General features: G+C 45.0%; 3 protein-coding genes across 8 annotated transcripts in view; all 3 read left to right on the top strand.

Annotated features, from left to right (window-relative positions):
* LOC120032474 (microtubule-associated serine/threonine-protein kinase 1-like) overlaps positions 1-21,825 on the top strand; it is a 51,839-nt gene extending 30,014 nt beyond the window's left edge. The window contains exons 11-29 of the mRNA XM_038978581.1: positions 443-519; positions 776-984; positions 7,439-7,577; positions 7,898-8,030; positions 9,729-9,894; positions 10,229-10,330; positions 11,196-11,318; positions 11,766-11,878; positions 16,024-16,184; positions 16,569-16,819; positions 17,073-17,333; positions 17,682-17,926; positions 18,037-18,159; positions 18,476-18,612; positions 18,840-19,030; positions 19,591-20,021; positions 20,317-20,404; positions 20,480-20,560; positions 20,876-21,825. Of these exons, the coding sequence (XP_038834509.1) occupies positions 443-519; positions 776-984; positions 7,439-7,577; positions 7,898-8,030; positions 9,729-9,894; positions 10,229-10,330; positions 11,196-11,318; positions 11,766-11,878; positions 16,024-16,184; positions 16,569-16,819; positions 17,073-17,333; positions 17,682-17,926; positions 18,037-18,159; positions 18,476-18,612; positions 18,840-19,030; positions 19,591-20,021; positions 20,317-20,404; positions 20,480-20,560; positions 20,876-21,825 (3,981 nt within the window). The remainder of the gene's footprint in view (positions 1-442; positions 520-775; positions 985-7,438; positions 7,578-7,897; positions 8,031-9,728; positions 9,895-10,228; positions 10,331-11,195; positions 11,319-11,765; positions 11,879-16,023; positions 16,185-16,568; positions 16,820-17,072; positions 17,334-17,681; positions 17,927-18,036; positions 18,160-18,475; positions 18,613-18,839; positions 19,031-19,590; positions 20,022-20,316; positions 20,405-20,479; positions 20,561-20,875) is intronic.
* A 7,496-nt stretch (positions 21,826-29,321) lies between these two features.
* atg4da (autophagy related 4D, cysteine peptidase a) lies at positions 29,322-38,875 on the top strand. The gene is made up of 12 exons (XM_038978673.1): positions 29,322-29,745; positions 31,348-31,657; positions 31,994-32,077; positions 32,226-32,399; positions 32,845-33,208; positions 33,713-33,777; positions 34,069-34,226; positions 34,341-34,419; positions 34,520-34,596; positions 34,785-34,904; positions 36,156-36,352; positions 38,400-38,875. Exons 2-12 carry the CDS (start codon positions 31,396-31,398, stop codon positions 38,422-38,424), a joined length of 1,605 nt encoding a protein of 534 aa, XP_038834601.1. The 5' UTR covers positions 29,322-29,745; positions 31,348-31,395; the 3' UTR covers positions 38,425-38,875.
* A 3,836-nt stretch (positions 38,876-42,711) lies between these two features.
* LOC120032598 (transcription activator BRG1) lies at positions 42,712-70,457 on the top strand. 6 transcript variants are annotated; one of them, XM_038978754.1, is made up of 35 exons: positions 42,712-43,066; positions 44,023-44,146; positions 44,365-44,526; positions 44,575-44,639; positions 44,975-45,188; positions 45,743-45,838; positions 46,347-46,605; positions 47,798-47,924; positions 48,230-48,403; positions 49,143-49,316; positions 49,695-49,865; positions 50,170-50,217; positions 52,967-53,097; positions 53,211-53,265; positions 53,478-53,617; positions 53,984-54,137; positions 54,382-54,545; positions 55,110-55,176; positions 55,449-55,559; positions 55,720-55,962; positions 57,570-57,683; positions 58,262-58,369; positions 59,363-59,449; positions 59,730-59,776; positions 59,871-60,037; positions 66,286-66,449; positions 66,724-66,951; positions 67,552-67,629; positions 67,773-67,991; positions 68,155-68,417; positions 68,708-68,813; positions 68,904-69,005; positions 69,391-69,523; positions 69,741-69,877; positions 70,033-70,457. In XM_038978754.1, exons 1-35 carry the CDS (start codon positions 42,842-42,844, stop codon positions 70,066-70,068), a joined length of 4,893 nt encoding a protein of 1,630 aa, XP_038834682.1. In that variant the 5' UTR covers positions 42,712-42,841; the 3' UTR covers positions 70,069-70,457. The 6 variants fall into 6 exon arrangements, with proteins under 6 accessions (XP_038834682.1, XP_038834680.1, XP_038834683.1 ...); XM_038978752.1 differs by having other exon boundaries at positions 68,705-68,813; XM_038978755.1 differs by having other exon boundaries at positions 68,146-68,417.
* Positions 70,458-70,910: the final 453 nt, after the last annotated feature.

The following is a 70,910-nucleotide window of genomic DNA, read 5'->3' as shown; positions in this document are numbered from 1 at the left end:
TGAGGACCCTCCATCTCTAATGAGAAATACACTCACAGACACACCAGATCAGAGGTGAGGACCCTCCATCTCTAATGAGAAATACACTCACAGACACACCAGATCAGAGGTGAGGACCCTCCATCTCTAATGATAAATACACTCACAGACACAACAGATCAGAGGTGAGGACCCTCCATCTCTAATGAGAAGTACACTCACAGACACACCAGATCAGAGGTGAGGACCCTCCATCTCTAATGAGAAATACACTCACAGACACAACAGATCAGAGGTGAGGACCCTCCATCTCTAATGAGAAGTACACTCACAGACACACCAGATCAGAGGTGAGGGCCCTCCATCTCTAATGAGAAGTACACTCACAGACACACCAGATCTGTCTTCAAATAGTATCTAGCTTAAGTTGGGCTTGACTGAGCTTGCCTGCTTGTTTATGTAGGGGAAGATGAAAGCCATGAAGCCGCCAAGTGAAGAAGACTTTCAAACCATCAAGCTGATCAGCAACGGAGCATATGGGTGAGTAGAGTCTGGTCAAAGCAATATGAATGACTATGCATTTCATGTACATCACAAAGTCCTCACATTCATTCAAAGACATGAGGCTCCAGGTAGATTTCTCTGACCATCTAATTTTACCACAACCTTACCCTTGGCTTCTTGCACCTCTACCCTTTACCCATCTCCCTCCTCCCCCTCTCTCCCCTCCTCCCTCCTTGTCCACTCCCCTCTCTCCCCTCCCTCCTTCTTCCCTCCTCCTCCCCTCCCCCGTCAGTGCGGTGTACCTGGTACGTCACAGGGAGACCCGTCAGCGTTTTGCCATGAAGAAGATCAACAAGCAGAACCTGATCCTGAGGAACCAGATCCAGCAGGCCTTCGTAGAGAGAGACATCCTGACCTTCGCTGAGAACCCCTTCGTGGTCTCCATGTTCTGCTCCTTCGAGACTCGCAGGCACCTCTGCATGGTCATGGAGTATGTTGAAGGTTAGTGGGTTTCTGAGGAAACTGTACTTCTTTAATGGAATTACAATAAAGACTTCATAGGGTGTCCCAAGAAACTTCACATATCTTACACCTTGCTTTTTCAAAGTTCTCTCCGTTCTGATCTTGTTCACTTCCTTTGAGGTGAGAGAGTTTCTCAGGAAACCCGGTTGGATTTCATTCTCATTCTGGAAAGTAGTACTCTCCCTTCTGCCCTTGTTCATTTGCCCTTCATGGTATCTGATAGGACTGGCTAGGTGAAAGCAATATGGTGGAAACCAGAGGGGAGGGCGGCTCATAATAATGGATGGAGTGATGTGAATGGAATGGTATCAAACACATGGAAAACCATATGTTTGATGTGTGTGATACCATTCAATTCATTCCATTCCAAACATTACTATGAGCCCGTTCTCCTCATTTAAAGTGCCACCAGACAAATCAAATCAACGTTTATTTGTCACGTGCGCCGAATACAACAGGTATTTCACCAGTGAAATGCTTACTTACAGGCCCTAACCAAGAGTGCAATTTTTGACTAAAAAATTGGTATTAGGTGAACAATAGATAAGTAAAGAAATAAAAACAACAGTAAAAAGACAGTGAAAAATAACAGTAGCGAGGCTATATACAGTAGTGAGGCTATAACAGTAACGAGGCTATATACAGGCACCGGTTAGTCGGGCTGATTGAGGTAGTATGTACATGTAGGTATGGTTAAAGTGACTATCAATATATGATTAACAGAGAGTAGCAGTAGCGTAAAAGAAGGGTTGGCGGGTGGTGGGTGGCGGGACACAATGCAGATTGTCCGGGTAGCCAATGTGCGCGGGAACCGGTTAGTCAGGCTAATTGAGGTAGTGTGTACATGAATGTATAGTTAAAGTGACTACACATATACAGTGGGGCAAATAAATATTTAGTCAGCCACCAATTGTGCAAGTTCTCCCACTTAAAAAGATGAGAGAGGCCTGTAATTTTCATCATAGGTACACTTCATCTATGACAGACAAAATGAGGGGAAAAAATCCAGAAAATCACATAGTAGGATTTTTAATGAATTTATTTGCAAATTATGGTAGAAAATCAGTACATCCTGCCTGTAGAGGTCCTGGATGGCAGGCAGCTTAGCCCCAGTGATGTACTTGGCCGTACGCACTACCCTCTGTAGTGCCTTGCGGTCGGAGGCCGAGCAGTTGCCATACCAGGCAGTGATGCAACCAGTCAGGATGTTCTCGATGGTGCCGCTGTAGAACCTTTTGAGGATCTGAGGACACATGCCAAATCTTTTTAGTTTCCTGAGGGGGAATAGCCTTTGTCGTGCCCTCTTCACGACTGTATTGGAACTTGAAGCTCTCAACCTGCTCCACTGCAGCCCCGTCGATGAGAATGGGGGGCATGTTCGGTCCTCCTTTTCCTGTAGTTCACAATCATCTCCTTTGATTACGTTGAGGGATAGGTTGTTCTTCTGGCACCATCCGGCCAGGTCTCTGACCTCCTCCCTATATGATGTCTCGTCGTTGTCGGTGATCAGGCCTACCACTGTTGTGTTGTCTGCAAACTTAATGATGGTGTTGGAGTCATGCCTTGCCACGCAGTCGTGGATGAACAGGGAGCATAGGAGGCGACTGAGCACGCACCCCTGAGGGGCTCCAGTGTTGAGGATCAGCGTAGCAGATGTGTTGCTACCTACCCTCACCACCTGGGGGCGGCCCGTCAGGAATTCCAGGATCCAGTTGCAGAGGGAGGTGTTTAGTCCCAGGATCCTTAGCTTAGTGATGAGCTTTGAGGGTACTATGGTGTTGAACGCTGAGCTGTAGTCAATGAATAGCATTCTCACATAGGTGTTCCTTTTGTCCAGGTGGGAAAGGGCAGTGTGGAGTGCAATAGAGACTGCATCATCTGTGGATCTGTTTGGGCGGTTTGCAAATTGGAGTGTGTCTAGTGTTTCTGGGATAATGGTGTTAATGCCATTACCAGCATTTCAAAGCACTTCATGGTTACAGACGTGAGTGCTACAGGTCTGTAGTCATTTAGGCAGGTTGCCTTAGTGTTCTTGGGCACAGAGACTATGGTGGTCTGCTTGAAACATGTTGGTATTACAGACTCAATCAGGGACAGGTTGAAAATGTCAGTGAAGACACGTCCTGGTAATCCACCTGGCCCCGCGGCCTTGTGAATGTTGACCTGTTTAAAGGTCTTACTCACGTCGGCTACGGAGTGCATGATCACACAGTCGCCTGGAACAGCTGATGCTCTCATGCATGCCTCAGTGTTGCTTGCCTCGAAGCGAGCATAGAAGGGATTTAGCTCGTCTGGTAGGCTCGTGTCACTGGGCAGCTCGCGGCTGTGCTTCCCTTTGTAGTCTGTAATAGTTTGCAAGCCCTGCCACATAAGACGAGCGTCAGAGCCGGTAAAGTACGATTCAATCTTAGCCCTATATTGGCGCTTTGCCTGTTTGATGGTTTGTCGGAGGGTAGGATTTCTTATAAGCTTCCGGGGCAGAGTCCCGCACCTTGAATGTGGTAGCTCTACCCTTTAGCTTAGTGCGAATGTTGCCTGTAATCCATGGCTTCTGGTTGGGACTGTGTCTAACCAACACCACTGGTGGAAATTTAAAAACATCTATCCTATCTATATAGGGGATTGACCGAGGGCCAGAGATTCAAATAACTGTCAAGTTGTTATTTTACCATAGTCAATTCAGTTGTAGAAAGTAAAACGGGGTCACTTCCCACAGCAGCCCTAGACAAACCATCTTCCTTAATGCGTGTTAGGTGCTCGAGGGCAACTCAGCATACTCAACCCAACTATATAGCAGAAAGCAGATTGCTTTTATCCTGATTGTTAGTGTTCAGAGTCAGCCTACAGACACAGCCAGGCATTAAGAGTAGTGTGTGAGTCAGACGGGACTCTGCCAAACATAGGTTTACCAGGCCAAAGGAGGAGGGGAGAAACAACCCAAGACAAACGACCACAGATAGGGCCGACAGACACTGTGAAATCCTTTAACCCCTTCAGACTGACTCTCAGGCTGTGCCCCATTCTCTTCCCAAGGGGTACAGAAGTGTGCACTTGCACATTTCCCGTTGTAAATTGAAAAGCGTTGTTGTGGTATAAGCTTTGTCTGTAGGTCAATGAAGTCACCACCATTGTTTTGAATCCATGACAGAAAGTGTGTACAAGTCCATTCTTTAGGAGCAGGGTAGAGAACCGAGGCATAACCCATGTCTAACCAACCATGTTGTGTTCCTATAGGGGGAGACTGTGTCTAACCAACCATGTTGTGTTCCTATAGGGGGAGACTGTGTCTAACCAACCATGGTGTGTTCCTATAGGGGGAGACTGTGTCTAACCAACCATGTTGTGTTCCTATAGGGGGAGACTGTGTCTAACCAACCATGTTGTGTTCCTATAGGGGGAGACTGTGTCTAACCAACCATGGTGTGTTCCTATAGGGGGAGACTGTGTCTAACCAACCATGTGGTGTTCCTATAGGGGGAGACTGTGTCTAACCAACCATGTGGTGTTCCTATAGGGGGAGACTGTGCCTAACCAACCATGGTGTGTTCCTATAGGGGGAGACCGTGCCTAACCAACCATGTTGTGTTCCTATAGGGGGAGACTGTGTCTAACCAACCATGTTGTGTTCCTATAGGGGGAGACTGTGCCTAACCAACCATGTTGTGTTCCTATAGGGGGAGACCAACCATGTTGTGTTCCTATAGGGGGAGACTGTGTCTAACCAACCATGTTGTGTTCCTATAGGGGGAGACTGTGTCTAACCAACCATGTTGTGTTCCTATAGGGGGAGACTGTGCCTAACCAACCATGTTGTGTTCCTATAGGGGGAGACCAACCATGTTGTGTTCCTATAGGGGGAGACTGTGTCTAACCAACCATGTTGTGTTCCTATAGGGGGAGACTGTGTCTAACCAACCATGTTGTGTTCCTATAGGGGGAGACTGTGCCTAACCAACCATGTTGTGTTCCTATAGGGGGAGACCGTGTCTAACCAGCCATGTTGTATTCCTTTAGGGGGAGACTGTGTCTAACCAACCATGTTGTGTTCCTATAGGGGGAGACCAACCATGTTGTGTTCCTATAGGGGGAGACTGTGTCTAACCAACCATGTTGTGTTCCTATAGGGGGAGACCAACCATGTTGTGTTCCTATAGGGGGGAGACTGTGCCTAACCAACCATGTTGTGTTCCTATAGGGGGAGACTGTGTCTAACCAACCATGTGGTGTTCCTATAGGGGGAGACTGTGCCTAACCAACCATGGTGTGTTCCTATAGGGGGAGACCGTGCCTAACCAACCATGTTGTGTTCCTATAGGGGGAGACTGTGTCTAACCAACCATGTTGTGTTCCTATAGGGGGAGACCAACCATGTTGTGTTCCTATAGGGGGAGACTGTGTCTAACCAACCATGTTGTGTTCCTATAGGGGGAGACCAACCATGTTGTGTTCCTATAGGGGGGAGACTGTGCCTAACCAACCATGTTGTGTTCCTATAGGGGGAGACTGTGTCTAACCAACCATGTTGTGTTCCTATAGGGGGAGACTGTGCCTAACCAACCATGTTGTGTTCCTATAGGGGGAGACTGTGTCTAACCAACCATGTTGTGTTCTTATAGGGGGAGACCGTGTCTAACCAACCATGTTGTGTTCCTATAGGGGGAGACTGTGCCTAACCAACCATGTTGTGTTCCTATAGGGGGAGACTGTGTCTAACCAACCATGTTGTGTTCCTATAGGGGGAGACTGTGTCTAACCAGCCATGTTGTGTTCCTATAGGGGGAGACCGTGTCTAACCAACCATGTTGTGTTCCTATAGGGGGGAGACTGTGTCTAACCAACCATGTTGTGTTCTTATAGGGGGAGACTGTGTCTAACCAGCCATGTTGTGTTCCTATAGGGGGAGACTGTGTCTAACCAACCATGTTGTGTTCCTATAGGGGGAGACTGTGTCTAACCAACCATGTTGTGTTCCTATAGGGGGAGACCGTGTCTAACCAACCATGTTGTGTTCCTATAGGGGGGAGACTGTGTCTAACCAGCCATGTTGTGTTCCTATAGGGGGAGACTGTGTCTAACCAGCCATGTTGTGTTCCTATAGGGGGAGACTGTGCCTAACCAGCCATGTTGTGTTCCTATAGGGGGAGACCGTGTCTAACCAACCATGTTGTGTTCCTATAGGGGGAGACCGTGTCTAACCAACCATGTTGTGTTCCTATAGGGGGAGACTGTGTCTAACCAACCATGTTGTGTTCCTATAGGGGGAGACTGTGTCTAACCAACCATGTTGTGTTCCTATAGGGGGAGACCGTGTCTAACCAATCATGTTGTATTCCTTTAGGGGGAGACCAACCATGTTGTGTTCCTATAGGGGGAGACTGTGTCTAACCAACCATGTTGTGTTCCTATAGGGGGAGACCAACCATGTTGTGTTCCTATAGGGGGGAGACTGTGTCTAACCAACCATGTTGTGTTCCTATAGGGGGAGACCGTGTCTAACCAACCATGTTGTATTCCTTTAGGGGGAGACTGTGTCTAACCAGCCATGTTGTGTTCCTATAGGGGGAGACCGTGTCTAACCAGCCATGTTGTATTCCTTTAGGGGGAGACTGTGTCTAACCAACCATGTTGTGTTCCTATAGGGGGAGACCAACCATGTTGTGTTCCTATAGGGGGAGACTGTGTCTAACCAACCATGTTGTGTTCCTATAGGGGGAGACCAACCATGTTGTGTTCCTATAGGGGGGAGACTGTGTCTAACCAACCATGTTGTGTTCCTATAGGGGGAGACTGTGTCTAACCAACCATGTTGTATTCCTTTAGGGGGAGACTGTGTCTAACCAACCATGTTGTGTTCCTATAGGGGGAGACCAACCATGTTGTGTTCCTATAGGGGGGAGACTGTGTCTAACCAGCCATGTTGTGTTCCTATAGGGGGAGACTGTGTCTAACCAGCCATGTTGTGTTCCTATAGGGGGAGACTGTGTCTAACCAGCCATGTTGTGTTCCTATAGGGGGAGACCAACCATGTTGTGTTCCTATAGGGGGGAGACTGTGTCTAACCAGCCATGTTGTGTTCCTATAGGGGGAGACCAACCATGTTGTGTTCCTATAGGGGGGAGACTGTGTCTAACCAACCATGTTGTGTTCCTATAGGGGGAGACTGTGTCTAACCAGCCATGTTGTGTTCCTATAGGGGGAGACCGTGTCTAACCAGCCATGTTGTGTTCCTATAGGGGGAGACTGTGTCTAACCAGCCATGTTGTGTTCCTATAGGGGGAGACCGTGTCTAACCAACCATGTTGTGTTCCTATAGGGGGAGACTGTGTCTAACCAGCCATGTTGTGTTCCTATAGGGGGAGACCGTGTCTAACCAACCATGTTGTGTTCCTATAGGGGGAGACTGTGTCTAACCAGCCATGTTGTGTTCCTATAGGGGGAGACTGTGCCACTCTGCTGAAGAACATCGGGGCGCTGCCCGTGGAACTCACCAAAATGTACTTTGCAGAGACCGTGCTGGCACTGGAGTACCTACACAACTATGGCATAGTGCACCGAGACCTCAAGCCTGACAAGTGAGTGGGCTGCACTGACACCCTGACACTCCCCTGGTGGATTGGAGGTCTTAAGTTGCTTTCACACCATACAATATTCACCATAAATGTAATTTCTTAGGAAAATTTGGGACACCCTCTAAAAATATTAAGCCAAAATGTGTGTACTGTGAAAGGTTCTAGGAATACTGTCTACAGGCTCCTATTGGTCATACATACTGGTGGGAGGAGCTATAGGAGGACGGGCTCATTGTAATGGCTGGAATGGAGTAATGGCTGTTCCTGGGGTTTGCTGTGCAGTTGATATCTAACAGCCCATGTGTTGTTCCTGTTTCCACCAGTCTTCTGATCACCTCTATGGGCCACATCAAGCTGACCGACTTTGGCCTGTCTAAGATGGGTCTGATGAGCCTCACCACCAACCTGTACGAGGGACACATCGAGAAGGACGCACGCGAGTTCCTGGACAAACAGGTAAATCGAATGATTGGTCAGTCAATCAATCAGTCAGTTAGTCAATCGGTCAGTCATGATCAGTCAGTCACTCAGCTAATCAAACAAACAATTCATCATATTGTGAGAGGTAGTATACAGCCAACTTCTCAATGAAGAGCCAATCACATACAGTGTGTTAGAAAGTCTGTAGATAGCCTACAGTCATGACAGTTGCGTGAGTGAGTTGAATTCAGGATCCTTTGACTTGCCTCATGCATCAACGGATTGAGAATCTCAAAATAACCTTGCAAAAACGCATCATTTGCCAAGCAAGAGGAATACACACAGTCACTAATAATGTTTACCAAACAGACTGAATCATCATCATTTCTCTAAATAAATACAATTCTGGTCCCTATTTATTTTGCAATTACAGTTTGTTGTTTACGCAGGTTTTGAATTTAACTCCCCATATTAATAAATGATGCTGTTAGGCCAGCAGCAATACAGTGTCTTCTCCAGCGGTAGGGCATCTAGCCTGGTTAAACCAGACTGAATGCTATGTTGTTTCACATAGAGGTAGAAAGAGGACTCTAGATGGATATATCATGCTTTAGCATGGACATTGCATGGACATTTGATGTATTTGATACCATTCCACCTATTCTGTTCCAGTCATTACCACGAACATGTCCTCCCCAATTAAGGTGCCACCAACCTCCTGTGCTCTACAGCGTATCAGCGTGCACCCAAGATGTTGCCGTTGTTGATGATGCTTATTGTGCATTACTGTTGAACCAAAAGATGACATGTAACAAAGATGAAAGGAAATGGAAACAATTAAATATGTGTATTAAATAAAATAATAATGTATGTTGATGCTATTACTATGCACAATATCTAATTATGTTGCAAAATGATAACAATAGCCTCATATATTCAACATGCTGTAAACTATTGTCTTTTAACGGTAAAACATGTTTTCATTCTTATCACCCTAGTAACTATGACACACCCCTCACTATTGTCATTGGTTGCACTAATTGCAGTGTTTGTTTACATAACCTGGTTCAAGCATTCATGACATGACCCTGAAGAAGGCACAGTGATGCTGAAACGTTGGTGGTTTACCCAATAAATTACTGGGAGCTTGTATGTAGAGTGTGCAAATATCTTTATTACATTTTTTCAGCCTACAGTTACTCGCCGTTAGTCAGCAGCTCCACCAACTGTTTGGGGTGTACACCAGCTCATGCTTTTTAATGGGTTCTAATGAACACACATCATCTGCACATGAAATAGATGAAGATCCTTTCACGTTGTGGTCTGTGCAGACTCTTGATTAGAGGGTATTGGTTATTCACTCAGCTGTAATGAACTAGGCCCCTGCTGCCTCAACAGTGTACAGCAACAGTACCAATTAGAATTAGAATTCTGATTATCAGCATTATACGATCTGAGTCCTTGATTCGTGATTACTGTACAGTACTTCTGTCAGAGACAGATGGAAGAATATTCAAGCTCTTGGGCTTGCAGATAGCTACGCAGGCCAGACCTGGGTTCAAATAGTATTTGTTGTTGTCCTTTATTTTTATTGAGCCTGCCTGGAGTGGCAGATGGGCAGGTTTTGCACTTTTGGGACTACTCCATTGCATCCGGTACATGTAGGTGAGAGGAAAATAGAGGCAAGGAGCGTGATCGAGACTTGTGATTGGTGGATCTCTCTCCCTGTCCCAGGTGTGTGGCACCCCAGAGTACATAGCCCCGGAGGTGATCCTGAGACAAGGCTACGGGAAGCCGGTGGACTGGTGGGCCATGGGCATCATCCTCTATGAGTTTCTGGTGGGCTGTGTGCCCTTCTTTGGAGACACGCCTGAGGAGCTCTTTGGACAGGTCATCACAGGTGATTGAGACATGAGGGGTGGCCTTTCCTCTGTGTCTGCACCTTTTTGAATCCCCCCCAGTGCCTCTTGTTCTGTGCTGTATGTCAGGGGTTTTCAAAGCTCCCCTCGGGGACCCCCCAGACAATTCACAAGTTGAATCAGGTGTGCTAGCTCTGGAATAGATCAAATGAACGACTGGGGGTCCCTGAGGAGAGGTTTAAAAACCACTGCTGTAGGTGACTGTTGACTCCAAGGCCTCTGTCTGTGTACTAACTTGTACCTGACTCGATGTTGGTCCGGTTCCAAATCCTTGCTGTTCATTCTCTCTGTAACTGGCTCTGTTGTCTCTCTCAGATGACATAGTGTGGCCTGATGGAGATGAGGTCCTGCCTGCTGATGCCCAGGGACTGATATCAACCCTGCTACAGACCAATCCACTGATGAGGCTGGGTACAGGTACTACAACAGGGCTTCTCAAACTTGTTCTGCACACGGCAAAAGGCCCTTAGTTGACACTAAAAGTTTAGCTTGTATTCTATACCCATTTGAAGATTTTCTCAGGGGACCTAATTTCAACTTGGTCGCTCCCGACACCAAGTTTCTGAACCAATGTGCTAGAATTTAAGAATGTTCCTCCTGTTTCTGCTGTCGTCTACTGTCATAATCTTACCAAACACAACCATGTTTGTCAAGGCAATGCATTGTTGAACACAGATTTTACTACAGACCCGGGTTCATTCCCAGGCTGTGCCACAACTGGCCGTGGCCGGGAGTCCCATAGGACGGCACACAATTGGCCCAGCGTCGTCCAGGTTAGGGGAGGGTTTGGCTGGGGGTGCTTTACTTGGCTCATCATACCACCTCCTTGTGGCTGGCCGGGTGCCTGCAGGCTGACCCTGGTCGCCAGTTGAATGGTGTTTCCTCCGACACATTGGTCCGGCTGGCTTCCGGGTTAAGCTGGCGGGTGTTAAGGAGCGCGGTTAGGCAGGTCATGTTTCGGAGGACACATGACTCCACCTTCACCTCTCCGAGTCCATTGGGGAGTTGCAGCGATGAGACAAGATCGAAAAGGGGGGTACATTTATTTTGAAAATGATAATAACAACAGTCTGACACGCAGCAGGCTACTCTCCCTAGGTCTCTGATATGAGTCAGAAAATATTCCTGCTTACTGTGTGTAATGAATCATGCCATAATTATTCACATTTTAACCTTTGTTTATGTATTACTCCAACTACCATGGCCCAGAGCCATATGCTCTTCCGAGGCCTACATTCTCAGAGCTGATCTTGTTGTTGGTATTATTCCTCCGTGCCCCCAGGGGGAGCGTTTGAGGTGAAGCAGCACTCGTTCTTCTCTGACCTGGACTGGAACAGTCTACTGAGACAGAAGGCAGAGTTCATACCTCACCTGGAGTCAGAAGAGGACACCAGCTACTTCGACAGTGAGTGCCTTTACCTGTGTATTTAATGCCAATCAAGCACACTGGCTGCATTTACACAGGCAACCCAATTCTGATATTTTTCCCAATTGGCCAAAAACTTATCTGATTGATCAAAATACATATAATTGGAAAAAGATCAGAATTGGGCTCCATGTGTAAAGCAAGTGAGTCTTTGATCTTTGACAGGGGTTATGTCATGGTAAAACTCAGCCAAGCCAGAGAGCGGTTCTCCCAAAGTGTTGCAGCATTTTGCAGCGACTTTGAAAAGTGTAAGCAGAGGAGAGAACGCCAAGGCTAGGGCCGTTAAATTATTTAGGAAAACTAAGATGTTACATCTCTCTCTCTCGCGCTCTCTCTCGCGCTCTCTCTGTTTCTCTCTTTCTCTCAATCTCTCTTTCTCGCCATCTCTCTCTCTGTCTCTCTCTCTCTTCTCCTGTCCTCCCTCAGCCCGTTCAGATCGTTATCACCACATCAATGCGTACGATGAGGATGACACCAACGATGATGATGAGCCTGTTGAGATCAGGCAGTTCTCCTCCTGCTCCCCTCGCTTCAGCAAGGTACACAGACACACATACACACACACATACACACACACACACACACACACACACACACACACACACACACACACACACACACACACACACACACACACACACACACACACACATATGGTTGGGGAGTAACTGATTACATTACAAAACACTAACAGATTAAAGATACTTTTGACAAACTAGATGATTACTTCTTGGATTACTTTTAAATTCAGAAAGGATGTTTGCTGGAAAAAAATATCCATTATGACAACTTTCTGTTTTCTCAATGACATTCAATTCAGCATTGAAAAAAGGTGCAAGTTGAAGTTTGTTCCACCTGAGAGAGTCTGACCACAAGTCAGAGACCACTATGATGACACACCAAATGTGGTTGATGGATCATTTTTGTCTTCTAATGTCTCTTAAGGGGAAAGTAACTGAAAGATTATGTTACTGAGTTTGGGCAATCCAAAAGTTACGTTACAGATTCCAATTTGGACAGGTAAACATACTTTTTTATATTGTCACATACACCAAATAGGTGCAGTGAAATGTGTTGTTTTACAGGGTCAGCCTGTAAGTACGGCTTCCCTTGAGCAAATTAGAATTAAGTTCAAGGGCCAGCAACCGATTTCTCACCTTGTCGGCTCTTCGACCCAGTGATCTTTCAGTTACCGGCCAAACGCTGTAACCGTTAGGCTACCTCCCACTCTAGGTAACTAGTAACTGTAGCAGATTACATTTAAAAAGGAACCTACCCAACCCTGCACACACACACGTGCCACACACACTCCTCTGGCTGCCCTCACTTCAGCAAGGTCATTTTCTCTCTTCATCTCCCCTTACTTAACGGTGTCTTCTAGCTATCCCATCTCATTTTTCATCCTGGCTCTCTCTCTCTCTCCCTCACTCTCTCTTTACCCCTCCTCTTTTTGTCCACCTCATAGTTTGAATCCCTATTATCCTGTCGTTACACCATCTTTCCTTCTATATTATCTCTCTCTCTCTGCTGCCCTCCTTTTGTCCTTCACCTGTCCCTTCCTCCTCCTCTCTGTTCTCCTGTATGGGTGGGGACTAATGAAGGGTCTCTTGTGGGAATGAGTAGGGCTGTGTGTGTGTGTGTGCGTGTGTGTTTGCGTGTGTGAAGGGTCTCTTGTATAAATGGAGAGGGCTAAGGGCTCTATTACAGTAGCAGTACATTGATGGAGAAACCTGATTAGAGTCTAGAACACTGCCTGCTGGTCTCAAAGCATACACACGGACGCATGTACACAAACACACACACACACACACACACACACACACACACACACACACACACACACACACACACACACACACACACACAGAGAGAGAGAGAGAGATCACAAGTGGTGATGCAGGTGGCTGCATCACCACTTGGTACGGCAACTGCAAGGCACCCGACCACAAGGTGCTACAGAGGGTGGTGAGTACTGGGGCCAAGCTCCCTGCCATCCAGGACCTGTATATAGGTGGTGCTAGAGGAAGGCCCAAAACATTGTCAAAGACTCCAGCCACCCAAGTCATAGACTGTTCTCTCTGCTACCGCACAAGTGGTACCGAGGCACCAAGTCAGGAACCAACAAGACCCTGAACAGCTTCTACCCCCAAGCCATAAGACTGCTAAACAAGCCTGCTAAATAGCTCATCAAATGGCTACCCGGACTACCTGCATTGACCATCTCTTGCACTGACTCTATGCACACACACTGGACTCTACACACAGACTCACAGATATTTACACCAGTGGCGGTCGGTGCCATTTAAGATGAGGCATGGCCTTATTTATTTTACAGCATATTGGATGACTGTCCTTCATATTCCATTCAACCAGCTCAATGTAACATCGATAGGTTTAGGCTACTACATGATACATTTTTTCTATACCCATCAGGAGGTTGCTACAACCTAGCCTATGAATGAAAGTTTACAACAGGTCGAGAGAAAAATGTGAGTAGTCAAGTTGACAGACAGTGACACATTCAATACCGCCTTGCACTCTCTTGCCTGCATCTAGCTGATTTAGGGTGTAATCATTAGTCCAACAGTTGCAAACGAGAGTTTCTATTGGGCAAATAAAGGTATGTTTATTCCCGTTTCGTTCTGTTGAAGAAAGGTTTTTCAACAGAATCGGCAGAATTAATACACCCTTGATCACACGCAAACACAGTTTACTTTCATAGCAGCCACATACAAACAGCATGATCACTTTGCTCGTTAATTCCTTCTAGCATCTACGCGCTCTCCTCCTCTCACCTTTTCCCTTCGCTTGTAGACAACAGTGCATAACACATCAGCTGTCTGTGATTAGGTGAAAAAACCTTTCCAAGCCAAACCTTAATATCATAACCGCTAACTGCTACACACAGCCTACATCTTTGTCCCCATATTAGCTAACATCATAGTCAACATAGCTACTAGAACTAATGCGTTAATATAAACCTGCTACAATCATACAGCAGAGTGCATAGTCAGCAAGCAGTTAGCAGTTACACCGGTGGGCCCTGGTGGCAATAAATTCATATAACAAAAAGCTTACCTTGACTTGGAGAGTTCCAGTGTTAGCTAGCCATAGCCAGCTAGCTAACATAGCATCCCTTTCTGTTTGAGCCAGGTTTTTGAGTAGGTTAAACTATTTTGCTGTTGAACTATTGTCTTTCTCTCTCTTTGAGTCAACTACTCACCACATTTTATGCACTGAAGTGCTAGGTACCTGTAGCTTCTGCTTTCAGTACTAGATTCGTTCTCTGATCCTTTGATTGGGTGCACAACATGTCAGTTCATGCTGCAAGAACTCTGATAGGTTGTAGGATATCCTCCGTAAGTTGTCATAATTACTGTGTAAGTCTATGGAAGTCAATGTACCCAGAGGAGGATGAAACTAGCTGTCCTCCGGCTACACCATTGTGCTATCCTAAGAGAGGTTACTGTAGAACTTTATTGCAGAACAGTGTGTTTTAATCAATTATTTGGTGACGTAAATATATATTTAGTATAATTTTTTCTAAAAAGGATAACTTTTTAAATGTTTCACTATTTTAATTTTTCAGAAATTCACTGAGGAGGATGGTCCTCCCCCTCCTCTGAGGAGCCTCCACTGACTTAAACTGACACCCCACCACGCACATACACACGTTACTACATACACCCACACACTCATAAGATGCACACACATGCATACTGACGCCACACACACACGTTTACACATACACACACACATATACTTTTACACATAAGCTGCTGCTACTGTCTATTATCTATCCTGTTGCCTAGTCACTTTACCCCTACCTATATGTACATATCTACATCAGTTACCTTGTACCCCTGCACATCGACTCGCTGCTGCTACTCCCTGTATATAGACATGTTATTTTGACTCATTATTGTTACTCGTTATTCACTGTGTATTTATTCCTCATGTCACTATTTACATTTTTTATATTATTTTGTATCTTTATCTTGAACTGCATTGTTGGAAAAAGATCCGTAAGTAAGCATTTCCCTGTTAGTCTACAACTGTAGTAAAATGTGATTTGATTTATTACAGTAGTTTAGATTTAGAAGCCAATGTACATATCACAGTACAGCTCATGTTATTGCCACTGCTTCAGTTACCATGGTGCTGAATACTCTTTAGCCTTGTTTTAATGCACTGTTCATGTTGTTAAGCTGGTCTCCCACACACACCAGCATACTCACAGCTCATTTACGAGACCTTGCCGTGTGCGAGTGTGTGTGTGTGCGTGTGTGTGTGTGTGTGTGTGTGTGTGTGTGTGTGTGTGTGTGTGTGCGTGTGCGTGTGCGTGTGTGTGTGTGTGTGTGTGTGTGTGTGTGTGTGTGTATTAGCTGAAGCACCCACCTACTTTGTATTACATGTAAAGTAGTTGACTCTAGCCTATCCTTATTTAAATGCAGTTGTTGTAAGTTAATTAGCTCCGCAATCTTTCTATCTACAGTATGTAACTGACTATCATGTTCTATGTTTGGCTTAAGGCTAAGGGTAGTGATGATGAGTGTTTTAACCAACTTGCTTCCTTTCTTTATGTTCAGGCCATGTATTCATAAAGTGTTTCAGAGTAGGAGTGCTGACCTAGAATCAGCAGTGTGGCTCAGATTTGGACTTTCTCTCCATGGCCCCTCTGCAGGTGTACAGCAGCATGGAGCACCTGTCCCAGTTAGAGCAGAAGGCCCCCTCAGTGACTCGACGGGAACACAAGGGCTCCCGGGAGGACAACAAGGGGAAGAGAGAGAGTCTGGGAAGCTTCCCTATCAGGGACAAGAGCTGGAGGACCGGATCACCTGAGATGTGAGTGTGGTGGGTTGAGAGCGAGAGATATGGTGGGGGGGGTTTCATGTCTGAGTTTCATACACAGATTTGTTTAGAGAAGTGAGATCCACGGTCTATAATTGACTCTAGTGAGTGTGATTGTGTGAACTCTCACGCTGAGCTCCTGTGTTGGAGAAGTGTCAGAACCTAAGACGGTGGTAGCAGCCATTAAATCATCCAAACAGAGAGATGTTAACACTAACTTTAAGGGGGTATACATAGGCATTCATGAAATGTGTACAAGTCATGACACCTTTATACCAACATTCACAACACATTGATTCAACATCAGTTTAAAGAAGTTTTCAAAATAAAAGTCCCTTAGCATTGGGAAAAATAGCCTCTTCTCCTGGCCCCTCAAAGGAAGCGTCTGTCCGGTTCTGAGTCCCTCTACATGGACGGTGACTCCAGCCCTCCCCTCGGGGCCCGGCGCCGTTTCTCCGCCCTCATGGACACGCATCGCTTCGCCTCACAGCAGGAGGACAACCCAGACCCCCTGACACGCCAGCCCCCTGTCAAGGCTAGGGGGACTTCACTGGAGGTGGCCTCCGTTCCCTCCACACCCCCCTCCACCCCCAGCACCACCCCTGACCCAACAGAGGAACATGTAGGAGGTGAGAGAGAGAGAGAGAGACATAGACATAGAGAGAGAGACACAGAGACAGAGACAGAGATTACGGGGTGGTAGAGGTTTGTTTCACTTGTATTGTCACCTGACAAACTGGTGATTTTATCAGGTGAGGTGACAATTGAAAAGTCAGTAGAAATTGATGATGTGTATAGATTGTAAGTAAGCCAAGAGAGGACATTAGCTAAGCTCCAACAATATACTTGAGACTGGAGAGTAATATTTTTTTCCGCCAACAGAGAAACCACCAAGGCCAGGCGAGACTCTGGGAGCCACGCCCACCCCCTCCACTACTCCTGGACCTACATCAGCCAATAGGGAGCTGGGGGCAGGGCCTGTGTATGACCCCCTGGGCCCCCGGGCCACGAATGACCTGGTCCTCCGCAGGGCGAGACACCAGCAGATGTCAGGAGACACAGGGGAGAAGAGGAACTCACGGCCTGGCAACAAGGTTATCAAGTCAGCCTCGGCCACAGCCCTGTCTGTCATCATACCTGCAGGTAACTATGCTGAATTTTTATGTGTTGTCTCTGGCTTGAGTAGCTTTATATGTATTTTAATAATCAAATACATTTAATCAGGCAGTCAATTAATCACTATGGCCTCCTGCCACTAGAGGATGCTGTGAGCTGGGATGTTACTCTAATGCTGAGTTTACACAGCATGCTTCAAACCACATGATGAAATAGTACATTGTAATATGTGTATCTCTATGCCTAAAACCTTTCTTACTATTTTTCTTACCCACAATCACTATTCCATTCTCGCAATTTGTCATCCCTTCATCTTTCCCCTTTCCCATTACTTCTGTCCCTAACATCCCCCCCCCCCCCCCCCCCCCACCACAGTAGACCAGTACGTCCACAGTCACAGCTCCCCCTTGGCCAGCCCCATGTCCCCCCGCTCCCTGTCCTCCAACCCCTCCTCCCGGGACTCGTCACCCAGCCGTGACTACTGTCCGGCCCCCGCCGTCAGCGTGCTGCGCTCTCCAATCACCATCCACCGCTCAGGAAAGAAGTACGGATTTACCCTCAGGGCGATACGGGTCTACATGGGAGATACGGATGTTTACAGTGTCCATCACATCATCTGGGTGAGGAGAGGGGGAGGAGAAGGGGGAGGGGTGGATTAATTAATTAATTAACTTGAAAGGTGTACACTATCCTATTTATTGATTGACAATGTATCCTCGTCCAATGGCAGCACGTGGAGGATGGAGGCCCCGCCCAGGAAGCAGGACTGTATGCTGGTGACCTCATCACCCATGTGAATGGGGAGTCTGTCCACGGATTGGTCCACACGGAAGTGGTGGAACTCATTCTAAAGGTATGATGGAAGAAGAGACTGGGTTCTACAATAGACTCTGTTGATATTCGTAGGTTTGCGTATAATCCATGCTCTGTGTTGGTCTCTTAAGCTATGAGTAAGGGTGTTATTCGTCAATGTAGATGTGAAGGAGGTTGTTCTGTGACCATGCTCATATGATGAGTAACTTGCCTGCATACTAGCGTTGGTTCCCTGAGCTAGTGCCCAGGCTTTAGCTCAGCAGGCTAACCTAGACTTGTGGCATGCAGAAAACCTGTGATCAAACCCCAGTCAGTCACATAGACATGGCTCATCATCATTCTGTGTGCCCCTGCAGAGTGGCAACAAGGTGACAGTGACCACCACACCGTTTGAGAACACCTCCATCAAGGTGGGTCCGGCACGCAAGTCCAACTACAAGTGCAAGATGGCCCGACGCAATAAGAGGCCCATCGGCAAAGAGGGACAAGAGAGGTACTGTAGTATGGTGCTCTCATTGACAGTAGCTGTGTTATCATGTATGCTGTAACATGGAGAAGAACAGTTACAAGTATTTATTTAGCAGTCTGCTAATACGTTTCAGTATCTCTCCATGTTATACATTGCGAAACGTTTTTTTGTTATGAAAACGATTCTCTACTACCCTCTCCTACTCCATCCCCTATCCCTCTGTCCCCCTCCTCCCTCTCTCCTTCCTACAGTAAGAAGCATAGCTCCCTGTTCAGGAAGATCACTAAACAGTCCAACCTGCTCCACACCAGCCGCAGCCTGTCCTCTCTGAACCGCTCTCTGTCGTCCAGTGACAGTCTACCAGGTTCTCCCTCCCACAACCTGTCAGCCCGCTCCCCTACACAGCAGGGATACAGGTCCACACCTGAGTCCTCCTACCTGGGTGAGTAACAGACCTGAGGGGTACACTACAAAGCAGTATCAATGAGTTAGCCAGCTAACTTGCCTAACTATTCTGAAATAAAAAAAATGTGAAAGATAAGCTTGAAATGTGCGTGGTCTAATTGACTCAACAACCAAAAACACATATCTAAGTTTGTCTTTCTTGATGAACTAGAAAATCAATAGTTATTTCTGGTTGTTTATGGAAGTTAGCTGGCTAACTCATTGATCCCGCTTTGTAGTATACGCCTCAGGGTTCCTCATAGTATTTGTTTTCTTTGAAGTAAATAGAGTGTTTGAGATTGTCAGATGGGTGTCAGATGGACAGGGTTTGGGAACCAGTTTTGGTTCCATTGCACCAGGCAAGCTGAATCCAACATTGTAATCCCAGTTGTGGCTGAACTGATTGTTACTCTGTAACTGAAGAATCTGTTTTTCCCTCTTCCTCCTTTCTCTTTTCTATCTATCTTTTCTCTTCTTGTCTCTCTTTCTCTACTCCTCTCTTTTTTCTCTTTATCTTCACTGTAACCTCTCTCTTGTCTTTCTCTTTCCTCCCCCCAGGTGTGTCCTCTCAGAGCAGCTCTCCTGCCTCCAGCACCCCCAACTCCCCTGCCGCCTCCCAGCACATGCGCCCCAGCTCCCTGCACGGCCTCTCCCCCAAGCTCCACCGCCAGTACCGCTCGGCCCGCTGCAAGTCCGCCGGCAACATCCCCCTCTCCCCCTTAGCCCACACACCATCCCCCACCCAGTCCTCCCCTCCCCCACTCCCAGGCCACACCATCGGTAGCTCCAACACCACCCAGACCTTCCCTGCCGGGGCAAAACTCCACTCATCACCACCCGTGGTCCGCCCCAGGCCCAAGTCCGCCGAGCCGCCCCGTTCCCCACTCCTCAAGAGGGTCCAGTCGGCAGAGAAGCTCACCTCGCCACTGTCTCATTCCCAGTCGTCGAGTGGTGGGGTGGGAGGGCCTCTGAGGAAACACAGCCTGGAGGTATTGTGAATGTGGCGGTCTGAGATGTGTATTAGAGGTGTAACACATAGGTAACGTGTGCTATGTGTGTATTATGAATGTGTCCAGTTTGTAATGTACAGTATAGTGTTGATTTAGTATTTTCATCTCATTTATTAGTTTAGGTATACACAGGGAAGACATTTAAATACAGTTAAAACAACACATTGGGAATTAAAAGAACTTGAGCCTTTTTTAGTAGACCTACTGTATACAGCATCACTATGTGTCTAAGACAATTTCCCCCTAAATAAAAGTTTATCCTATCCTATCCTAGGTCCAGCACTCTGACTTGTACCGCAAGGACCAGTTCCACTGTTGTGAGCTGGGGCTCCAGAGTTTGTTGGAGACGGAAGGGGAGAATCTACCACCTCCGAACCCCCCACTGCTGCCCTCCGCCCCGGGCTCCCAGGGTTCATCTACTGGGGCAACTACCACGACACCCGAGTCGGGGGTGCTCAAGCCGATGAGGAAGTTAGGGAGGCAGGAGTCGCCGCTGAGTAGGGATACACTGCTGGCTGGTAGGGAGAGGGAAAGAGAGAGAGAGAGGAAGAGAGAGAGGGAAAGAGAAAGATCGAGGGAGAGGGTGGGAGAGATCATTATGGCTTATAGCAACAGGACAACAACCGTCCCAGAGAGGTCACCTAACCGAGGAGGAGGAGCCACAACAGATAATCACCAATCAATAGCTAGAAAACCCTCAACCAGTGAGCATACCTTTAGCCCTCAGAGTAGCCCCACCTACAGAGCCCAATCCAGCCAATCGCCAAATCTGGAGTCCATCAAAACTACAAGTCCCAAAACTACAAGTCCCATTACTCCCACTGGGTCACCAGGTATCTTTAGGAGCCATCCAGAAGGAGCAGAGAAGAGCCAGCGTCAGACAAACATGTCTATCAAGCAACAGAGCCTCCGAACAGCCGTGAGTACAAGCCCTCTCAGCCAAGACTCCCAGGAGAATTACGGAGAGGACAGAACGGAACCAAAGCTAAATGGAGACAACAAGGTGTGTCCTCCTCCTCCTCCTCCTCCAAGGGCCAGCATGCCCTGTGGGGGCCCTCTAGGGAGAGGCACTAGTCCAGACAGAGGCATGGGTATGGGTGGATCATCAATAACGTCAGGGTCTACAGGTATGTTCAAGGCTAGTAGTAATCCATCAGGAATAGTAGGAGAGAGCCTGAGAAAGAATGGAGCCGAGAACAATGGCTCTCCAAAAACTTCAGAACTGGGGTTGAGAAGCCCCAAAAGCCCCAAACCTCCAGCCAGGGCCCTGGCTCCGGCTGTTCCACCCCACGGACAACCCCTCTCCCTGGGCAAGGTGAGGCAGGGCCTGGGGCCTGTCAACTGCTACCGAGGGACCCTGGACTGGGAGGATAAATGTCGGCTGGAGGTAGTGGAAGAACACTCTCCATCCCCCTCCCCCTCCCCCACAGGCGTCACCCCCTCGCTCTGCGCACCCTCCTTCTGTCCGGGCAGGTCCAGGCCTGTTTCCCCCGGCGACAAGACCAGCTTTGTCACCCAGCTGACCAGTGCCGCTAAATTGGTCCTGGGGCCTATAAAGGGGTCAATGGTGTCCCAGTCCCAGGAGGGGCCCAAGGGGAAGGAGCTGAAAGACATGCCCAAGCCGGGTGAGGAGAAGCAAGGTGCCTCGGCAGGAAAGTCTGAGGCTTCGTCCGGACTCGGAGTCCGGATGGTTGGCGGTGGCACCACAGTGGCCCAAACTCCAGCCAACTCTGTTCCTCAGCCTGATAAGGCGAACACAGGTAGAAACCCCCCCAAATTGTAACTCTTCTATCTGAAGGGAGTTTAGAGAGGAGGGCACTGTGAAATGAGATGCCTTTTCAGAGTTCTAGAACAATTCCACAATGTCAAGCACTTAAGGGAACATTCCAGTTCTAGAAGAGAATATCAACATGGTATTGACTAATCTGTAACCATGAGTGAGCAGAACTATTGTAAAGGTGCTGTTACGGCCATTTTCTATTATACAGTTAGTATATATTAAGACAACGCTCCACTTTATGAACTATTAGATATCTATAACAGATCTGTATGTATGTATGTGAAATGAATGCATGTCACGTGGTACAGTTTGTGTGTTTCTAGAATAAAAAGGAGTGAAAAGTGCTTTACTGATCAAAACATGCTGAATACTGTGAAACACCAAATCCAGTTACTTACTCGGTTTTTCTATCTCGACTAAACGACCAATCACTTCTGTTTCTGTAATTCACTAAAATAAACGTAGTCACAAGCAGAGGGTATGCTGAGGCACAATCAAACCATTACAACCTTGACAGCAACAACAACAAAACACAAAATCCAATCGGCCACTGTAGATTTGTCTTTGAAAAGTAAATGACAAAATGACTACTGTAAAAGACAATGACGCGGCCACTAGATTTTATCTTTAGAAAGGCACTTTCATCCAAAGCGACTTACAGTCATGCATGGATACATTTTTCGTATGGGTAACCCCAGTGGGAATCAAACCCACAGCCCTTGACTGAGCCACACAGGACCAATGACTACTGTAGTTTTCTGTTACTACTGTAAGGCCCATGACAAAGAATGATGGTCCAACACTACACCCACTGAAGTCCTCAGTTGATTAGCATAGCCATATTAGCATAGCATGCTGTCAGTGAATGTCTGTAAGTGAAGGATGAAATGAAACAACCTTGAGTTAGTTCTGGGTGAATCTTGAAGGCTATGGCACATTTGTGTGTCATGGATTGCGTCCGAAATGGCATCCTATTCCCTATAAAGTGCACTACTTTTGATCAGAGCCCCTGTGGTAGTGCACTATATAGGGAATAGGATGCATTTGGTGCCTTGGTAAAGAAGAGTAAAGCTCCTCTGACAGTTCTGAAGCTCAGTGCGCTTATCTCTACAGAACAGGACTACTACTTGCAGCCCCCCCACACACACACACACACACACACACACACACACACACACTGGTGTAAGCGGAGTTGATATTCATGGATTTAAATCCCATACCCCTGTGGTGGATGATTTGGGCCGTGTGAGTGTGTGCGTGCCCCAATGTGTGTGCCAGTTCGGGGATGGGTTCAGTAAGCCAGAAACTATATAGAAATGAACAGAATCCAAACTAGAATAACATTGATAAACTACAATAATTGTATTTTGTTGTGATTAAATTATCTGTTACTTGATCCTGACTGCACAGCTACGGTAAGGAGATTACTGTAAATATCTGTAAAGACTTGAAAAATACTTATTGTTATACTGAAGTATTTATTCTATGGCTCTACTATTCATACGTTCTAATTGTCACTCATCATGTTTTGTTTTGAACCAAAAAGATGAAGAAGAAAAAGCAGGTGAAAATGGATGTAGCATATTTAATAGATGTAAAATGCATATTAAGGGCTTTATGGATGGATAAGGTTTTTCATTCTTTGATGTCAAATGTTCACTTGCTGTTATCTTTTATCCATCTGTTTTTCTATTAACCTTATTTTCATATTGGATTCCTTCCTAATTCTGGTGTCAGGTATCTGAGATTTTAACTGTCTGTTTTTAGCCTGGGTGCCAGTCTGTTTCTTGCCAACTCTGTATGGAATTGTCATGCCAACAATTCCAATGGAGTAGGCAAAATCACAAACAGATCTGGGACCAGGCTAGTCTGTGTTGTGAAATAGTAATATGACTATCCATTTTTCACTCACCACAGAAGGATTCACTGTAAGTTGAGCACTACAACTGTATGTGTGTTAAGATAATACACTGTGCATTATTTCGATGGTGAAGTTATGATGATCTCTCGCTCTCTCTCTCTCGCTCTCTCATGTATCTTCTCTATCAAACATGTAACACCCATAATCTTTATGCGAATGATTGGCAAATGTTTGTTAGCGGGTGAAGAATATCAGATGTTGGAATTAGTCTGGTAGAATATTTTGTGACGATATGCAAGCTTTTATGTACTACATTACTTGGCTACTTTTCAGGTGACTTTCTGACTGTAGCCTATAACTTGGACCATACCGCCCCCTTATGGTGTGTGTATATATACAGTACCAGTCAAATGTTTGGACACACCAACACGTTCCAGGGTTTTTCTTTATTTTTACTATTTACTACATTGTAGAATAATAGTGAAGACATCAAAACGATGAAATAACACATATGGAATCATGGAGTAACCAAAAAGTGTTAAATAAATCAAAATATATTTTATATTTGAGATTCTTCAAAGTAGCCACCCTTTGCCTTGATGACAGCTTTGCACACGCTTGGTGTTCTCTCAAACAGCGTCATGAGGTAGTCACCTGGAATGCATATGAATTAACAGGTGTGCATTGTTAAAAGTTAATTTGTGGAATTTCTTTCCTTCTTAATGTGTTTGAGCCAATCAGTTGTGTTGTGACAAGGTAGGGGTGGTATACAGAAGATAGCCCTATTTGGTAAAAGACCACTTACATATTATGGCAAGAACAGATCAAATAAGCAAAGAGAAATGACAGTCCATCATTACTTTAAGACATGAAGGTCAGTCAATCCTAAAAATGTCAAGAACTTTGACAGTTTCTTCAAGTGCAGTCGCAAAAACCATCAAAGGCTATGATAAAACTGGCTCTCATGAGGACTGCCACAGGAAAGGAAGACCCAGAGTTACCTCTGCTGCAGAGGATACGTTCATTAGAGTTAACTGCACCTCAGAAATTGCATCTCAACATCAACTGTTCAGAGGAGACTCTGTGAATCAGGCCTTCATGGTCGAGTTCCTGCCATGAAACCACTACTAAAATACACCAATAAGAAGAAGAGACTTGCTTGGGCCAAGAAACACGAGCAGTGGACATTAGACCGGTGGAAATATGTCCATTGGTCTGATGAGTCCAAATTTGGGATTTTTTAATTCCAACGGCCATGTCTTTGTGAGACGCAGAGTAGGTGAATGGAGGATCTCCGCATGTGTGGTTCCCACCATGAAGCATGGAGGAGGAGGTGTGATGGTGTAGGGGTGCTTTGCTGGTGACACTGTCAGTGATTTATTTAGGATTCAAGGCACACTTAACCAGCATGGCTACCACAGCATTCTGCAGCGATACGCCATCCCATCTGGTTTGCACTTAGTGGGAGTATCATTTGTTTTTCAACAGGAGAATGATCTAACACACCTACAGGCTGTGTAAGGGCTATTTGACCAAGAAGGAGAGTGATGGAGTGCTGCATCAGATGACCTGGCCTCCACAATCACCCTACCTCAACCCAATTAAGATGGTTTGGAATGAGTTGGACCGCAGAGTGAAGGAAAAGCAGCCAACAAGTGCTCAGCATATGTGGGAACTCCTTCAAGACGGTTGGAAAAGCATTCCAGGTGAAGCTGATTGAGAGAATGCCGAGAGTGTGCAAAGCTGTCATCAAGGCAAAGGGTGGCTACTTTGAAGAATCTCAAATATAAAATATATTTTGATTTGTTTAAAACTTTTTTGGTTACTACATGATTCCATATGTGTTATTTCATAGTTTTGATGTCTCCACTATTATTCTACAGTGTAGAAAATAGTAAAAATAAAGAAAAGCCCTAGAATGAGTAGGTGTGTCCAAACGTTTCACTGGTACTGTATATATATAAAACATTGTTCCATATCATAATCATAATGCCATGTAATTTAACATAGTTTATTCAAAATAAATATCTCATTTTATACTATTATGGAGTTTATTATCATCATATATGAGAGCTACATATTGTTGTAACGACAGGTCAAGGTACTTCATATAGCAAGATATATTTTGGGGATGCTGTTGTAATGAAGAGGCCTAGGGCCGTGGCCTATTCAGACTTGAGATAAGAACACTTAACTTGGACTCAAGTCAAGAAATGTGGTCTTAAATCCATGTTAACTACTTATCTCAAGTCTGAATTTGGCCCCTACTGAATATACAGTTGTCTCTTGTTTTGGTAGATAACTTGAATGTTTGCAGTAGTTTACAATATATTCTTATTGTTATATGAATCATTCCACTTCTTGTTATTCTCTAACTGTTCAGAGATGGGTGGCTCTTTAGCGTTATTCTGTGACTGTTAGTTCTACCTTCAAATATAAAGGGAACCAGATAACATTTTGTCATATTTCCCATGTTATCAACCTGATCACTAAGGTGGTCTTTATCGTATTATAATCATTGAAACATCAGGAGTAGATAAGTTAGTCAAAACTGGTCTGTGAAGAGAAAATACATGCACATTTTGAATAATAAACTCTTGTTTATTTGTATGTGAGGTTTTTTGCAGGCATATTTTACTCAAAACTTTGCATGGAGGAATTCCGTGGTATATAGAGATCTGTTTTATATGTTAACGATGGCAGAAAATGCACATCCTAATCATGATTATGATGACTTGTTTGAAATGCACTTTATATTTTCAAGCGTTTTTTTCTTCATTTCTAAGTGTTTGTTTTGGTCTGTATTGCTACAGTTGTGTATTATCTGGGCGAAAATAAAATCTAAACTGTACTCAACCAAATATACAATTATATTTATTCGCAATGGCCACCAACGATTAATATATCTCATTCACCTCATTTGAAAATGTTATGTAGACAAAGGGCAAGCATGGTGACATTCTACCTTTCTCTTGTTGTTTGTCATTTCGGTGTTTCTTATTTACATTGTACATGTTGGTCCGTTAGCTAGCAGATGCTCTTATCAAGAGTTACTTACAGTCAGTATAGTCAACTAAGGTAGATACAGCAATCACATATTACAGTCATTGCGGGTATTTCCTCAATAAACCAGATATCAGCTAAATCAGTGCTAGTAAGACAGGACAAATGGGAGCGTTAGTGCCAGAAAGACAAGTACAACAGTCTAATACTAGACACGTGACGGGGAGAATGTGTAATAAAATTCAGAGAATTTATCCAAACTTGAACTTCTGCCACCGTCATTTTCTTGTGCATGCCGATAAGAAATACAGGCGTGGAGCTCATAACGACAACCTATGATCTGCACAACCTGACTCCAGATGGTCAATGTTCAACAGCAAAAGGTTACAGAAACATTTTTATATTCTACAACCTTTGTTTTACACAAAACACCTTGTGTGAATTTATTAAAATTACTTAAGTCTAGTGTAACCTAATGTGCATTCATAACTACATTATGTCCATCATAAAAAAATATATAATTATATGCAGATCAACTAGGCTAAATGTAGGAAACTAGACAACAGAGACCTTTGGTAGTAGTAGTAGTGGTTAATCATAATAAAATGTGAATTTCATTTCATTTCATTTATCCGTTATTTTACCAGGTAAGTTGACTGAGAACACGTTCTCATTTGCAGCAACGACCTGGGGAATAGTTACAGGGGAGAGGAGGGGATGAATGAGCCAATTGTAAACTGGGGATTATTAGGTGACCGTGATGGTTGAGGGCCAGATTGGGAATGAAATTAGTTCATGCAATTTCACTGGTAGAGTATCTGTAGCCAACACCCATGGACGTCAGATGCTTTACATGACGTTAGTGTAAAATATTATCCTATGAAATGTGCGCTATGCCTTTAAATATATATATATATATATTGATATGATAAATCATACATTTTTATTACAAATTTACAGCACATCGAGAAACAGTAAACACAGAATTGTTGTATTACAAAACAGATGACAGAAAAAGTGTATACATTTGTCTCACTGCCGCCACTCTCTGATCATCGGTACTCTCTCTGATCACACTGATCGATCTTTTATCTCTCCAGATAAGACGAAAGACAAAATATCCACAGAGGGCATTCCCAGGCTCCATCACCACTGGCAGAAGCAGCCCCAGGCACTCCATCTGTCGCCTGTACTCATCCATCACCTCCTCTGGTCGAGAGCCTCCAGGGATGCAGGGTGGCTTAGGGTTCCTGCGACGAGGACCATCTCCCCAAGAGCTGCTGGTCTAGTTGGGGAGGATCCATGGGCTTAAGGAGGTCCTCACAGCCTAGAGCAGCAGGAGTTGATTGGCTAAAAGACAGGAAGCAGAGGAGAGTCGTGGCACATAGAGCGAACATGGCTTCAGTGTCTAGGTCTCACTATATCTATGCACCAGTATATCAATCAATAAATGAAATGTATTTATCAAGCTCTTTTTACATCAGCCGATGTCACAAAGTGCTATACAGAAACCCAGCCTAAAACCCCAAACCGCATGCAATGCGGATGTATATCTATCTACTGTGGGTCTATCTATATCTATAGTATCTACAATATGTATCACTATATCTATGTTATAAATTTATATTTCTCAATATAGCTATCTTATATATTTCTATGTCTACAGTATCTATCTATTGTATGTCTGTCTATGTGTCACTGATGTGTCTGTCTGTATCGAACACTGGGGCTTAGCTAGAGGGGTCCAGTCGTATACACGTAGCTCTGCTGTCATGCTATGGCACAATGTTCTTCAATATCAGAAAGCTCCCAGTTGCAACAGAGTGCCAGTAAAATTGCAATTTTCCCTGGCAAATACAGGATTGCGAAATAAAAACAAGACTTTTTTGGTTTATCTATGTTTTGTGCACACGTATTAAAAAATATTGACAAAAAAGAACAATTCAATATAAAAGTCAGGCAAGATCCCACATTACACACACCACTGTACGCACACATTTAAATAAATAATATAAATCAAATAAAGGAGATGAGAGATCGCAATTTCTTTATACATTAACAATAATATTTTAATGTACAAATACTTTGTTTTGTAACTTAAGGGAATTCAAAAGGCTTGAAATCTGGGGGTCATTAAAAAAAGTAATTTATGAATATATAATTTACTCATAAATATCATAACATTAACAATGAATTCGAGTTTCTTATCTATGTATTTTTTGCTCAGGGTAAAGTTATGTAGAGACCTAGCTAGGTTTTTTTTTTTTTAGCTAGTTCAGAAAACAAGATCATCCCAGAGTTCAACAATTATGACTGAACGATATTTAGACAGCAGGCTTTTGGTAGTTTGCACGATTAGTCACATGACATGCTCAGGGGAGCATGCCAAGGATAAGCAGTACAGGTTAATCATAATAAAATGCATGAACTCATTTCATTCACACAGTTACACTAGGTCTATACACCCCATAGACGCCAGCTTATTTACGTAATATAACGAACGTCAATGTGTAAAATATTAGCCAATAAAACGCGCGCTATGATTTATCGTTAGGATTTAAATCAATATATTTGCTCGTATCAGTAGGTTGACCAATCATGTTGTTAGTACAGCCTGTCAGGAAGTATCTAGAGCCCTCCTTGTTGTATGTTGTCAACCCGCTGATCCTGCAAGCTAACTAGCGCAGACGTAGAGCAACTAGCTAGCATGCGAAGTAAATCGATGGGTGAGCTATAATTCGACTGAGTTTAACGTTACTCGTTGGATGTAGAATAATTCCTTTCAATCGCTGACATTGGCTGTGGTTGTCCTGGAGTCGTCAAGAAAGGCAAGACATTAACGCGTTAGCCTGTTTTCTACAAAGTTGCTAACCAGATGCGTTGACAGCTAGCTAGCTACTGTAGCTTGGCAGCTAACTATCCGTATTGAGTTACCACAGCAAAGCTACGTAGTACGTGGTCTCAACCCTGCACTTCCGAGCCGTCGCCGTCCTATCAAGCAATTTTAGGATTTTACTTGGTTAAAGACCTCTCATGTCAATGACACTCTTCACAAAGTGGTAAGGTTATGATCTTGGCTATGTTGTGTTGGATGAGGTTTAGCTAGTAACTAGCCGGCTAACTAGCTAGGTAAGTTAGTAGTTAAGCCAATATCATATAATTAAGCCAGCCTGTAGCCCCTTAATAGGTGTAACTAGCTGCCATGTTAGAGCTAGTGATTTTTAAGAAACGTGACAGCTTGGTTACTTTTTTAAATAACAGGATGGTTATCATAGCTAATAGGTAGGCTACAGTGTAGAAAATGCTAGTTAGTTAGCTACATCTTTTGACCACCCGCTACCAAGGCTTCTCACTGTCACCCCCAGCTGTTTGTTGTCACACACCAATCACATGATGGCTATTCTATCGTGTTTTCCCAGAAAGGACAGAAATTCCTCATTAGGTTAAATAAACTATTTCCAGTTTCAGTACAGAGTAGGAAGTGAAGTCACTTGTTCTACATTCCAGTGTTACCGTGTCTGTTACTGTGTAACATTTGTTCTCTTGTCACTCAGGCACATCATCCTGTGATGACTCTAAACTAAGTGATACCCACAGCTTTTTTCAACTATACTAAACAAAAATATAAAACGCAACATGTAAAGTTTTAGTCCTATGTTTCATGAGATGAAATAAAAGATCCCAGACATTTTCCATATGCGCTAAAAGCTTATTTTTCTCAAATTTTGTGCACAAATTAGTTTACATCCCTGTTAGTGACCATTTCTCCTTTGCCAAGATAATCCACTAACCTGACAGATGTGGCATATCAAGAAGCTGATTAAATGGCATACAAAGCCACAGGTGCACCTTGTGCTGGGGACAATAAAAGGCCACTCTAAAATGTGCAGATTTGTCACACAACACAATGCCACAGATGTCTCAAGTTAAGGGAGTGTGCAATTGGCATGCTGACTGCAAGAATGTCCACAACAGCTGTTGCCAAATAATTGAATGTTAATTTCTCTACCATAAGCCGCCTCAAGTTGTTTTAGAAAATTTGGCAGTACATCCGATCGACCTTACAACCGCAGACCACGTGTAACTAAGCCAGCCCAGCATATCTGTATTCCCAGTCATGTGAAATCCATAGATTTGGGCCTAATGAATTTATTTCAATTGAAGGATTTCCTTCTGTGAACTGTAACTCAGTAAAATTTGAGAAATTGTAGCATTTTGCATTTAATTTTGTTCAGCGCAGTTTCACTCGGAAGGAGGGAGAAGTGGTTTACTTTGAAACTGACTGTGACTAATATTTGTTTTTCCCAATAGCATTCACTAGCCTAACCACTGCGACAGCTGCTCTGGTCTGCATAATAATAGCAAAGTCATATATATTTTTTTTAATCCCTGCCACTTTCAGATCCACTTTCTTGTGAATCTGCATGAAATGAGAGAAAATCGTCCTCACATCATCATTGTTTAGACGCACAACTAGCTTAACCTCTCTGTCTTTCAATGTTAATGTTTAAACTTCATCTTAGTGCTGCGCAGACAAAAGGAGAGCGACACGTATAGCCCTTACTCCATAGCTAATCAAATTACACATGCAGGCACTGTCGTAAACATTGATTTTCTATATCTCTTCTCCACCCCTCTCTCTCATCCCTCTCTTCCGTCAGGTCCCTATTGCTATGAGGATCTGCAGAGCCCAGTTGTAAGCCTGAGCCATGAACTCCGTGTCTCCCAGTGCAGTTCAGTATGTGGGGGGAGTAGGAGTGGTGTGTCAGGATGACACCTTCCAGAGAGAGGAGACCAAGAGGTCTCAGCAGCCCCAGCTGGTGGACCCTGGCGGAGGAAGTAGCTTTGGGAACCGGCAGGGTACTGATGTCGGTGGGGGTGGAACCAGAGAGGCCACCACCGCTGGAGAGCCAGACGAGGTGGACAAACTCAAGACCAAACTGATGTCGGCGTGGAATAATGTCAAATACGGTCAGTTAGTGGGTTCAGTTGAACTTTTTTCCATAAGGTGGATAGTTCTATATAGCTGTTTAATGAGCAACAAACATAACTTCCAGTGTTTCCATACAGTCAGTTTTAACAATGGCTTTATTTTCTTAAGAAATAGCAACAAGGGGGATTTTATAGTCTTTGTTCTTTCTGTGTGAATAATCTTTGTTAGGTCTTTTTTTTTTTTTTTAGCTTTGTATGAGACTTCTGTTATGTGTAATAGCCCTCCCGAAGTCAACTTCCCCCTTCCTCACCCAGTCATCAAGACATAAAGAATCCCCTCTAAAAAGGTCCATTCTGTTTCTTTTCCCTCTTTAGGCTGGTCGGTCAAGTCGAAGACCACATTCAACAAGAGCTCTCCGGTGACTGTAATGGGCCACTCCTATCTGCTCAATAGTGAAGGTAGCTAACCTCCAACAACCCCACAAGTCTTCAAAAGACTTCCTGGTAAAATAAATGATGCTCTCTGCTCCATACCCAGTGAGAAAAACTGTTTAGAAAGATGTATTCTAACCAGTTCTGCTCACTGGGTATCTCTCTCCCCTTCCAGGCGAGGTGGAGCGGTTCAGACGGGCGTTCGTGTCTCGGCTGTGGCTGACCTACCGTAGGGAGTTCCCCCAGCTGGAGGGCTCCACCTTGACTACAGACTGTGGCTGGGGCTGCATGCTGCGGAGCGGACAGATGCTGCTGGCCCAGGGCCTACTGCTACATCTGCTGCCACGAGGTGAGACAACTCATAGAGTTAGAAAGAGGGCTCTAAATGGGTAGAGATACAACGATGGGTCCTCTTCCTAACTCTGAGACAACTACACCAACTCTGGCCCAATCCCAAATGGACCCCTATGCACATACAATTGTGGAGATCTGAGAGGACTTGTTTGATATAAGCAATATGATCGGTGAAACTTACCCCTAGCAGGGTGGAGCTATTAACATATTGCATACACCTGTCAGATCCTCTCAGATCTCCACCAGTGCATAGGGCGTAGGGGTCCATTTGGGATGGGGCCCCTGCCTGTCTCTCTCACTCTTGTTTCTCTTTCTGCCACATCTCTCCAACTGTTTCTCTCTCTCTGTTTCCTGGTCTGTCTCCCCTCTCTCTCCTCCCTATGTCTCCTCCTTCCACCTCCCCATCGATCACTACTAACTGTCTGTATTGTGTTGTCTAGACTGGTCGTGGCCAGACGCCCAGCAGTTCGCCGACGTGGACTTTGAGGCTCTGAGACCCCGCTCCCCGTCCCGCGCTGGGGGCGTACCCATCCCCTCCTTCGGCTACTCCTCCTCCTCGCGGACCCCCACCACGCCCCAGAAGACCTCCATGCCAGGGGGCACGGCTCTCAACCATACCCAGAAGAAGAGGCCCGAGTCGTGCAGGGACAGGCAGGCTGAGCCCCTCCACCGGAGGGTTGTGGCCTGGTTTGGGGATGAGCCCCCGGCCCCGTTTGGGGTGCACCAGCTGGTAGAATTGGGGAAGAGCTCAGGGAAGAAGGCGGGGGACTGGTACGGCCCCTCAGTGGTGGCACACATACTACGGTGAGGGGCCCTCCATGGGGTGTGGTCAAGATAATGATGCTGTCAGAGCATCAGCCATAGAAGTAGAATCTATAGAACACACCTCATTCAAGTCAGTGATGACATCAGCATGCATTTGATTTCTATACTTAGATTTGATAGATGTCTGTAATGCCATAGTGCATCAGAATGATCTCCAGCAGACATGTTTACGGATGCACTTTTATTGCGTAGATGTTTTGGTTGCTATTATATGTTTTAAGAAGGCTCGGTGGTATGCCTGACTGTATGTTGACGTTTACCAGGGTTGGAGTCAATTACATTACAATTCCACTCAATTCAGGAAGTAAACTGATATTCCAGTTGTTTTCAATGTTGTTCAATGAGGAACATTTGGAATTAGAATCAACATTTGGTTTACTTTCTGAATTGAAATGGAATTGAACCAAACCCTGATATTTACTTCATGCCCAGTAGCATCAGTATGTTGTGACATTCAACATGAGCCGTATGTTTGTTTTCCAGAAAAGCAGTTGCCAAGACTTCTGAGGTTCACAACCTGGCTGTATATGTAGCGCAGGACTGTACTGGTGAGTGTGACTTTACACTGTGCACTTCCTACTGGGTGGTTGGTTGGTGTTGTTGGTTAGTGTTGTCATTTGTCGAATTCACCAGGTATTGTATGTTTGGTCCATCTCAAATGTTCTCGTCATAAGTGATGTTTTTGTCATTGGTCTTCTGAATGTAGCTGAACTGTGTGTCTCATTTCTGTATCACAATTCAATTACAAAATGGGGAGGGCAAAAACTACATTTCAGAATGTGGGGGGGGACATGTCCCTAGTGAAACTTAGGCCCATAGTGTCATTGTGTTTCTTTCAGTGTACAAAAAGGACGTGGTGCATCTGTGTGACCAGTCGTTGAACCAGAGTATATCAGATCCTGAGCCCAGTGGTCCAGGCTGGAAGTCTGTCATCATACTGGTTCCAGTCCGACTAGGAGGAGACTCTCTCAACCCCTCCTACATCGAGTGTGTCAGGGTGTGTACACGCATGTACACACACACTTTCATAACCTAACCTTAGTCACAAAGCTTGTTTTTCTCCATGGTTGATGTCGCTCTAACATGAATATGGATTTCTTTGTGTCTTAAGAACATTCTCAGGTTAGAATGCTGTATCGGAATCATCGGCGGCAAACCCAAGCATTCGCTGTTCTTTATCGGCTGCCAAGGTAAGAACTGCACTCTACTTCCTGGTTCAGTTGCTTCTGATTGGACAGTGGGCTGTCATTTAACCTAACCTCGCCTTCTTCCTATTTCCTGTCCAATCAGACGAGCAGCTGCTGTATCTGGACCCTCACTACTGTCAGGCCGTGGTGGATGTCACTCAAGACAACTTCCCACTGGAGGTTTATATCACTCTTCTCTCTCCTTTGCCGCTCCGTCTGTCTTTGGACTTTGTCTGTCTGTGCTATCACCCAGATAAGCATGTTTTGACTGGATCAAAGTAGGTCATTTCAGATTCAGACGTGTACCTTGTATGTAATGCTCTCCCTCTCTTGCTCCCCCTCCCTCTCTCTCCTCCCCACCTCCCCAGTCGTTCCACTGTAGCTCGCCCAGGAAGATGCCCTTCAGTCGCATGGACCCCAGCTGTACTATAGGCTTCTACGCCAAGAACAAGAAGGACTTTGAGTCTCTGTGTTCTGCCGTCTGTGTGGTGAGCTCAGCCTCTTGGCCTCATTTCAAGTCTCTTACTCATGTATACATTCATCACTTATGCATCATTTTAAACATCAGTTATGCATCACATATAGATCATTTATAGATCTCTAACTTTGACGCTGATATGATTTATAGATGCATGAGTTGAAGCGACGCAACTTAGATGGCTTATTCGTCACTTCTAGACATGTTACACGTCTCTTACGCATCAGTGATACATCACTTATACATCTGTTACTGTATACATCACTTATACAGAACCAGTCAAAAGTTGACACCTACTCATTCCACGTTTTTTCTTTATTTTGACTATTTTCTACGTTGCTGGATAGTAGTGAAGACATCAAAACTATGAAATAACACGTATGGAATCATTTAGCAACCAAAAAAGTGTTAAACAAATCAAAATATATTTCAGATTGTTCAAAGTAGCCACCCTTTGCCTTGATGACAGCTTTGCACATTCTTGGCATTCTCTCAACAGCTTCATGAGGTAGTCACCTGGAATGCATTTCAATTAACAGGTGTGCCTCTTTCCTCCTTAATGCGTTTGAGCCAATCAGTTGTGTTGTGGCAAGGTAGGGGTGATATATAGAAGATAGCCCTATTTGGTAAAAGACCAAGTCCATATTATGTCAAGAACAGCTCAAATAAGCAAAGAGAAATGACAGTCCATCATTACTTTAAGACATGAAGGTCAGTCAATCTGAAAAATGTTAAGATCTTTGACAGTTTCTTAAAGTTCAGTCGAAAAAACCATCAAGCATTATGCTAAAACTGGCTCTCATGAGGACTGCCACAGGAAAGGAAGACTCAGAGTTACCTCTGCTGCAGAGGATAAGTTCATTAGAGTTAACTGCACCTCAGATTGCAGCCCAAATAAATGCTTCACAGCGTTCAAGTAACAAGCACATCTCAACATCAACTGTTCAGAGGAGGCTGTGTCAATCAGGCCTTCATGGTCAAATTGCTGCAAAGAAACGACTACTAAAGGACACCAATAAGAAGATGAGACTTGCTTGGGCAATGTAGAAAATAGCAAAAATCATGGAATGAGTAGGTGTGTCCAAACTTTTGACTGATTACACCAACTGTATACATTAGTTACACTAACTGTTACTGTATACATCACTTATGCATCAGTTGCTCTGTTACTGTATACATCACTTACATAAAGCTCTTATCTTATTCTGGGGGACTTTAATAAGTGACCAATTCAACACTTTCATATTCCCCCCCACCCCAGGCCCTATCGTCGCCCGACGAGAAGTACCCCATCTTTACCTTCGTGGAGGGCCAGGCCCAGGACTATGGACTGGTGGGCCACAGCTCCTCCCATCCTCACTCTGACACCTCCCCCACCCTTGGCCCCGCCCACATGCTGCCCCAAGGCAAGCTCAGCAGGAGCAACAACATAGGCAGCTCTGACGACTTTGTCTTCCTGTGAGTACTGGTTTGTGTTCCTGAGGAACGAAATATAAGCAAACGGGGAAAGACTGACTTAGAATTTTGGGATGGATTCCATTTCCCTGTTTTTATAGAGCTCAAAGTGGGTATATGCTTTCTGCTATATCACAAACTCTGGCTTTTGTGTCCGTCATATTCGAGGCGAGGCTTCAACTGAATCTCGCTGTCGGTCTGTCTCTGTCTGGGCAGAAACAGGTCTTAGTAATGCCTAGCGTTAGTTTCTAAATTGGACTGTTGCCCCATCCCAAATGGACCCCTAAGCCCTATACACGTATGGAGATCTGAGAGGATCTGACAGGTGTTAGTAATATAAACTAGGCTAGGTGTAAGCTTCACCATATTGCTTATACCAATCAAATCTGCTCAGATCTCCAAGGCCGTAGGGATTTGGGATGGGGCCTCTGACTTCATTTTGGGACTAATAACAACTGGAAACACGGAGCCTGTTTGATACATGCTACATGACAGGGGTCACTAGTAGTGGAAGACAAGGTACTCAGCCCTCTTCTCTCTGACTTGTATTATAATACTGCTGTACACTTTTTACATTCATTTCTGTTTTGTAAGAGCTATTAAGTGTGTGTGTGTGTGTGTGTGTGTTTGAAATGATTTGTGTGTGAACTGAAGCTGTTGGTGTGTTGAGTTGCTGTTATGTTCACATTCCTCTACTGTACTCTCTTATATTCCCTATGCCGTCTTAATTCAGTGTCATGGCTATAGTACTACATTCATACTACATAGCTATAGTACTACATTCATACTACATGGCTATAGTACTACATGGCTATATGAATTTCAGTGCAGCATTCCAACCCTCTCTTTAGTTGTGCCGTCCTTTGACACACCATTCAGGCAACAGTAAATGACCTGGGCTGGGCTCCCTACCTAACCTCGCTCACTGTTTTCCAGACCTGGGTTCAAATAGTATTTCTTTTTTTTTCTTTCTTTTTTTCAAAAGGCACTGAATTGATTTAACTTGCCTGGAGTGCCAGATGGGCAACGTTTGCATTTTTGGGACTGTTCTTTTTGCCCTAGCAAGCTCAGAAAACACCAGGCAAGCTCAGAAAACCAATACTAATTGAACCCCAGGTCTGCTACACTCTCACACTATTTCATCAGCTCTCTCTTGTCAATTAGTCTACCAGTATCAACTTCCAACACAGGAATCCACTGTTACAACAATAGCCTCTTCTGTGTAATGTGTTACACTAGCTCCTATCTAGATGATGGGAAATGATCCATTTACCAAGAGGCTGTGTCCAAAATGACACCCTATCCCCTACATTGTGCACTACATAGAGAATAGGATGCCTTTTTGGATGAAGACAGTTATTGGTTGTAGTGAGACTTGTTGAATGAATGATTCTGAGCTCCATTCCTTTTAGGGTCCTCCTCATTGTTTTAACAAGGTGGTGCTGCTGAGTTCTGGCGGTGGGGATGCCTCACTTTGGACTCAGATTGGGTTTTTGAACATGTGTAACTTCAATTTATTATGGTAGAGTTAAAAGCCTTGCACTTTGGAGACCTGCATATTAATATCTAAGCCAGGGCTGTTCAATTCTGGTCCTGGAGGGCCAAAACACTTCAGTTTATTGTTTCTACCTGGTAGTTAGTTGTACTCACCTGGTGTCTCAGCCAGGTCTGAATTAGGTCCTTATTAGAAGGAGAGGATGAAAACCAGGACCGACACTGAACAGCCCTGATCTAAGTATTAACCCCCCCCCCCCCCCCCCCCCAAGTTAGATTTCAAAGTCACGTCACAAGCTCCCTCAACCCCAAAATAAAATGAAATGGTCTGGGCAGTGGTTAAAACACTGTTGATTGGATGCTTGATCTCACGTTTTAATCAGGCTTCTGACCTGTAGCCAGAAACATGGAAATAAGTACTGTATCTCACTATGGTCAGAACAGAAGCATGTCATTGCCTACAGAATATGCATGCATAGAAATAGAATCGGTAGAATGCATTTCTCAATTCAAGTCCATCAGTAAATTATTCTATCATTCTATTTCTATGTTGCAGTGTTGTCAGCAGTCCAGTCATGTGATGATCTTGCTCTCATGGATGTGCTCCATCTACATCGTGTATCATGTGACACACTAAAACAACAGTGGCTTGCTTTAGTTTTCATGTCCTGGAAATGGCACTGTGTGCAACAGGGATCCTCTAAGGGGCAAATCTTGACTTTCACTTAACCTGAATGTTCACTGATCATTCATTGAAGTCAATGGGAGAGTAAGTGAAAATGTGAGGTTAGGATTCACCCCAGTAATCTGTCTATTTCACTCTTATCCATGTGTATATTATCTCATAAAGGTGACATTTATTTTCTCAATAAAGTGAAGAATTGTCATGTGTAGAAGTCTTAAATGTGCTAATGACCACCCTAATAGGGGACTGCATTCATGTGGACAACATGACTTTGTAAAACTGTTGTATAGAATGTTATTAAAGGTAACTTTTTTTGTATTTATTGTCTGAATATAAGATTGATTGAATTCTTGGCCTACATGTGTATGTTTTGTGCCAGCCAGGATTCTGGCGAGTAACAACCTCCTTATCCAATTATCTATTGTCCCACATAGTCACCATCTTTATCCTGTATAAAAACCTCTCCTACAGTGCCTTGAGAAAGTATTCACACCCCTTGACTTTTTCCATATTTTGTTGTTACAAATTGGGATTAAAATGAATTTACTTTTTGTGGAAGGAAAAATTCTAACACTTAAATGTTTTATTTATTTATATATATATATATATTCACACACACACCAGTGCATTTGAAAAGTATGCATACCACTTGACTTTTTCAGTATTTTGTCACGTTACAGCCTTATCCTAAAATGGATTCAAATGTTTTTTTCCCCTCTTATCAATCTACACACAATGTCTCAATGACAAAGCAAAAACAGGTTTAGAAATGTATTAAAAATAAACTGAAATATCACATTTACATATGTATTCAGACCCTTTACTCAGTACTTTGAAGCAGCGATTGCAGCCTCAATTATTCTTGGGGATAACGCTACAAGCTTGGTACACCTGTATTTGGGGAGTTTCTCCCATTCTTCTCTGCAGATCCTCTCAAGCTCTGTCAGGTTGGATGGGGAGCTTCGCTGCACAGCTATTTTCAGGTCTCTCCAGAGATGTTCGATCTGGTTCAAGTCCGGGCTCTGGCTGGACCACTCAAGGACATGCTGTGTGCTTAGGGTCGTTATCCTGTTCCTTCGCCCCAGTCTGTGGTCCTGAGTGCTCTGGAGCAGGTTTGTATCAAGGATCTCTCTGTACTTTGCTCTGTTCATCTTTCCCTCAATCCTGACTAGTCTCCCAGTCCCTACTGCTGAAAAACATCCCCACAGCATGATGCTGCCACCACTATGCTTCACCGTAGGGATGGTGCCAGGTTTCCTCCAGTGGTGACGCTTGACATTCAGACCAGAGAATCTTTTTTCTCATAGTCTGAGTCCTTTGGTTGCCTTTTTAGCAAACTCCAAGCGGCTGTCATGTGCCTTTTACCCAGGAGTGGCTTCCGTTTGGCCACTCTACCATAAAGGCCTGATTGGTGGAGTGCTGCAGAGATGGTTGTCCTTCTGGAAGGTTCTCCCATCTCCACAAAGGAACTCTGGAGCTCTGTCAGTGACCATTGGGTTCTTGGTCACCACCTCAATTTTGAGACTCATAGCAAAGGGTCTGAATACTTATGTAAATAAGGTATTTCTGTTTTGTTTTTTTATATACATTTGCAAAAAATAATAACTGTTTTTGCTCTGTTTATTATGGGGTATTGTGTGTAGATTAATGAGGGGGAAATATATTTAATCCATTTTAGAATAATGCTGTAACAATGTGGAAAAGGGGAAGGGGTCTGAATACTTTCTGATTGCACTGTATATCTATATCTACAGTGCCTTCGGTAAGTATTCAGGCCCCTTGACTTTTTCCACATTTTGTTACGTTACAGCATTATTGTAAAATTTATTGAATAAAAACAATTCCTCAGCAATCTACACAAAATACCCCTGTTTTTGCTTTTACATTATGAGGTATGGTGTGTAGATTGATGGGGGGAAAAAATATATTTTAGAATATTGTTACTGTAGCGTAACAATGTGGAAAAAGTCAAGGGGTCTGAATACTTTCCGAATGCACTGTATATCTCTTGTATTCACCCTTGAGCCAATACATGTTAGAATCACCTTTGGCAGCGATTACAGCTTGAGTCTTTCTTGGTAAGTCTCTAAGAGCTTTACACACCTGGATTGTACAATATTTGCACATTTTATTATTTTTAACTTCTTCAAGCTCTGTCAAGTTGGTTGTTGATCATTGCTAGACAGCCATTTTCAAGTCTTGCCATAGATTTTCAAGCCTATTTAAGTCAAAACTGGTAATAAGCCACTCAGGAACATTCAATGTCTTCTTGGTAAGCAACTCCAGTGTATATTTGGCCTTGTGCTTTGGGTTATTGTCCTGTTGAAATGTGACTGTGTCCCAGTGTATGTTGGAAAGCAGACTGAACCAGGTTTTCCTCTAGGATTTGGACTGTGCTTAGCTCTATTCCGTTTGTTTTTATCCAAAAAGCTTCATTGTCCTGGCCGATAACAAGCATACCTATAACATGATGCAGCCACCACCATGCTTGAAAACATTAAGTGGTTCTCAGTGACGTGTTGTTGGATTTGCCCCAAACGTAACGCTTTGTATTTGGGACATAAAGTTAATTTCTTTGCCACATTCTTTGCCGTTTTACTTTAGTGCCTTATTGCAAACAGGATGCATGTTTTAGAAAATGTTTTAATTCTGTACAATCTTCCTTATTTTGACTCTGTCATTTAGGTTACATTTGTGGAGTAACTACAATGTTCTTGATCCATCCTCAGTGTTCTCCTATCACAGCCATTAAACTGTTTTAAAGTCACCATTGGCGTCAGGAATGAAACCACTCATGGTGAAATCCCTATCTGGCATTTGAGTTAGGAAGGACGCCTGTATCTTTGTAGTGACTGGGTGTATTGATACACCATCCTAAGTGTCATTAATAACATCATCATGCTCAAAGGGGTAGTCAATGTCTGCTTTTTTATTATTGTTTTGCCCATCTACCAATAGGTGCCCTTCCTTGCATTGGAAAACCTCCCGGGTCTTTGTATTTATTAAGGATCCCGTCAGCAGCTACTCTTCCTGGGGTCCAGCAACGTTACGGCAGTTATATACTGTTTAAAATATTACATGACATTACATAACTCTTTACACAATACATTAAGTGTTTGTGGTTGAATCTGTGTTTTGAAGGCATTGTATGCTCCTACATGGATAGTGGTATTTGTTTTAGATCTAACATCTGTAGCACAGAATAGACCCTTTGATGTAATAGCTTCAAATCAAATAGTATCCTTGGAACTGATGTTGATCTAAATTCAGTCTGGAAATAATAGTCTCTGCTCAGTCTGTGCGAAGGATTCATCTTTGCATTTGGTTTATCTAAATATCAGTTATGAAATAACATATGACTTGGAAATCTAGACAAGACAACTAATATACAATGTACAGTGTGTATCCTAGCCTACGGTCAGTTTGCAACAATACACAATAGGCTACCTTCGCGCTGTTGCTGCACAGGGACGCATGCGCAATTCTCGGCGGCCGTGACTCTACAGTCGGTCATCACTGCAACGGTGAGGGAGGGGGCGCTCGAGCCAAGTCGTTGAATCAAATAACCGCTTCAAGCGCAGCTCCACTGTTTACGAAAGAGCAAGGGTGAGAACATTAATTACGACAGCCGCGACGTCTCTAATAGAACCAAATTCAGGACAACGGGACACCGGCGAGCCTTGAATTTATCCCGGGTAAGTCCGACTGTGGCACAATCACAGACAGTCCGCCATTCCCCCTTCATCGAGACTCCCATTTAATGCTCTATAGGCAAGGGATAATATAATGTTCATGTTTCCCCCCTTTTCAAGTTGAGTCGATAGACCGACGTGTATAAACAGCGGTGTAATTGCTATGCAACGGGAGGCTGTGCGCAACGAGTGCTTTGATGCAGCGCAGGGTGTGAGTGCATCAAACAGCCAGACAGAAAGGATGGATAACTAGTGAAATCATATTTTTCTATCAAGCAATCGCGATTTAGTAGCGATAGACAGATAATCGATAGGTTATTGGCTTTATATATTTCTTCAATAAACCTCCAGCATGTCATCATTCCAAACATTCATTTTATTATGGCCATACCATTTAGCTATCATGGGTGGGTCCTATTAAAACGATTATTACATAGTAATTTATTTATTTATAGACATGACAAACTACACACATTTTAAAGGATTAGGCCCAATGAGATTTCAGTACTAATTAATGATCAGTCTTAATGCACGTTTATCCTCTGTCTCGCTCTCCAGTGGTCCCTACTATCATCCAAAAGCAGGAGGGTCTTCCCCCTCCAACCAACCCATCCATTCAGGATGTCCACTCCAGACCCTCCCATGGGGGGTACCCCTCGACAGGGTCCTTCCCCAGGCCCGGGGCCCTCTCCTGGGGCAATGCTTGGCCCCAGCCCTGGTCCTTCTCCAGGGGGGTCCTCTCACAGCATGATGGGGCCCAGCCCAGGGCCTCCATCCTCAGGTCACCCCCTGCCTCAGGCTGGGCCCTCTGGATACTCCCAGGAGAACATGCACCCTCTGCACAAAGTAAGGACACCTTGTGGATCATTGAGTGCTACTGTACCTAACCAGCGAGACCCTTCAGAACCAAAGGCACAATGAAGCTGGTTGAAAGAATGCCAAGAGTGTGCAAAGCTGTCATCAAGGCAAAGGGTGGCTACTTTGAAGAATCGCTTTGTTTAACACTTTGGTTACTACATGATTCCATATGTGTTATTTCATAGTTTTGATGTCTTCACTATTATTCTATAATGTAGACCCTAGTAAAAATAAAGAAATTACCTTGAATGAGTAGGTGTCCAAACTTTAGACTTGAACTGTAACTCCTCCCTATAAATACAGTGCATACACTTTTTTTAAACAATTCCTTGCAACAATCAAAACCTGTTTCCATATCGATATATCTACATTTGTTTGTATCTATGTCTCCCTCCCTGTAGCCACTGGAAGGTATGGAGAGGACTGCCATGGAGAGGACTGGTATGGAGAGGACTGGTATGGAAAGGACTGCCATGGAGAGGACTGCCATGGAGAGGACTGGTATGGAGAGGACTGGTATGGAAAGGACTGGTATGGAGAGGACTGGTATGGAAAGGACTGCCATGGAAAGGACTGCCATGGAGAGGACTGGTATGGAGAGGACTGGTATGGAAAGGACTGCCATGGAGAGGACTGCCATGGAGAGGACTGGTATGGAGAGGACTGCCATGGAGAGGACTGGTATGGAGAGGACTGCCATGGAGAGAAATACCATGGAGAGAAATACCATGGAGAGGACTGCCATGGAGAGGACTGCCATGGAGAGGACTGCCATGGAGAGGACTGCCATGGAAAGGACTGGTATGGAGAGGACTGGTATGGAGAGGACTGCCATGGAAAGGACTGGTATGGAGAGGACTGCCATGGAAAGGACTGGTATGGAGAGGACTGGTATGGAGAGAAATGCCATGGAGAGGACTGGTATGGAAAGGACTGGTATGGAGAGAACTGGTATACATGAGAAGGGCATGAGTGAGGAGTCACGCTTTGCCCAGATGAAGGGCATGAGACAGGGAGGGCACAGTGGCATGGGCCCTCCTCCCAGCCCCATGGACCAACACTCTCAAGGTAGGTACACACTCTCACCGGGGGTCTGTTCAGGAGGGTGCACAGTTGAACAATGTTCAGAATTAACTGTATTGTATAGAACCTATATGATTATCTATTATGGTAGAATTGGATATTGTGTCAGATCTATTCATTTTTATGTCATGTTTCACCTCACTAAATATCCACTTTCTCTATCTTTCTCTCTCTCTTTTTCCGTCTCCCTCTCTCCCCACCAGGCTACCACTCCCCACTTGGCGGCTCTGACCACTCCAGCCCCGTCCCTTCCAACGGGCCCCCCTCTGGCCCTCTCCAATCCTCTAGCGCTGGCCCAAACCCCTCAGACACCTCCTCCAACCCGGACTCCCAAACCCTGGGGGGCCAGAACCAGTTGCAGAACCGTCCCGGTGGGCCCCAGCAAAGTGGCCCCGGCCCTGTTGGCCCCGGAGGAGGTCCTACTCCTTTCAACCAGAACCAGCTTCACCAGCTGCGGGCCCAGATCATGGCCTATAAGGCATGTACAGAATATTGATGATTTAATGGTTGAAAGACCGATACGTGTTTAAGATGATACATTATAACTGATATATAATGTGTAATGACTGCCTATGGTTATTTATAATGTCTCCAAACTCTGAGCAGTCCACAATGTTGTTTTTAATTTGTAGCTAATATGCCTTGTCACCTGTTGTATAAATATTGTAGAGTGACACTTTATATGCTTTTTAATTTAATTACCATTTCATGACTAAAGGGTAGACAAGCAAGTCAATGAACATCATTCACATGTTACAATAACTAACATTAACGTACTGGATTGATACTTTATTAAACTTTTCTCTCTATAAGATGCTGGCCAGGGGGCAGCCACTACCGGACCATCTCCAGATGGCTGTCCAGGGGAAGAGGCCCATGGGGTGCAGCCCAGGGATGCAGGGTCCGGGGCCAGGGCAGGGGGGACTGGGGCAGCCCATGCCCAGCCTGGCTCCTGGAGGTCCTGGAGGTGTGGGGCCAGGACAAGGACCAGGAGGACCCATGGGCCAGGGCTACAGCAGAGCTCACGGTGAGGGAGGCAGAATGAAGAGCATTGGATATTGATCTGTATAATTACAGTAGCTAGTTGAAACGGGAAGATTGATCAGTCAAAGCATTGATCAGTCTGCTCCAGCCTCTCCAACCTAATGTGTGTGTATCGGGTGGGGTTGGATACAAAGCATTGATCAGTCTGCTCCAGCCTCTCCAACCTAATGTGTGTGTATCAGGTGGGGTTGGATACAAAGCATTGATCAGTCTGCTCCAGCCTCTCCAACCTAATGTGTGTGTATCGGGTGGGGTTGGATACAAAGCAGAAGACACATTTCCATCTCGTGTGGACTAATAAAATATATTTTTATCTCAAGCATTTCACTACACCCGCAATAACATCTGCTGAACATGTGTATGTGACTAATAAGATTTGATTTGATCAGTCAATTAATCAGCATCTAAATGCTGTGAGAAGTAGCAAGCTTGTATTGTTTTGATCTGGTACAGTAGCTGGAAAACTGTTTTCCAATAGGTCTGAAAAGTATGAAACATTAGCCTTTCTCTGAATATACCACTGATATAATGTTGTAGGGATGATGGGACCCAACATGCCTCCTCCAGGCCCCTCTGGTCCAACAGGCATGCAGGGACAGAACCCCAACGGACCCCCCAAGTCCTGGTCTGAAGGTGAACATAATAACACCAGCATTATTGTCACTTTCTTCTGAGGGGCAATGAGTTCAAGTTTATTATAGTTAGTCACATAGTAGGAACAGATGTGGGATCTTAATTTGATCACTGTTTTGTTACTGAGAATTTTCCTTCAAAGCTGAAAATGTGAACTTGTAGTGTATTTGAGTTTTAAAAAGTCTTCTAAAGTTTGTAATTTCCACTTTGAAATTGTTGACTTGATTTGCCCTAATGAACAATCTATCAACCCATACAAAAATGTCCTGTTGCTGCAGGATTATTTTCCTGCTGTAGCGAACTAAGATCTTACATCTGTACTCACATAGTAGTTAGTCACATAGCAGTTAGTCAACACAGAGTTAATTGTTAAAACATTATTCATGATGGTATTTCATGATTTAGTCCTGTATATAATTTTAATCCATGTTAGGTTTTGGTCAGTTACAATCACATCAATAAATTGATTGATGGTTAGTTACCTTTGCCCTTTCTTTCCTTCCCCCAGGTCCAATGGTAAACGCCGCCGCCCCCTCTAACGCCCCCCAGAAGTTGATCCCTCCCCAGCCGACGGGCCGTCCCTCCCCCGCTCCACCCTCCATACCCCCCGCGGCCTCCCCGGTCATGCCCCCCCAGACCCAGTCCCCTGGGCAACCGGTCCAGCCCCCACCCATGGTGCCCCACCATGCCAAGCAGAACCGCATTACCCCCATCCAGAAACCCCACGGACTCGACCCGGTGGAAATACTGCAGGAGAGGGAGTACAGGTAACCTATGAACCCTGACCCTTAAGCCCTGACTCTTAAGTCCTGACCCCTAACCCTGTGGAGAAACTGCAGGAGAGGGATTACAGGTAATATACTAACCCTGACCCTTAACCCTTGACCCCTAACCCGGTGGAGATACTGCAGGAAAGGGATTACAGGTACAGTACACAATTAATCAAAATGTATTTATAAAGACTTTTTACATCACAAAGAGCAGTAACCTGGCCTAGACCCCAAAGAGCAGTAACCTGGCCTAGACCCCAAAGAGCAGTAACCTGGCCTAGACCCCAAAGAGCAGTAACCTGGCCTAGACCCCAAAGAGCAGTAACCTGGCCTAGACCCCAAAGAGCAGTAACCTGGCCTAGACCCCAAAGAGCAGAAACCTGGCCTAGACCCAAAGAGCAGTAACCTGGCATAGACCCCAAAGAGCAGTAACCTGGCCTAGACCCCAAAGAGCAGTAACCTGGCCTAGACCCCAAAGAGCAGTAACCTGGCCTAGACCCCAAAGAGCAGTAACCTGGCCTAGACCCCAAAGAGCAGTAACCTGGCCTAGACCCCAAAGAGCAGTAACCTGGCCTAGACCCCAAAGAGCAGTAACCTGGCCTAGACCCCAAAGAGCAGTAACCTGGCCTAGACCCCAAAGAGCGGTAACCTGGCCTAGACCCCAAAGAGCGGTAACCTGGCCTAGACCCCAAAGAGCAGTAACCTGGCCTAGACCCCAAAGAGCAGTAACCTGGCCTAGACCCCAAAGAGCAGTAACCTGGCCTAGACCCCAAAGAGCGGTAACCTGGCCTAGACCCCAAAGAGCAGTAACCTGGCCTAGACCCCAAAGAGCAGTAACCTGGCCTAGACCCCAAAGAGCAGTAACCTGGCCTAGACCCCAAAGAGCGGTAACCTGGCCTAGACCCCAAAGAGCAAAAAGCATTATACCTATCATTCATCATACATTCATTGAATAGATAGATACATAGTTACAAGGCTAGTCCTACTATATATACATTTATAAAAGCAGACTGAGTTCTCTACAGCACTAGTACTGTCTCTCTCTCACACTATCCCCCTCTCTCTCTCACACTATCCCATTCTCTCTCTAGCACTATCCCCCTCTCTCTCACTCCTTTTCTCTCTCTTTCTCTCCTTTCTCTCTCTCTCCCTTTCTCCTCTCTATCTCATGTCTCTGTGGTATCTCCAGACTGCAGGCTCGTATCACCCACCGTATAGCTGAGTTGGAGAACCTCCCTGGCTCTCTGGCTGGAGACCTGAGGACCAAGGCCACCATCGAACTCAAGGCCCTCCAGCTGCTCAACTTCCAGAGACAGGTAGGCTACTGGCCCGCCCTGCGGATCACACACAGGACTGTTGTACTGCAGCACTCCTTCGTAACGTCTACATGCCACTGTCATTACAATGACCCTTCATAATGGCTACATGACACTGTCATTACAATGACATAACAGAAGTCCTATAAACAGTCATGACTCTTTAACTGTGTTGTACTGTTGTAACGGTCCTGAAAACATTGGAGACTGTTGAGACCCTCTCCCATACAGTATTCCCACACATGATGGTGACGATGCATTTATATCCACATTTCTCATTCCTCCGGTCTCTTCCAACCCCACAGCTGCGTCAGGAGGTAGTGGTGTGTATGCGCAGGGACACAGCTCTGGAGACAGCTCTGGACGCTAAGGCCTACAAGAGGAGCAAGCGCCAGTCCCTACGAGAGGCCCGCATCACAGAGAAACTGGAGAAACAGCAGAAGATCGAACAGGAGCGTAAACGTCGACAGAAACACCAGGTACACTAACACAAACCTAGGGCCGGATTACACCTGCTTCTAGACTAAAAGCTAGTTACAATGGACATTATTTGTGAGAAGTGAAGTGCTTTTCAAGGCACAATGTCAGATAAAATCCTTCCTGAAGTTTAGATTATTTTAACTCCTTTAATCCTTAATGAGGACATTTGGGAGAAGTATATCTCACTCTAATATATTTCACTCTTTCGCTGTTCATCATAAAAACAAAAGTTATTAGATACAGTACATTACGTTAATCATTAGTAGTAGTAGCAGTAGGAAAGGGGGATACCTAGTCAGTTGTACAACCGAATGCCTTCAACTGAAATGTGTCTTCCGCATTTAACCCAACCCCTCTGAATCAGAGAGGTGCGGGAGGGCTGCCTTAATCGACATCCACGTCTTCGGGGACCAGTGGGTTAACTGCCTTCCTCAGTAGTAGTAGTAGTAGTAGTAGTAGCAGCAGCAGTAGTAGTAGTAGTAGCAGTAGTAGTAGTATTAGTAGCAGCAGCAGTAGTAGTAGCAGTAGTAGTAGTAGCAGTAGTAGTATTAGTAGCAGCAGCAGTAGTAGTAGCAGTAGTAGTAGTAGTAGTAGTAGCAGTAGTAGTATTAGTAGCAGCAGCAGTAGTAGCAGCAGTAGTAGTAGCAGTAGTAGCAGCAGCAGTACCACCACGCCAGCTAGAAATGCTTGCTATGGGACAGAACTGAATACTGACTCTCATCTCTTGTCTGTCTCCAGGAGTATCTGAGCATTATCCTGGCCCACGCCAAAGACTTTAAGGAGTACCACCGCTCCATCACAGCTAAGATCCAGAAAGCCACCAAGGCCGTGGCCACGTACCACGCCAACACAGAGCGTGAGCAGAAGAAGGAGAACGAGCGCATCGAGAAGGAGAGGATGAGGAGGCTGATGGTGAGGACTATTACATACATAGACAGACAGCACATATTCTCAATCACACACTTGTGTGTATAAAGACACACGTGCAAACACTCATACTCTTTCACATACTTAGACACACACTCTGGTGTATACAAAGACACACACTAATGTGGAAACACACTCTTACAATGCACATTACTTTACACTACTCTCTCTACTCTGATTCCCACACACACACTCATCCATCTCACATCAATGAGTTTTGTCTGAATATCTCCCCATTCTCTCCCTCTCTCCCTTTCCCCATCTCTCTCTCCCTCTCCCCCCATTCCTCTTTCTCTCTCTCCCTCCCTCTCCACCTTCTCTCCCTCTCCACCCTCTCTCTCTCTCCACCCTCTCTCTCTCCAGGCTGAGGATGAGGAGGGCTACCGTAAGCTGATTGACCAGAAGAAGGACAAGCGTCTGGCCTACCTGCTGCAGCAGACGGATGAGTACGTGGCCAACCTCACTGAGTTGGTCCGGGCTCACAAGCTAGTACAGGCCCTCAAAGAGAAGAAGAAGAAGAGGAAGAAGAAGAAGGTATGAGAGAGATAGAGAGGTGTGACAAAGGACACATACACACATCCAATAGGTTCAGGTGCTGGACATAAGGGGGGGGGGGCGTATGTCCACGACTGCTATGTTCCTATAGTGATTTGTTGAGATGGACACATGACAGACAAGGTTTCAACCCGACCGGGATCTCCTGAGGAATTTGTGTGTGTAGATGTGTTTGTGGGCTGTAGTCAGCACTCGTCTCTGTAGGGAGTTGATAGAGTCAGTGTGTAGATGTGGTTGTGAGCTTGATAAACATACTGATGTGTGGATGTCTTTCCTACAGAAGCTGGAGAACGCTGAGGGTCAGACTCCTGTACTGGGACCTGATGGAGAAGTGAGTGGGATATTAAACTAACGTACTGGACATTTGAGTCATTTAGCAGACGCTCGTATCCAGAGCAACTTACTGTAATGAATGCATACATGTCCATACTTTTTCATAACCAATCTACAGTACACTGTTACATCACTATGGTTACCAGTATGTTACCTGTTGTTATACAGTACTTCTAAACATAGTATTTGCCAGCACAAAAACATCCTGTGGCGTACTGCACTAGCATCGAATAGTCCCCGCGATATGCAACTTTTCAGGGAAGTCAGGAACCAATACACACAGTCAGTTAGGAAAGCAAAGGCTAGCTTTTTCAAACAGAAATTTGCATCCTGTAGCACAAACTCCAAAAAGTTCTGGGTCACTGTAAAGTCCATGGAGAATAAGAGCACCTCCTCCCAGCTGCCCACTGCACTGAGGCTCGGAAACACTGTCACCATCGATAAATCCACTATAATCGAGAATTTCAATAAGCATTTCTCTACGGCTGGCCATGCTTTCCTCCTGGCTACCTCAACCCCGGCCAACAGCTCTGCACCCCCGTAGTTACTTGCCCAAGCCTCCCCAGCTTCTCCTTAGCTGATGTTCTGAAAGAGCTGCAAAACCTGGACCTGTACAAATCATCTGGGCTAGACAATCTGCACCCTCTCTTTCTAAAATTATATGCCGCCATTGTTGCAACCCCTATTACTAGTCTGTTCAACCACTTTTGTATCGTCTGAGATTCCTAAAGATTGGAAAGCTGCCGCGGTCATACCCCTCTTCAAAGGGGGTGACACTCTAGACCCAAACTGTTACAGAACGATATACATCCTGCCCTGCCTTTCTAAAGTCTTCGAAAGCCAAGTTAACAAACAGATCACTGACCATTTTGAATCCCACCGTACCTTCTCCGCTGTGCAATCATGTTTCCGAGCTGGTCACGGGTGCACCTCAGCCACGCTCAAGGTACTAAACGATATCATAACCGCCATCAATAAAAGACAGTACTGTGCAGCCGTCTTCATCGACCTAGCCAAGGCTTTCGACTCTGTCAATCACCACATTCTTATCGGCAGACTCAACAGCCTTGGTTTCGCAAATGACTGCCTCGCCTGGTTCACCAACTACTTCTCAGATAGAGTTCAGTGTGTAAAATCTGACGGCCTGTTGTCCGGACCTCTGACAGTCTATGGGGGTACTACAGGGTTCAATTCTCGGGCCGACTCTTTTCTCTGTATATATCAACGATGTCGCTCTTGCTGCTGGTGATTCTCTGATACACCTCTACGCAGATGACACCATTCTGTATACATCTGGCCCTTCTTTGGACACTGTGTTAACTAACCTCCAGATGAGCTTCAATGCCATACAACACTCCTTCCGTGGCTTCCAACTGCTCATAAATGCTAGTAAAACTAAATGCATGCTCTTCAACCGATCGCTGCCCGCACCCACACCCGCCCCCCCGACTAGCATCACTACTCTGGACGGTTCTGACTTAGAATATGTGGACAACTACAAATACCTAGGTGTCTGGCTGGACTGTAAACTCTCCTTCCAGACTCATATTAAGCATCTCCAATCCAAAGTTAAATCTAGAATTGGCTTCCTATTTCGTAACAAAGCATCCTTCATTCATGCTGCCAAACATACCCTCGTAAAACTGACTATCCTACCGATCCTTGACTTCGGCAGTGTCATTTACAAAATAGCCTCCAACACTCTACTCAGCAAACTGGATGCAGTCTATCACAGTGCCATCCGTTTTGTCACCAAAGCCCCATGTACCACCCACCACTGCGATCTGTATGTCCTCGTCGGCTGGCCCTCGCTACATATTCGTCGCCAAACCCACTGACTCCAGGTCATCTATAAGTCTTTGCTAGGTAAAGCTCTGCCTTATCTCAGCTCACTGGTCACTATAGCAACACCCATCTGTAGCACGCGCTCCAGCAGGTATATCTCACTGGTCATCCCTAAAGCCAACACCTCCTTTGGCCGCCTTTCCTTCCAGTTCTCTGCTGCCAATGACTGGAACAAATTGCAAAAATTGCTGAAGTTGGAGACTTATATCTCCCTCCCTAACTTTAAACATCAGCTATCTGAGCAGCTTACTGATTGCTGCAGCTGTACACAGCCCATCTGTAAATAGCCCATCCAACTACCTACCTCATCCCCATATTGTTTTTATTTACTTTTTTGTTCTTTTGCACACCAGTATTTCTCCTTGCACATCATCTCCACGTCTATCCCTCCAGTGTTAATTTGCTAAATTGTAAATACTTTGCTACTATTGACCTATTTATTGCCTTACCTCCTTACTCCATTTGCACACACTGTATATAGATCTTTCTATTGTGTTATTGACTGTACTTTTGTTTATCCCATGTGTAACTCTGTGTTGTTGTTTTTTGTCGCACTGCTTTGCTTTATCTTGGCCAGGTCGCAGTTGTAAATGAGAACTTGTTCTCAACTGGCCTACCTGGTTAAATAAAGTTGAAATAAAAAAATATTTAAAAAAATAGTCATGGTTCAGCAGGTATCTACATTACCCAGCAGCAGGTATCTGCATCAGTATCCAGAGACGTTCTGACTCTTATCACCAGACATATTGGACCCCAGGAAGAGTAACTGATGTATTAGCAGCAGCTAATGGGGATCCTAGTAAAATGAAAAAAATTATCAGTATTTGTAGACGCCAAGAATAGTATATTTCCCCTTCAACGTCAGCATCCAGTGTTTTTCTGACTCGCCCCCCCACCTCCAGCCTCTAGATGAGACGTCCCAGATGAGTGACCTACCAGTGAAGGTGATCCACGTGGACAGTGGTAACATCCTGACAGGGGCGGACGCTCCTAAAGCTGGACAGCTGGACACATGGCTGGAGATGAACCCTGGGTACGAGGCTGGAGGAGGAGGATGAGATGGGCCTATTAGGTGTTTAGGGGTATATTTTAGAGGGGGTAAAGGTATGTTTGTGGTTGTAGTACTGATGTTTTCTGCTGTTCCAGGTATGAGGTGGCGCCTCGCTCTGACAGTGAAGACAGTGGGTCGGAAGAGGAGGAGGTGGGTTGGGTCATAAAAGATAGTAACCAACCATGATTAAACTCTTATTATATCAAATTATATCAATCATCCAAATCAACTGGATTGGTTGTACATTCATAAAGACTAGATTCATTCCACACTCTCTCTGTACCAAAGCTATGACCAGTCTGTCTGAGTGGTGATTGACAGGTTGTTGTTGTCCCGCCCCTGGCCTGTCATTGGCCTGTCAGGAGGAAGAGGAGGAGCCCCAGCCGGCAGTGCCTCCAGTAGTGGTCCTCCCAGGGTTAGTGGGGTTAGAGGAGAAGAAGAAGAAGATCCCAGACCCTGACAGTGAAGAAGTATCAGAGGTGGACGTACGACACATCATAGAGTGAGCACACTACACCTGGGTCCCTATAGAGTAACAAAGTATGAGTCATAATACCCATAAAACCTAGCGGTCAAACAGGGAAATGGTTCCAATCGTCACCATTCTTTTTTCCCTTTTCTCGATTTTAGAAACACTTAAAATAAGTGCTGTGTTTCGTGTAGGCTTACCCTGGCATGACGTTTTGGCATGACATTTAAAGAAAATAGCACACTTACTTTATACGGCTCAGGTCAATATGTAATAATAAATAATAATACATTGAATTTATAACACATTTTTAATTGAAAAACTATCTCAAAGTGCTACAGTGATTGCATTAAAGCCATTCAGCCACTGATATGGTTTCTTCCCTGGTTCCGTCCCTAGGCACGCTAAACAGGATGTGGATGATGAGTATAACAGTGCAGAGGCAGCGTTCGCTCGGGGACTCCAGTCTTACTACGCTGTGGCCCATGCTGTCACTGAGAGAGTGGAGAAACAGTCCACTATACTCATCAACGGACAACTGAAACAGTACCAGGTGAAGCAGCACTGACAAGAGGCTGAATAAGCCTGAGAAGTGACATTTCCTTTCTTAAGTCATTAGAAGAGACCCAGACCAACCTGTACAATTTTGACTGGCTGACATTGTCCTTTGTCTTCCTCTGTTGATTCTCTCTCCTCTTCCTCTCCTTGACTCTCTCCTCTTCCTTTCCTTGTTTCGCCTTTCCACTCAAACTGTTTCTCCCTCCCTCCCTCCCTCCCTCCCTCCCTCCCTCCCTCAGATTAAAGGTCTGGAGTGGCTGGTGTCTCTCTACAACAACAATCTGAATGGTATCCTGGCTGATGAAATGGGACTAGGAAAGACCATCCAGACCATCGCTCTCATCACGTACCTGATGGAGAACAAACGAGTCAACGGACCTTTCCTCATCATAGTACCACTCTCGTGAGTACTGTACCGCTCTGCCACGCACGGAGAACCATGGCTTCAATTACAATTTAACTTTAAAGGGACATTACACTCCAAAATCAATCACATTTTCAAGACCCCAACATTGGTTGTATGTTGAGCTATTGTAAGTCCGTGTCACAGGCCATTTTGTAGATTCAGCTATATGCCACAATCCAAAATGAATGGAAGACATAAGCTCCACATCATTTTCCAGAATTGCTGTGCTTATTTTTTCCATTAATTTGGGGTTGAGGTACAGTATATAGCTGGATATACACAACTGATGGTGTGGGACTTTTGAAGAGTACTGTCCCTTTAATTGTAACTGTATTCATAGTACACTTAACGTGACTGTCATACATGATATGATGGAGTACAGTACTAATGAGAGGGAAACAATGATCCGGAGAGAGGGGTGGGTAAGGTTTGGTACAGTCGCATAATTAAAAAGTAATAATTAGAATAGTAATATATATGTATCTATCGCTATGGGTACAGTGCTATTTGTTTGCTTAGGTAAGTTTGGCCCTCTGTTTTCCTCTCTTCTCACATTGACAGAACTCTCTCTAACTGGGTGTATGAGTTTGACAAGTGGGCTCCGTCTGTAGTGAAAGTCTCCTACAAGGTGAGTTGGAGCAGCTAACCTTCCGCCAACTATATGGTAACCATGGAAACACTCATTGCTTGGGGTCCTGAAATACAGCCATATGGGCGGCCGTGTGGAAGCCTGTCTATTAAGCATTCAAATCAAAGTGTATCACTTGCAGTCAGAACAACAACAACTAGGCCTATTATGAATACAAATGTAAAGTCACGCCATTCTAGTAATTATTAATTTAATTCATTCATTAATGTCAAGTTAAGTCCAAGTTCCTGTCCTTCATGTTGTCTCTGTAGGGCTCCCCTCAGGCCAGAAGGGCCTTCATCCCCCAGCTACGCAGCGGCAAGTTCAACGTTCTCCTCACTACCTATGAGTACATCATCAAGGATAAACAGGTCCTAGCCAAGGTAACACACAGACACACACTCTATCTCCAGCGTGATTCTGAACAACTCTCACCATGACCATTTGACTGATGACCTATATACCCTCTTTCTGTCTTCTCCTACTCCCCAACTCTCTTGCTCTCTCTCTCCATCACTCCCCTGCTCCCTCTCCCCCCCACAGATCCGGTGGAAGTACATGATCGTGGACGAGGGCCACCGGATGAAGAACCACCACTGTAAGCTGACCCAGGTCCTCAACACCCACTACCTGGCCCCCAGGAGAGTGCTCCTAACGGGGACACCGCTCCAGAACAAGCTGCCTGAGCTCTGGGCCCTGCTCAACTTTCTCCTGCCCACCATCTTTAAGAGCTGCAGTACCTTCGAACAGTGGTTCAATGCACCATTCGCTATGACTGGAGAGAAGGTGAGTTTTCTTTAGCTGAAAGAAATTGAGAAATGCTATATATACTGAACAAAAAGATGAACGCAACATGTAAAGTGTTGGTCCCATGTTTCATGAACAGAAATAAAAGATCCCAGAAAGTGTATTTCTCTAATTTTGTCCACAAATTTGTTTACATCCCTGTTAGTGAGCATTTCTCCTTTGCCAAGATAATCCATCCACCTGACAGGTGTGGCATATCAAGAAGCTGATTAAACGGCATGATCATTACACAGGTGCACATTGTGCTGGGACTTGAAAATGTGCAGTTTTGTCACACAACACAATACCACAGATGTCTCAAGTTTTGAGGGAGTGTGCAATTGGCATGCTGACTGCAGGAATGTCCACCAGAGCTGTTGCCAGAGAATTGAATGTTAATTTCTCTACTATAAGCCACCTCCAACGGCGTTTTAGAAAATTTGTCAGTACGTCCAACCGGCCTCACAACCGCGGACCAGGTGTAACAAGGAGTCGCGAGAGCGCAATGAGCCAAGTAAAGCCCCCCAGCCAAACCCTCCCCTAAACCGGACGACACTTGGCCAATTGTGCGCCGCCTTACGGGACTTGCGGTCACGGCCGGTTGTGACACAGCCTGGGATCAAACCCGCTGCGCACTCGGGAGGCTGCGGCCCACATTTAATCGGCTCATCTGTCCCGCGGGCTGCCAGCTGCCAATCACTGCTACGTACACTACTGTTCAAAAGTTTGGGGTCACTCAGAAATGTTCTTGTTTTTGAAAGAAATGCAAAAATTTTGTCCATTTTAAAATAATATCAAATTGATCAGAAATACAGTGTAGACATTGTTAATGTTGTAAATGACTATTGTAGCTGGATTTTTAATGGAATGTTTTTCATTCCATTAAAGTTTTTTTTTTTTCTTAACAGAACATCGTGAACTGTCTCTAGACCCTCTAAATGTACTTGTCCTCTTGCTCAGTTGTGCACCCGGGCCTCCCACTCCTCTTTCTATTCTGGTTAGAGACAGTTTGCGCTGTTCTGTGAAGGGAGTAGTACACAGCGTTGTATGAGATCTTCAGTTTCTTGGCAATTTCTTGCATGGAATAGCCTTCATTTCTCAGAACAAGAATAGACCGATGAGTTTCAGAAGAAAGAACCCACAAATGCTGATGCTCCAGATACTCAACTAGTCTAAAGAAGGCCAGTTTTATTGCTTCTTTAATCAGAAGAACAGTTTTCAGCTGTGCTAACATAATTGCAAAAGGGTTTTCTAATGACCAATTAGCATTTTTAAAATGATAAACTTGGATTAGGTAACACAACGTGCCATTGGAACACAGGAATGATGGTTGCTGATATTGGGCCTCTGTACACCTATGTAGATATTCCATTAAGAATCTGCCGTTTCCAGCTACAATAGTCATTTACAACGTTAACAATGTCTACACTGTATTTCTGATCAAGTTTATGTTATTTTAACGGACAAAAAAATTGCTTTTATTTCAAAAACAAGGACATTTCTAAGTGACCCCAAACTTTCGAACGGTAGTGTACCTTTAGTCAATTGTATACATTTCTGTTCATGAAATTACATAATATTTAACTCCGTTCTCTTCTTCTCTCCAGGTAGATCTAAATGAAGAAGAGACCATCCTGATTATCCGTCGCCTCCACAAGGTGCTCCGCCCCTTCCTGTTACGCAGGCTCAAGAAGGAAGTAGAGGCTCAGCTACCGGAAAAGGTATAGGTCGTCTCTCCATCTTCACATTTCTTTTAAATACAAACTCGTGTTCACAGCTTTCTTCAGTATTTTGTCCATTGGGTGTCCTCTTAACTATACTGTCAGGTATTTTTCAGCTGACTCTGTTTGCATAATAACCATTCTGTGGTTTTAATTGATTGATTGGCTGATTGATTGGTTTATTGATCTCTCTCTCTCGCTGCGTCTCTCTCTCGCTGCGTCTCTCTCTCTCTCTCTCTCTCTCTCTGCGTCTCTCTCTCTCTCTCGCTGCGTCTCTCTCTCTCTCTCGCTGCGTCTCTCTCTCTCTCTCGCTGCGTCTCTCTCTCTCTCTCGCTGCGTCTCTCTCTCTCGCTGCGTCTCTCTCTCTCTCTCTCGCTGCGTCTCTCTCTCTCTCTCTCTCTCGCTGCGTCTCTCTCTCTTTGTCTGTCTCTCTCTCTCTGTCTCTCTCTCTCGCTGTGTCTCTCTCTCTCTCGCTGCGTCTCTCTCTCTCGCTGTGTCTCTCTCTCTCTTTGTCTGTCTCTCTCTCTCTCTGTCTCTCTCTCGCTGTGTCTCTCTCTGTCTCTCTCTCTGTCCTCCAGGTGGAGTATGTAATAAAGTGTGATATGTCAGCGCTCCAGAGGGTTCTTTACAGACATATGCAGGCCAAGGGAGTCCTACTGACAGACGGCTCTGAGAAGGACAAGAAGGTGAGGAGGAATAACTCAAGTTCTTTGTCCAAAACATACAGTTTGTAAAATATGCTCTTTTTAGATCATATTCTGCATATATGAATATGTGTAAGAAGCTTTTTGATTATATTGCAAGGTAAAATAATTATAAAATGTACAGGGCAGTATTAGTTTTGTCTTGTTTTGAAAACATTCTCACATGCCTCACTTCCATAAATTCATAGCTTGTGGTGGCTAAAGTCAGCTAAAGTTTGAAGTTGCAGTTTAAAGAAAACAGATTAGTTTCCCCAGGCCCATATACTATTTTCATGGTGAGGAACCATCTAACATCAAGTGGTAAAATCCTGAACTCCTCCTGTAATATATGTGTGTCTATTGTAGGGTAAATCCTGAACTCCTCCTGTAATATCTGTGTGTCTATTGTAGGGTAAATCCTGAACTCCTCCTGTAATATCTGTGTGTCTATTGTAGGGTAAATCCTGAACTCCTCCTGTAATATCTGTGTGTCTATTGTAGGGTAAATCCTGAACTCCTCCTGTAATATCTGTGTGTCTATTGTAGGGTAAATCCTGAACTCCTCCTGTAATATCTGTGTGTCTATTGTAGGGTAAATCCTGAACTCCTCCTGTAATATCTGTGTGTCTATTGTAGGGTAAATCCTGAACTCCTCCTGTAATATCTGTGTGTCTATTGTAGGGTAAATCCTGAACTCCTCCTGTAATATCTGTGTGTCTATTGTAGGGTAAATCCTGAACTCCTCCTGTAATACCTGTGTGTCTATTGTAGGGTAAATCCTGAACTCCTCCTGTAATACCTGTGTGTCTATTGTAGGGTAAATCCTGAACTCCTCCTGTAATACCTGTGTGTCTATTGTAGGGTAAATCCTGAACTCCTCCTGTAATATCTGTGTGTCTATTGTAGGGTAAATCCTGAACTCCTCCTGTAATACCTGTGTGTCTATTGTAGGGTAAATCCTGAACTCCTCCTGTAATATCTGTGTGTCTATTGTAGGGTAAAGGAGGTACCAAGACTTTGATGAACACCATCATGCAGTTGAGGAAGATCTGTAACCATCCCTACATGTTCCAACAGATAGAGGTACAGTGGGAATACACACACACACACATACACACACACACACACACACACACACACACACACACACACACACACACACACACACACACACACACACACACACACACACACACACACACACACAGAGGTACAGTGGGAATGCACACACACACACACACACACACACACACACACACACACACACACACACACACACACACACACAGATAGAGGTACATACAGTGGGAGTATACTTTCTATTGATGAACTAACCCCACCACAATTCTGAATTTGTTCACAGGAATCTTTCTCTGAGCATTTAGGATTTTCCGGAGGGATAGTGAGTGGGTAAGTGCATAAGTCGATTGAGAATAATTTTCACAACAACGACCCGAAATGCTTTCTCTCTATTGGCCTGGTTGTGTTTTCTCTCTGCCCCTAGTCTTGACCTGTACCGAGCCTCAGGGAAGTTTGAGGTGCTGGACCGTATCCTGCCCAAGCTGAGGGCCACCAACCACAAGGTGTTGTTGTTCTGTCAGATGACCTCGCTCATGACCATCATGGAGGACTACTTCGCCTACCGCAACTTCAAGCACCTGCGTCTGGACGGTACGGTGTGTGTGTGTGGTTGTCTCGGTATCAGAACTGGGTTCAAATAGTTACTTGGCGTCTTTCTAATACATTCCTAGTGCAATAGAACAAATGGTACAAACCCCACCCATCTGGCATTCCATACAGGCTCAATCATACTCAAAGTATTTTATAGTCTAGAAAAGAAGTACTTCTTGAACCCATGTCTGCTACGCATATGATACAAAATCAAAGTTGGGGTTTCTGTCTCTCTTAGTTGCTGTGTTTTACTCATCCACTTCCCTCTCCCCTCCTCTCTCCCTCCGCCCTCAATTCAATTCAATTTTATTTTATATAGCCCTTCGTACATCAGCTAATATCTCGAAGTGCTGTACAGAAACCCAGCCTAAAACCCCAAACAGCTAGTAATGCAGGTGTAGAAGCACGGTGGCTAGGAAAAACTCCCTAGAAAGGCCAAAACCTAGGAAGAAACCTAGAGAGGAACCAGGCTATGAGGGGTGGCCAGTCCTCTTCTGGCTGTGCCGGGTGGAGATTATAACAGAACTATGCCAAGATGTTCAAAAATGTTCATAAGTGACAAGCATGGTCAAATAATAATCATGAATAATTTTCAGTTGGCTTTTCATAGCTGATCATTAAGAGTTGAAAAACAACAGGTCTGGGACAGGTGGCGGTTCCATAACCGCAGGCAGAACAGCTGAAACTGGAATAGCAGCAAGGCCAGGCGGACTGGGGACAGCAAGGAGTCACCACGGGCGGCAGTCCCGACGCATGGTCCTAGGGCCCAGGTCCTCCGAGAGAAAGAAAGAGAGAAGGAGAAAATTAGAGAGAGCCAAGATTTTCAAAATGTTCATAAATGACAAGCATGGTCAAATAATAATCAGGAATAAATCTGTTGGCTTTTCATAGCCGATCATTAAGAGTTGAAAACAGCAGGTCTGGGACAGGTAGGGGTTCCATAACCGCAGGCAGAACAGTTGAAACTGGAATAGCAGCAAGGCCAGGCGGACTGGGGACAGCAAGGAGTCACCACGGCCGGTAGTCCCGACGTATGGTCCTAGGGCTCAGGTCCTCCGAGAGAAAGAAAGAGAGAAGGAGAAAATTAGAGAGAGCCAAGATTTTCAAAATGTTCATAAATGACAAGCATGGTCAAATAATAATCAGGAATAAATCTCAGTTGGCTTTTCATAGCCGATCATTAAGAGTTGAAAACAGCAGGTCTGGGACAGGTAGGGGTTCCGTAACCGCAGGCAGAACAGTTGAAACTGGAATAGCAGCAAGGCCAGGCGGACTGGGGACAGCAAGGTGTCATCATGCCCGGTAGTCCTGACGTATGGTCCTAGGGCTCAGGTTCTCAGAGAGAAAGAGAGAACGAGAGAATTAGAGAGAGCATACTTAAATTCACACAGGACACTGGATAAGACAGGAGAAGTACTCCAGGTATAACCAACTGACCCTAGCCCCCCGACACATAAACTACTGCAGCATAAATACTGGAGGCTGAGACAGGAGCGGTCAGGAGACACTGTGGCCCCATCCGAAGAAACCCCCGGACAGGGCCAAACAGGAAGGATATAACCCCACCCACTTTGCCAAAGCACAGCCCCCGCACCACTAGAGGGATATCCTCAACCACCAACTTACAATCCTGAGACAAGGCCGAGTATAGCCCACAAAGATCTCCACCACAGCACAAACCAAGGGGGGGCGCCAACCCAGACAGGAAGATCACGTCAGTAACTCAACCCACTCAAGTGACGCACCCCTCCTAGGGACGGCATGAAAGAGCACCAGCAAGCCAGTGACTCAGCCCCTGTAACAGGGTTAGAGGCAGAGAATCCCAGTGGAGAGAGGGGAACCGGCCTGGCAGAGACAGCAAGGGCGGTTCGTTGCTCCAGAGCCTTTCCGTTCACCTTCACACTCCTGGGCCAGACTACACTCAATCATATGACCTACTGAAGAGATAAGTCTTCAGTAAAGACTTAAAGGTTGAGACCGAGTCTGCGTCTCTCACATGGGTAGGCAGACTGTTCCATAAAAATGGAGATCTATAGGAGAAAGCCCTGCCTCCCGCTGTTTGCTTAGAAATTCTAGGGACAATTAGGAGGCCTGCGTCTTGTGACCGTAGCGTACGTATTGGTATGTACGGCAGGACCAACTCGGAAAGATAGGTAGGAGCAAGCCCATGTAACGCTTTATAGGTTAACAGTAAAACCTTGAAATCAGCCCTTGCCTTAACAGGAAGCCAGTGTAGGGAAGCTAGCACTGGAGTAATATGATCAAATTTCTTGGTTCTAGTCAGGATTCTAGCAGCCGTATTTAGCACTAACTGAAGTTTATTTAGTGCTTTATCCGGGTAGCCGGAAAGTAGAGCATTGCAGTAGTCTAACCTAGAAGTAACAAATGCATGGATTAATTTTTCTGCATCATTTTTGGACAGAACATTTCTGATTTTTGCAATGTTACGTAGATGGAAAAAAGCTGTCCTTGAAACAGTCTTGATATGTTCGTCAAAAGAGAGATCAGGGTCAAGAGTAACGCCGAGGTCCTTCACAGTTTTATTTGAGACGACTTTACAACCATCAAGATGAATTGTCAGATTTAACAGAAGATCTCTTTGTTTCTTGGGACCTAGAACAAGCATCTCTGTTTTGTCCGAGTTTAAAAGTAGAAAGTTTTCAGCCATCCACTTCCTTATGTCTGAAACACAGGCTTCTAGCGAGGGCAATTTTGGGGCTTCACCATGTTTCATTGAAATGTACAGCTGTGTGTCATCCGCATAGCAGTGAAAGTTAACATTATGTTTTCGAATAACATCCCCAAGAGGTAAAATATATAGTGAAAACAATAGTGGTCCTAAAACGGAACCTTGAGGAACACCGAAATGTACAGTTGATTTGTCAGAGGTCAGACCATTCACAGAGACAAACTGATATCTTTCCGACAGGTAAGATCTAAACCAGGCCAGAACTTGTCCATGTAGACCAATTTGGGTTTCCAGTCTCTCCAAAAGAATGTGGTGATCGATGGTGTCAAAGGCAGCACTAAGGTCTAGTAGCACGAGGACAGATGCAGAGCCTCGGTCTGACGCCATTAAAAGGTCATTTACCACCTTCACAAGTGCAGTCTCAGTGCTATGATGGGGTCTAAAACCAGACTGAAGCATTTCGTATACATTGTTTGTCTTCAGAAAGGCAGTGAGTTGCTGCGCAACAGCTTTTTCTAAAATTTTTGAGAGGAATGGAAGATTCGATATAGGCCGATAGTTTTTTATATTTTCCGGGTCAAGGTTTGGCTTTTTCAAGAGAGGCTTTATCACTGCCACTTTTAGTGAGTTTGGTACACATCCGGTGGATAGAGAGCTGTTTATTATGTTCAACATAGGAGGGCCAAGCACAGGAAGCAGCTCCTTCAGCAGTTTAGTAGGAATAGGATCCAGTATGCAGCTTGAAGGTTTAGAGGCCATGATTATTTTCATCATTGTGTCAAGAGATATAGTACTAAAACACTTAAGTGTCTCTCCCGATCCCAGGCCCTCGCAGAGCTGTGCAGATCCAGGACAGCTAAGCCCTGGAGGAATACGCAGATTCAAAGAGGAGTCCGTAATTTGCTTTCTAATGGTCATGATCTTTTCCTCAAAGAAGTTCATGAATTTATTACTGCTGAAGTGAAAGCCATCCTCTCTTGGGGAATGCTGCTTTTTAGTTAGCTTTGCAACAGTATCAAAAAGAAATTTTGGATTGTTCTTATTTTCCTCGATTAAGTTGGAAAAGTAGGATGATCGAGCAGCAGTGAGGGCTCTTCGGTACTGCACGGTACTGTCTTTCCAAGCTAGTCGGAAGACTTCCAGTTTGGTGTGGCGCCATTTCCGTTCCAATTTCCTGGAAGCTGGCTTCAAAGCTCGGGTATTTTCTGTATACCAGGGAGCTAGTTTCTTATGACAAATGTTTTTCGTTTTTAGGGGTGCAACTGCATCTAGGGTATTGCGCAAGGTTAAATTGAGTTCCTCAGTTAAGTGGTTAACTGATTTTTGTCCTCTGACGTCCTTGGGTAGGCAGAAGGAGTCTGGAAGGGCATCAAGGAATTTTTGTGTTGTCTGAGAATTTATAGCACGACTTTTGATGCTTCTTGGTTGCGGTCTGAGCAGATTATTTGTTGCGATTGCAAACGTAATAAAATGGTGGTCCGATAGTCCAGGATTATGTGGAAAAACATTAAGATCTACAACATTTATTCCATGGGACAAAACTAGGTCCAGAGTATGACTGTGGCAGTGAGTAGGTCCAGAGACATGTTGGACAAAACCCACTGAGTCGATGATGGCTCCGAAAGACTTTTGGAGTGGGTCTGTGGACTTCTCCATGTGAATATTAAAATCACCAAAAATTAGAATATGATCTGCTATGACTACAAGGTCTGATAGGAATTCAGGAAACTCAGAGAGGAACGCTGTATATGGCCCAGGAGGCCTGTAAACAGTAGCTATAAAAAGTGATTGAGTAGGCTGCATAGATTTCATGACTAGAAGCTCAAAAGACGAAAACGCCATTTTTTTTTTTGTAAATTGAAATTTGCTATCGTAAATGTTAGCAACACCTCCGCCTTTGCGGGATGCACGGGGGATATGGTCACTAGTGTAACCAGGAGGTGAGGCCTCATTTAACACAGTAAATTCATCAGGCTTAAGCCATGTTTCAGTCAGGCCAATCACATCAAGATTATGATCAGTGATTAGTTCATTGACTATGACTGCCTTTGAAGTGAGGGATCTAACATTAAGTAACCCTATTTTGAGATGTGAGGTATCACGATCTCTTTCAATAATGGCAGGAATGGAGGAGGTCTTTATCCTAATAAGATTGCTAAGGCGAACACCGCCATGTTTAGTTTTGCCCAACCTAGGTCGAGGCACAGACACAGTCTCAATGGGTATGGCTGAGCTGACTACACTGACTGTGCTATTGGCAGACTCCACTAAGCTGGCAGGTTGGCTAACAGCCTGCTGCCTGGCCTGCACCCTATTTCATTGTGGGGCTAGAGGAGTTAGAGCCCTATCTATGTTGGTAGATAAGATGAGAGCACCCCTCCAGCTAGGATGGAGTCCGTCACTCCTCAGCAGGTCAGGCTTGGTCCTGTTTGTGGGTGAGTCCCAGAAAGAGGGCCAATTATCTACAAATTCTATCTTTTGGGAGGGGCAGAAAACAGTTTTCAACCAGCGATTGAGTGCTGAGACTCTGCTGTAGAGCTCGTCACTCCCCCTAACTGGGAGGGGGCCAGAGACAATTACTCGATGCCGACACATCTTTCTAGCTGATTTACACGCTGAAGCTATGTTGCACTTGGTGACCTCTGACTGTTTCATCCTAACATCGTTGGTGCCGACGTGGATAACAATATCTCTATACTCTCTACACTCGCCAGATTTAGCTTTAGCCAGCACCATCTTTAGATTAGCCTTAACGTCGGTAGCCCTGCCCCCTGGTAAACAGTGTATGATCGCTGGGTGATTCGTTTTAAGTCTAATACTGCGGGTAATGGAGTCGCCAATGACTAGGGTTTTCAATTTGTCAGAGCTAATGGTGGGAGCCTTCGGCGTCTCAGACCCCGTAACGGGAGGAGTAGAGACAAGAGAAGACTCAGACTCAGACTCCGACTCGCTACATAATGGGGAGAACCGGTTGAAAGTTTCTGTCGGCTGAATGAGCGACACCGGTTGAGCATTCCAACAGCATTTCCCTCCAGAAGCCATGAGAAAGTTGTCCGGCTGCGGGGACTGTGCGGGGGGGTTTATACTAACGTTACTATCTGTACTTACTGGTGGCACAGACGCTGTTTCTTCCTTTCCTACACTGAAATTACCCTTGCCTAACGATTGCGTCTGAAGCTGGGCTTGTAGCACAGCTATTCTCGCCGTAAGGCGATCGTTCTCCTGTATATTATGAGTACAGCGACTGCAATTAGAAGACATCATGTTAATGTTACTACTTAGCTTCGGCTGTTGAAGGTGTTGACGAACCATGTCCAGATAAAGCGTCCGGAGTGAAAAAGTTGAATGAGGGAAAAAAGTTGCGATGGAAAAACTAAAAATATAAACGGTAATTAAAAACAAAAACAAAACAAAAAAACGTAAAGTTGTCAGCTAGCAAAGTAAAGTAAAGTTGGCAGCAAAACGCACAGCAACAAAACGCACAGCAACACGTCTGCAGATTCAACAGGAAGTGACGAAGGAAAATTTTCGTGATCCCTCCGCCCCCCTCTCCCTCCAGGCACCACCAAAGCAGATGACAGGGGCATGCTGTTGAAGGCGTTTAACGACCCGGCCTCCCAGTACTTCATCTTCCTGCTCAGTACCAGAGCCGGGGGGCTGGGCCTCAACCTGCAGTCAGCTGACACCGTGGTCATCTTCGACTCTGACTGGAACCCTCACCAGGTAGGGGGAGTAACACACACACAACTCCTAAGGGATTGGCTGGAGCCCACAGCAGGTACACTTGCAATGTTAGTAGTTGAAGTCATATTTTAACATTACTTGAGTGAGTATTCAGTTAGAAGTACAAAATAGCCCACTAAACTTGCCATGTTAGTATTGACATGCCACCATGGGCCAGATACTAACTGAATCATTGCTACGAATATCTAACGATTCAGCCCAAAGTATCCTACCGTATTCTAACCATCTCTCCCTCTCCTCCCTCTCTCTCCAGGACCTGCAGGCCCAGGACCGTGCGCACCGCATCGGCCAACAGAACGAGGTCCGCGTCCTGCGTCTCTGCACCGTCAACTCCGTAGAGGAGAAGATCCTGGCAGCGGCCAAGTACAAACTCAACGTGGACCAGAAGGTCATCCAGGCCGGCATGTTTGACCAGAAGTCATCGAGCCACGAGCGCCGGGCTTTCCTGCAGGCTATCCTGGAGCACGAGGAACAGGACGAGGTCGGGGCCCCGGGCGGCGTGTGGAAGTCTGGGGGGTCTTGGGTGGGTGTGACTGACGAAAGCCCGGAACTCCCACACCCTCAGAATTCCCACGCTGCCCACTGACACACCTACCTCTCTCCATTGTACTGTTCTTCCCTCTTCCTCTTTTTCATCCGTTGTACATCTCTCTCTCTCTTTCTTTCTTTCTTTCAATCCCTCTTTCTTCTTTTCACCACTCTCTTTCTCTCACATATTTTGTGCCTTGTGTATTTGTCTTAAGTGGACAAACACAATGTGGATGGTATTTCATCTACACTTCTTTTGAATGCTAATACTGTTTTAAAGACTTTACATGTACTGTAAATTTTATGTTGTATATATTGACCCATTCCTTGATGTTGTCACAGAGCTCTTACAGAGCTCTCTCTTACAGAGTGGTGGATTGGATAGGCTGGTCCCAGACCTGTTTGTTCTGTCTGACAATTCCTCTTGTCATTGGTCATATGGTCACAAACAGATCTGGAACCAGGCTAGAGTGGATAGAGCTATAGCTTTGCTCATGTCCTTCGGTCCTGCTGTGTGTTGTGTCTGTCCATTGATGTGTGTTTCACCGCTCAGGAGGAGGACGAGGTGCCAGACGATGAGACGGTCAACCAGATGATCGCCAGGAGCGAGGAGGAGTTTGACCACTTCATGGTTAGTTAGTGTCTGTTGGTCATCATGGTCATTTCTCTGGGTCAACGTGTCAAGGGCCAATCTTTCTCCTCTCCTCCCTCTACCTCTGTCTTCTCCTCTCTCCTGCCCCTTCTCCTTGTCTCTATCTCCCTCTCCCCCTCCAGCGTATGGACCTGGACAGGAGGCGTGAGGACGCTCGTAACCCCCGCCGTAAGCCCCGTCTGATGGAGGAGGACGAGCTGCCCACCTGGATCATGAAGGACGACGCAGAGGTGGAGAGACTCACCTGTGAGGAGGAAGAGGAGAAGATGTTCGGGAGGGGGTCCCGCCAGCGCAAGGAGGTGGACTACAGTGACTCACTCACTGAGAAACAGTGGCTCAAGGTTAGAGGTCAAGGGTCAGGGGTTAAATTACACTCTGGAATTGGTGTATTCATTTGATGTTGTTTATTAAGTGACAAGGTGCTCATCATCTTTGCCTCCCTCTCTCTCTCGCTTTCTCTCTCTCTCTCTCTTTCTTTCTCCCTCCCTCTCTTTCTCCCTCCAGGCCATTGAGGAAGGCACGTTAGAGGAGATCGAGGAGGAGGTGCGTCACAAGAAGACCACCCGGAAGCGAAAGCGTGACCGCGATGACCTCCCTGGCCCCTCCTCTTCCTCCTCGGGGGGCAGGCGGAGCCGGGACAAGGACGAGGACGGGAAGAGACAGAAGAAGAGGGGACGCCCCCCCGCAGAGAAACTCTCCCCCAACCCCCCCGCTCTCACCAAGAAGATGAAGAAGATAGTGGACGCTGTTATTAAATACAAAGACAGGTAAGACTGAGGCTAGTGTTCTCTTTAGCTTGCTTTACAATTTTGACTTACATGCTGGTTGGAGCTAGCCTGGGTACCAGTCCGTTTGTGCCGTCACGCCACTCCTTGTCATGCCAAACATGTTTGGGACCAGGCTAGGTTGGATCAAGGTGTTTGCAACACCAGAGTTGTGAGACTGATTCCCATATGGGCCACAACATGCTGCAATACAGAATGTCTGTGTAACTGCTGTGTAACATCAGTACTACGGGCACTAACATCAGTGTCTCTGGTGATGTCTTTCACAGCAGTAATGGTCGTCAGCTGAGTGAGGTCTTCATCCAGCTGCCCTCGCGCAAAGAGCTGCCAGAGTACTACGAGCTCATCCGCAAGCCTGTCGACTTCAGGAAAATCAAGGTCAATTAACACACACACACACACACACTCTCATTCTCATCCCCCCTCTAATCTCTCTCTCTCCCTCTCCCCTGTCTGCCCCTCCTGTAGGAGAGGATCCGTAGCCACAGATACCGTAGTCTAGGAGACCTGGAGAGAGATGTGATGCTACTCTTTCAGAACGCACAGACCTTCAACCTGGAGGGATCACTGGTGAGACAAACACACACTTTATACTGGAATGAGTACACAACAACACAAACACATCGATAACAATAGATGTAACAATAGATGAAATAAATTAATGACTTAATCGACTTTAACTCACTTCGTCCAGTAACTTCATTAGAGATGCTGATTACAGGAGTTATAACTGCTCTTCCTATATGCGCTCTTGTTACTGTATAAAAATGTATCAAGGGACCAGTCCTTTTTTTGATAACCTGCTTCAAAACATTCAAATAAAAAGTTTAAGGCTGAATAACAATAAGCAGTGGACCAAATAACAATACCATTGTTGGCACGTGTCCAACTGCATCTGTGCATGAGCCTAAAATAGCTACATCGGTCTATCGTCTGGTTGCTGCCTCGTTCCCAGATCTACGAGGACTCCATCGTGCTCCAGTCGGTGTTCACCAGTCTGAGACAGAAGATCGAGAAGGAGGAGGACAGCGAGGGAGAGGACAGTGAGGAAGAGGAGGAGGACCTGGACGAAGGCTCCGAGTCAGAGTGTGAGTCATCACTGAAGAAAGGATGTAAGGAATGAAGAAGCAAAGGAAGGAAGAAGGGAAAAAAAATATTGAGAAAAATAAAGAATGAAAGACGGAGAGAGAACGATTAGTAAACCAGCCATCTCTGTGACCAATAAACTGTGTTGTGTTGATCCTGTGGTGTGTGTCTGCATCTGCATGTGTATGATATGAATGTGTGTGTGTGTCCATCCTCTAGCCCGCTCAGTGAAGGTGAAGATCCGTCTGGGACGGAGAGAGAAGAGTAGTGACCGGGGGAAGGGTAGGAGACGTATGGGACGCACCCGAGCCAAACCTGTCGTCAGCGACGACGACACTGAAGAAGAGCAGGAGGAGGTGAGGGGAGAGGAGGTGTGTGTGTGTGTTTGCACCTTCCATCTTTGATGTTTTCTTTTATGATCCCTCTGCAAAAATGTGTTGGCCATATTGTGCATGACACCCAGAAATATTCCCCCTTCTGTCTCTCTCCTCTCCTGTTCCACCTCTCACAGGAACGCTCCCCCAGTGGCACTGATGAAGAATCCTAAATGGAAACTAGCTGCTTACTCCAAGGTCCAACTCTACTTCCATTATTACCAGGTTTTGTTCAACTCCATTTCATATCTACTTGGGAATGTGGAATTTCACTTAATATTGATGCCAATTCCCTCCCTGTTATGTACATTAGCACAGCTTTCATAACATCAACTACTGGACATGAAGCACTGCTTAGGTGTGGAAAATAGACCAATTCTGCCTCATCCTGTTAGTCGATCTAAACAACCTTGCTAATGTAATATGTGTCAACTACTATAAGTGTTATTTATTATGTCTGATGTCTTTTGGGGGGTAAGTTGAGGCCATATACAGTGCCTTCAGTAAGTATTCATACTGCTTGACTTATTCCACATTTTGCTGTGTTACAGCCTGAATTCAAAATATATACTTTTTTTGGGACACCCATCTACACACAATACCCCATAATGACAAAGTGAAAACATGTTTTTACAAATGTTTGCAAATGTATTGAAAATGAAATATCTCATTTACATAACTTGAGTCAATACTTTGTAGAAGCATCTTTGGCAGCGATTACAGCTGTGAGTCTTTCTAGGTAAGTCTCTAAGAGCTTTCCACACCTGGATTGTGGAACATTTACCTTTTATTATTTTCAAAATTCTGTCAAATTGGATATTGATCATTGCGAGACAACCGTTTTCAGGTCTTGCCATAGATTTTCAAGCCTATTTAAGTCAAAACTGTAACTCGGCCACTCAGGAACATTCACTGTCTTCTTGGTAAGCAACTCCAGTGTATATTTGGCCTTGTGTTTTAGGTTATTGCCCTGCTGAAAGGTGAATTAATCTCCCAGTGTCTGGTGGAAGGCAGA

This window comes from Salvelinus namaycush, chromosome 39 (genome assembly GCF_016432855.1).
Source record: "Salvelinus namaycush isolate Seneca chromosome 39, SaNama_1.0, whole genome shotgun sequence".
Taxonomy (NCBI): Eukaryota; Metazoa; Chordata; class Actinopteri; order Salmoniformes; family Salmonidae; genus Salvelinus; species Salvelinus namaycush.
This window is presented reverse-complemented; position numbering and strand designations above follow the sequence as displayed.

Bases quoted from the DNA above. Each gene is read 5' to 3' on its own strand.
- LOC120032598 (XM_038978750.1), top strand. From the start codon at position 42,842: ATGTCCACTCCAGACCCTCCCATGGGGGGTACCCCTCGACAGGGTCCT. The intron at 44,147-44,364 runs GTAGGTACACAC...TCTCCCCACCAG, and splicing joins CATGGACCAACACTCTCAAG to GCTACCACTCCCCACTTGGC. The intron at 67,992-68,154 runs GTTAGAGGTCAA...TTCTCCCTCCAG, and splicing joins CTGAGAAACAGTGGCTCAAG to GCCATTGAGGAAGGCACGTT.
- atg4da (XM_038978673.1), top strand. From the start codon at position 31,396: ATGAACTCCGTGTCTCCCAGTGCAGTTCAGTATGTGGGGGGAGTAGGA. The intron at 33,209-33,712 runs GTGAGGGGCCCT...TTTGTTTTCCAG, and splicing joins GTGGTGGCACACATACTACG to AAAAGCAGTTGCCAAGACTT. The intron at 34,227-34,340 runs GTGTGTACACGC...TTGTGTCTTAAG, and splicing joins CCTACATCGAGTGTGTCAGG to AACATTCTCAGGTTAGAATG.